Genomic DNA, 72089 nt, shown 5'->3' on the forward strand with positions numbered 1-72089 from the left:
TATTTTCTTAGTCTATTTCAAAAAATTATTATTTTATTATAATTAAAAATAATTTAATTTTTAATACTTCTTAAATATCATAACAAATTAAATAAAATTGTCCAGAATATTACAGGTGGCATCACCTTTCGTGTTAAGCACTAAATATTGTTAAAATCACTACCAATTGCATATTTAATTAAAATTTGTCATTTTATTATTACATAATGAAAAATATGTTATAAACGGTTTGTATTACAGTGAGTGAATGTCTAATTATGTGGAGTGCTAGTAGGATATGGTTAGGAATCCTACTTAGGAACAAGTAAGATTTTCCCAGATCTTCCTTCATTGTAAATAAGATTGAAAAAAGATGTATGAATCCTGAATATACTACAAGAAGTCTATTCTCTTCTCCCTATTTCTTCTTTTTCTAAATTTATATAGTTTCATAACAAAATCATTTTTATTAAATGTTTTTTCATTTTTCTACATCTTCTTCATTTTCTAGCATCTCCATTTTATTGCCAAAACCCCATATTTTTCTTCCTTTTAAATCTTATACTACGTCGTTTTCAGCACAAATCATGCCTTGTAAACTTATTTTTCGTCAATTATTCGAGAAGGAATCATCTACCTATACTTACCTTCTTGCTGATTCATTGCATCCTGATAAACCAGCACTGGTAATTTTTAAATTATTTTTTTTATATATTTAGTTCAATTTTTAATTTGGATAATCTTGGGAAATGTGTATTTTGATGTACTGGTGGGAGGTAGCAGATATGGTAGAATTAATTTATGTGCACGTGTTTGCGGTAAATTTTAAAGTGATAGGAAATTGACTACAAAGGTTTAGGTTTTATTAATGAATTATTAGTGCTTAATATTTGATGTTTTGATCTCTTTCTAAATATATATCTAAAATTTTATGGAATATTCGAGATGTTGTTCAATAGAATGTGTTAAACTCCCATTTTTAAGGTGTGAGATAGACCTAGGAGTTTGAAGATGGATTGGAATCATGATGGGATCCGGTAAAATTTCGATGTCTACAGCATGTTAGGTGGTTCGAACACCATAATTATTTTTTAAAAAATAGAAGGTAAGATAGAGTTATATATGGTACTTGTGTTGATGAGAGGTAGCATGTATCCCCGTGGAATTAGTCACACAATAGCTACACTCATGTCAGGATGTCCAATTAGACCCCTTTGTCGGAAAATTATACTGTATATACAAGTACAATAATGAACAAAGTAGTTAAATTACATATTCTGGACATCCTTGACACAACAATGTGATGTATCAGGGTGATTTCAGGCGTCTTGGAAGTGCCAAGACACACAAACTTGTGTTTGAATCTCACTAGTAGAAGCTCTTTTTTCACTTTTTAAGAAGAACAGACTCACTTTAGCTAGCTAATCGGTGGATTTAGAAAGCAAAAAGAAATAAGAATTGTATAACTTTAACGATCAACATTACCTTAGCCTTCTTAATTGAAGGTGTAGAGATTCATTGGTTTGCTTAGTTTAATTTATGGTAACATATAATCCAACTGCAGTTGATTGACCCCGTGGACAGAACAGTGGATCGTGATCTTGCACTTGTTAAAGAATTGGGATTGAAGCTTATATACGCTATAAACACGCATGTTCATGCTGATCATGTCACTGGCTCTGGCTTGATTAAGGTCGGACTTTATTTTCTTTGAACATAATACTTCATTTGCCTACATTTTTCTAAAACTGTCCCTCTTCTGTTTTCCGGTGCTTCATTATTGTTTTCGGTGCTGTAGACTAAGGTGCCTGGCGTGAAATCAATCATTTCTAAAGCAAGTAATGCAAAAGCTGATCTTTTTGTTGAACCTGGTGATAATATCTACATCGGAGATATTCATTTGGAGGTACACATACATATATAGTTATAAGAAATAATCATGTCATACGTGTTGTAGTAGTTATTATACATGTCTGATAGACTTGCAAACACAGACAATTACTAACAGTTTGTTGTGCAACTGAGTCATCAAATCTTGTTAGGGTAGATTCGCTTAGACCATCATAATCATCCCTCGGTTGTACAGACGTGGGATCACTGGAGTACAAGAAGAATAGCTATCGACTCTCTTACTTGGTCGTTACTCGTTATAATTCTCCATCAGTTATATGAAGACACCTACCAAAGTATTCATGAATATTTGGTTGTAGTGCTGAAATCTACCTTCCTTCTTCATTGCAGGTTCGTGCAACTCCCGGTCATACGTTAGGCTGTATTACCTATGTTACTGGAGATGGAGTCGATCAGCCTCAGCCAAGGATGGCATTTACTGGTGATGCTCTATTGATAAGGGGATGTGGAAGGACGGACTTTCAGGTACATCCTCCTGATGTAGTGCGTGATTTTAGTCGAATGAAATGGAAACCTTTACTCATTAGTAGTTCGAGATGGACTTCAGGAAATGAAATAAAGTTTTGTTTTCTATTAGAATCAAATTTTAATCATTTTTCTTATTTTCCTGCAGGGTGGAAGTTCAGACAAATTATATGATTCTGTCCATTCGCAGGCAAGGATATAGTATCTGTTTCCTTCAAAAAATATAGTAACACGAATGTTCGATTCTTTTCTTATTCTTACTGTTGCTGATTCATTACCATTTTGTCTGAACAGATTTTCACATTGCCGAAAGACACATTAGTATATCCTGCTCATGACTACAAGGGATTCACCGTAAGGATATATGTATTATCTTTTTTCCAGGTTATGAAGTTGCGATTCTCAAATTGTTTACAATAGTGCATTTTATTCTTCAGGTCAGCACAGTGGGGGAGGAGATGCTTTACAATCCACGACTGTCAAAAGATAAGGTACTTCTACACCAGTAGTTCTTATTATCGTTTTAGTTTCACGAGGAACACATCCCTCTGTGGCTAAAGTGTGAGGGAACATGAGCAATCCACTTTCTTCTGTAGTCGAAAAACTTGGACAAGATCTGGCTTTAGCTACCAAAGTGGACGAAGATGGGAGTTTAGATAGTCTTGTTCTGTTTTCACTTGTTGTTCCATTAGTAACATCTCACGTCTTTTCATTTGCATCGTAGAGCTGACTCTACTTACATAAAGTTTTTAACTATACGCGTCTGTTGTTAATTTCTCTTCTTTTTTCTAAGAAAACCTCGTTTCATTCTTGTTATCGATATTGCAGGAAACATTCAAGAATATCATGCAAAGTGAGTTAGCCATTTGATTTTTTTCCTTGTCTCCTCTCAATAGCTTTTTTTTTTTTTCATTATCAGTTGCTTATGAAAATCACTTTCTTCCATACAGATTTGAACTTGTCATATCCAAAAATGATCGATATCGCGGTTCCATCTAACATGGTTTGTGGATTGCAAGAGACGAAATCTGATCTTTGATCTCTGGTTTGATCATTTCATTGTGCCAGAAATTGTAAATTGAGAGCAATCTATACACATTTAGAAGTGCAAATTGACTATGTATGTTTGGATGGAAATGTTAAATAATGGTTTATTCAATTCAGTTAGTAAGAACTTTGTTAAATTGTTGTGATAATATGAATATTGAGTGTTCATATTTATTTTTTTTCTATCCAGTGTCTGGAGCCTGCATTGGAGCTCTGACTAAATTCAGATCGCGCTTTGCAGGGCTCATTCGAGGCTGACACTCCTAAACATGATTTTCTTCATATCTAGAGCTCAAAACCCGAGACATCTGGTTAAGGGTGAAAGACTCCCACTAACCACCAGTTTACCGCAAACTCATGTTGATAATATTGTGTTCATATGATACATCATAATACCACATATTCTTTCATAATGACTCACTCTATTCTACCAAAATATCACCAAATCATTTTTTTTTATTAAATTACCCTTCCTTCAGAGCTTTTACCTTTTTGTTTTCTTAATAAATTGAACCATAAACTTAAAATTGAAAGTGATAGATATTTATCATCCGATCAATAACTTTTGTTATTATATGCCGGTCAATTTTTATATAAATAATAATCTAAAGGAAATAGCACGTCAACAGAATAAATTTATGTTTTAATACTTATTCATAGGTCATAGCTAATAAGTGACTTGTTAATAGTTTAGGATGTTGTCATCTCCAACATGTGGCCGCATAGGCGGAACCAAGATCAGGAGTTTGAGATTCTAAATTAATTTCATTTGGCGGGGTCACGTTTCAGTATACATATATTTAATACAAATATAAAATCTACGAAAAAAACTGCTGAATTTATTCAAATATATAAGTCCTCACCTAATTCCGCCTCCGCAAGTCACTTTTCAACATTGTCAATACTTATCCAAAAACCACAAGATTAGTTTTTTTCTTAAAATAATTTGAAATGTAGTTGGACATATCCACGTGGAAGCTCATAATTAGTCAATCATAACTACATAGCCAACGAATAACAATCAAACATAAATGTTGATCCAAAATTCCCAACTCAAAACTTAGAAAAATTCAACAATTAAATTTTTTCAAATTCAATGAGTGAAGAAGGTAAAGAGAGTCATCATCACCACCACTTCCTACACCATCACCACCACGGAGAACACCATCACCACCACGGAGAACACCAACCGGAGGCGGTGGCGGTACCGGTGCCGCCACCGGAGTATGGAACTTTTCAAGCATCTTCTCAACCGGTGATGGGATTTCCTCAGCCAGTTCCGCCTCCTGGCGCTATGGGAGCACCTACGCCTGAATACTATGCTCATGGTTATCAGGCTGTTCCAGGTTCTTGCTCCTGTACTTTATCCATTTTGAAGTTTGAAACTTGAAAATTTGAGTTTTTGAAGTTGTGAATGTTGTAATTTGAGTTTGTGTTTTTCGATATGCTTGGAAAAAAATTGAACTTTTTGTAAGTGAAAAATGAAATTTCTCCCTAAAACTAGTCGAGACCGGGTTTTAAAAATTGTTTTTGATTTGGGTGGAGCCACCCTTAGATCGGAGAACTGGCTCAAACTTATGATCTATTTAGAACTAATTAAGCAAAAAGGATTGTGATTCAGAACTCGTAAATTAAAAATCCTGGCTTTGTCTTTGATGTTATTTCCATGGTTTAGGGTGGATTTGACTTTGATATGGAAAATACTGTTGAACTAACTTGAAATGTGAAATGAAGCCATAAGAAACTCGTGGTAGGTTGTACAAGTAGCAAATGATAATTTTTCGTAGAAGCATAATTCATAACTCAGAGGCGGATTCAGGATTTAAATTTCATGGTTTAGTCTTACCCATGAACTCATTACCCTTTTGAAATTATAGGTACATAATTTGATTTTAGTGATTTTTTTAACATATATATTTTATGTTCCATGTCGAAAATGTTGGGTTCAATCGATTTTGTACTGAATATGCCTACGCCTATCCTGACCTCAGATAGTCTGGATTAAAGCTTAGTTGATTTATCGATTAGCTACAGTTCAACCTAGTGTTACAAATGATTAACTTTACATATTCTATGAAGAGAGATTATCTTGTAGGATTATATTTTTAAGGCGGTATGAGGAGACTATCGATGAGTTCTATCATTTGTAACATCAGTATTGTTTATCTATCAGAAGTTCAAAACTAGTGTTATTTACAATTTTCTGCCATCTTTTGCTGATTTTTTAGGTTATACTGCTCCTGATCCTGAAGGAAGACCCGAGAGACATCATCGCCTTCCTTGCTGTGGCATTGGTCTCGGATGGTTCTTGTAAGATCCATTTTTCTTCTCCTTAAATAATCAGAATTCGAGTTGAATTATTGGTGGTTCATGTTGATTTGTGCTTTTAGTAACATATGCTTCTTGCATACTAGTTATCTCCTATACAAGTTTCAATCTGGCTATATCACTAATATTACTTTACAAACTTACTCAAATGGATATCAGAGGCTAAGTGATGGACTGTCTTTTTTATCACTCTACTTTATCTTATATTCTCTGGATTTATGCATCTTTTCTCCACAAGGAAGACACAACATTTGTTGTTTCTTGTCTTGATTAGTATAGGGTAATGTGCCTGGCGATTCTAGAGCTAATGATTGTATCTCCAAGTGCATACCATCAAAGTACAAGAAAATCGATGAGAAGTAAACAAACTAACAATCTTGAATGTTCCTTGAAAGGGTGCTGGAAATCGTGCCCTTGATCATTCATGTTCTCCTCCAAGAGAGCATATTTTGGGAGAGTTAGTAGCTTTAAAAGAATCATTGAAAGAAAAAGTGGATTATTCGAACATAGTATTTAGTGGCTTGAAGCTTCAAATATACTGGAGATATTCTTTTCCCTACAGGGTTTCTCATTTTTAGTTGGAATTGTGCTGACCCTGACTTGTTCAGTTGTTTCGCTCTTGTCACCTCCCACCAAACAGCAGGTACTAGGTAATTCTATCACCAAATTTAGGACATATGGGAAGAAATCACCTAGTATTTTTATCTATACCGGGATTTGAACCTGAGACTCATGGTATTCAGCCCATTTCATGGACCACTAGGCCACAACCTTGGGTGCTCTGAGGCGTAGTTGTTGTCGAGAAGGCCCAAAACCAAATGATGCAGCATTCTTGTGCTTCATCGTCTAAGAAAGTGCTTTGGCAGTAGAGATAAATAACAGGCCAAGGGACCTGTGATAGAATAATGGACGACACAAGAACTTTCTGTTGAACATGTTAGTTGAATTTGAATGTATCGATAGTTACTATATAGATTTGTTGATGTTTAGCGAACATTGGTAAGATTGACATTAGAAAGTTTGTCTTGCCTTGCCTGGTATCAGTTGATTTAGATACTAGAATCCTGCAATTTGACCTTATGTATTTCAAGGTATCTCACTTTCGATGATTCTTAGCTGTCTGTTTCAATTTGATTTCATCTTTTTGAAGGTTCATTATTGGTTTCCTTCTTGCTGGCATCCCTTGGTACCTAGCTGCATTTGTCCTTCTTTGTGCACAAATTGATCCTCGAGAGAAACCAGGATACATCGTGTCCACCATTGCTGTAAGTAATCTTTTTTCTTGGGCAACAAATGTATTAATTGATGATGTGTTTTTGCCTACAAAGTCTAGGTTTTTCGACTTAATCAGAATTTGAAAAACAAAACCATAGAATTCTGCCAATTTGCATATAGCAACTTAATGTCTCATGTAATGTAATAATACCATTCTGTGTTGCATTGCAGGCTGTTCTTGCTACTTTTGTCCTCGTATTTGGTTTGTCGAAGGATTGACTGGAGAGTGGTGATCAATCTGTGTGTATTCATATCGGAACCTTATCTGGCTTTGCTTAATTTGCATTCTTTTCAGTAAAAATTCCATATCTTTGATTCCTTCTTGTATTCTTAAGATCTGCTTGTGAATAGTAATATGTGCTTTTAAGAGTATATGCGTAAGTATTACATTGCTGTGTTCTGTGGTGAGCGGAGTTATATGCTCGTGGAAGTAGCATGTATCCGATATAATAGTCGATGTAACTGCAAGTTGATCACTATTTTGACTATATAAAATGTGTTTGTTTTGTACAAATAATCACTTTTATGGCCCTTCGAATTTCAAACTCGAGGGGTATATTCTAAAGATTTTCTTGTGAGTTATAAATTTAAAACATCTAAATAATTGCTATTTTTCAAGAGACAACAATTAAAACCACATTTGAATTATCGCTTTTTGCGAGTTTCATTCCTGAAATATCATGTGTTTGTTTGTACTAGTTGAATAATCACTAACTATATATTAAAACACACCATAAAACTGACTAGAACAAGTATTTGAATACAGTTCCCAAAAAGCGTGCAACAACATTATTCGCGCATAAAATTTCATCCATATGATAGCCATCTCATTAATTTCAAGACCTGGTTTGATAAATATTTGATAATAGTTTTGATAGAAAATGCAAACACTAATTGTTCATATAAAAACTCACAAAAAAAAAGTGATACTTCAAGTTTATTACAATTATCTCTTTTTAAATTATAGAAATTGAAAATTAGTTATTTTGAATTTTTATTGTAAGATAGTAATATAATTAGTATTCTCCACTTTAGGCCTCGATTATTTTGCAATATAAGAAAAAAGATTTTTAAAAAATCAAGATAGGATGATATAACTTGGAGATATAGTTCATATCTCTTCAAGCCTTGTGATTGGTTAATCAACACTACACAAAACATCTCCAACCACAATTTCTACTTGTGCAATATTAGCCACCCACGTAGGATTCTCATTTTCTCTATACAAATAACAACCAATTCCCTCTTTAGAACCATATCCACATTTGCCCAAGCACAAAATATATTTTGAGAAGTTGAAGAAAATGGCATCAATGGCAGCAACAGCTAGCTCCACCACAGTTGTTAAAGCAACACCATTTTTGGGCCAAACCAAAAATGCTAACCCTCTTAGAGATGTTGTTGCCATGGGCTCTGCCAGATTCACCATGGTATATATACATTATATTCTCTTTTCTTTTCTCCATGTTTTAGTTTTTATGCTAGTTTATCTTGGTATTCGCAAGCTATGGAAACAGTTTCTTGCAGTATCCTTCTCGGACCTCAGACGCGAGAGCTTGTGCATACCTTTTTTTTTCCTTTTCCTACTGGATTTGATGTGACTTGTATTTTTTTTCCTCTCATCTTATTAGAGTAATGATTTGTGGTACGGACCTGACCGTGTTAAGTACTTGGGACCCTTTTCTGCTCAAACTCCTTCTTACTTGAACGGAGAGTTCCCTGGTGACTACGGATGGGACACTGCTGGTTTATCCGCTGATCCCGAGGCCTTTGCCAAGAACAGAGCTCTTGAGGTACAGTTATTTGTTCACTCACACTTACCAAAAAGAGAACTAAGATTTGCATACGTCCTACCTTCCTCAGACGCCACTCATTTTGCTTAGTGACATTGAACTATATAGGTTATCCATGGAAGATGGGCAATGCTTGGTGCACTAGGTTGCATTTTCCCCGAAGTTCTTGAAAAATGGGTGAAGGTAGACTTCAAAGAACCAGTATGGTTCAAAGCAGGATCACAAATCTTCAGTGACGGTGGACTTGACTACTTGGGAAACCCTAACCTTGTCCATGCTCAGAGTATTCTAGCTGTGCTAGGTTTCCAAGTGGTGCTTATGGGACTTGTTGAAGGTTTCAGAATCAACGGACTTCCAGGCGTTGGAGAAGGCAACGACTTATACCCCGGTGGCCAATATTTTGACCCACTCGGCCTTGCGGATGACCCTACCACATTTGCTGAACTCAAGGTAAAGGAAATCAAAAACGGAAGACTAGCTATGTTCTCCATGTTTGGATTCTTCGTTCAAGCTATTGTTACCGGTAAAGGCCCTCTTGAAAACCTATTAGATCACCTTGACAACCCTGTGGCTAACAATGCTTGGGTTTACGCCACTAAGTTTGTTCCTGGAGCTTAGATTTATGTTTCAATTCATTGGAAGTACTACCATTTGTGTAACTGAAATCTTCAGAAATGCAAATATATTGTAGATGCAAATCGTTTCAACCTTTGTTTACTAACATTTGTAGAGATAAAAGAGGTCATGAGCACAAAAATGAACTATTAGAATAGAAAATTTGGATATAACAATTTCATTTACTGAACTCAATCAAATCTATTCTATATTCAATTCTTCTGTTCTTCACACCAAATCTAATCGAAAATCATAAATCCAACAGAAAAATCGACAGAAAACAAACAAATCTAAATCTAAGAGCTAGTGAATTTGGTAACAGCTTTAGTACCCTCAGAGACGGCGTGCTTAGCCAATTCACCGGGAAGGACCAATCGAACAGCAGTTTGAATCTCCCGAGAAGTGATGGTAGGCTTTTTGTTGTACCTAGCAAGCCTGGATGATTCCTGAGCAAGCTTCTCGAAGATATCATTGATGAAGCTGTTCATGATTCCCATAGCCTTACTTGAAATACCTATATCTGGATGAACCTGCTTCAACACCTTGAAGATGTAGATCTTGTATGTCTCAATCGACTTCTTCGATTTCTTCTTCTTCTTGTCTCCAGCAGCAGCAGCTCCGCCGTCCTTCGGCAGCTTCTTGCCGGCCTTAGGAGCTTTCTCAGCTGATGGCTTCTTCTCTGCCTTTGGAGCCATTGAAGGGAAAATTTGGGGGATTTTGGGGTTTGAATAGTGTGAAGTGAAAGGGATGAAGAGATTTATTTATATAGGAGTTTGAGCTAGATGTTCATTGGTTGATATTGGATGACGCAGATCGTGAATTTGGACCGTTGGATCGTGTAATAAATCAACGGTGTAGAATGAATGATGAATTAAATTAAATTAAAGTAGATTCTCCTTCCTAATTTAGTATTTGGGAACTTTGGTTTATAATTTATCCTGATATAAGTTAATATCATAAATTAAATACTGAATAAATATAATTTTAAATTTTATAGTGAAATTAATAAATATTTCTTAAGGGTACTTTTGTGTTTAAAAATTTTCCTAACTCTTTTTTTTTAATATATGTATTTTGATTCTTATTTTATCATGCATAAAACATAATAAACAGATTCTACTATGACTTAATTTGAGTGTTATTTAATATCGTCAACAAAGGGTGTTATAATTTTCTTAAAATTAATTAAAATGGATCGAATCGAACATTGTCATATTGAAAAAATATATATATTATATTGATATTATTACATTTTAAAATGATTTTATATAAATTTATATTATTATTGAATAATCAGGGTATTTTTAAATTTTATAGAAAAAATATTTAGTCAAATAATAAATTTATATGTAATTATAATAAATTATATATGTTTAAATGATGTGATAATAGTCTAATCACAATAATATTCGTTAGAAATACACGATCCAGAATGTGATAATAGAGTTTAAAAGGCTCAAATATCTCATCGAACTTTCAGAAAAGGCTCATTTATGTCTTCAGTTAAAACTTTGGATCATTTATGTCATTACTGTTAAAGAAAATGTTCATTCATGTCATTGTTTTTTAACTGTGGTTTTGTGAAACCATTTTTAACATGTGGCCAATTATAATTCGGCCACATCATCAATTTTTTTAAATAAAAAAATCATGATTCTGAAAAAAAAAATTGAATTAATTTTTTTTTGACTTTTTTTATTAAATAAAGTGATGACGTGATTGAATTATAATTTGGCCACATATCAAAAATGGTTTTGCATAACCACCGTTATAAAATAATAGCATGAATGAATCTTTTCTTTAACGAGAATGACATAAATAAGCCAAAATTTTAACTGATGACATAAATATGTCTTTTCTAAAAGTTCGATGGCATATTTGACCTTTTCCCTTACTAAAATATAGATTGTCTATTTCTACAAATATAAATAGAGAGATTACATAACTTTTTGAGAACATACGTTAGCATTGAAAAATATATTATCATTGACTAATTAGTTCGAAGTGTTGTTTAGCATTTCGATTATCATATAATTTGAGATATATATTATTGAAGGTCGTCAAATTACCAATTATCATATAATTTGAGAAATATATTATTGAAGGTCATCAAATTACCAAAAGAAATTAGCGGAGAAAAATCCAAAGTACAATGTAATTGTACTCAACAAAGTTTATCAATAAAGTAACAATTTTTTCTTTATTTATAGTTAAATTCAACATTTGAAATTTTATTACGAATAATCAAAACTTACAACTAGGATATGAGTTTTGTTATATATAATATGATGAAAATATACGATTTGCATATGATTTGTATACAATTATGTTGTTGTATTTTGTACACCATCTATATGCATTTTAGAGTGTATATTATTTTACATCCAAGCTCCAATAATACATTAGTTATAAAAACAATATACAACTTATTTATATACTGGCGTTTCCTCAAAAATTGGTACTAATATTTACTATTTAGTTAATATAGACATGTAAAATTTTTTAGTTTAGTCCATATATATTTGAACTTAATTCAAAATTATTTGATACAATGGTTTATTTGAACTTCACAAATTAAGTAATCTATTTTACTTTCCAAATTAAAATTTATTTCATTTCAAAGCCTAAAGTCGTGATATATGTCAAGTAACTTGATATTTCCGTCAAATTCAAGATCAACACGATCATATCGTTCAAATTCAAGAATCAATAGTATTCAAAATGACATGTTAAGGCCGATAAAATATAGTCTTATCACGTTGCATTTGTGATAAACATGAACCAATCAAAATGTGTTAAAGAGAGTTGATTAACACTTGTTGTCTGCCTTAACATTTATAAATAGAGGGATGATGCATGACTTCTTTAAAGCATTCATTAAGCTTTTGAAATAGCATTATCAAAAGGTTATTTTCGAAGATCAACTCAAAATAGTAAAGTATTGTCCAATATTTTTAATGATCAAAATACATTTCTAAGAGATCCAAATTATCGTGTGATTTGAGAAATATGGTACTAAAGATCCTTGTATCACAAAAAAAATAATAGCAAAGAAGCATCAAACAAACAAAATAACTGGTCTCCACAAAATACATTAATAAAATTATTATTTTTTTCTTTGGCTGTAGTTAATTTTCAACACAAAAAATTTGTACGAACAACCAAGACATGCAACTCATACACAAATTTATTGATGTATACAATCTTGTCAAAATATACACTTGCATATAATTTGGACACAGTTGTTTTGTTGTATTCTGTATATCATGTGTATGCATTTTATGTGTAGGGTATATCAACAATACATTAGTGGTGGTTAATGAAACATCCAAGTCCCTTGTAAGTTATAACTAATATTTATTTATGGCTTAGATATACTTTTGATGAAAGAATGAGAGAGATAAAGAAAGAAAATGAAAAAGAGTGGAGCTTAATCCTATATTTTATTTTATTGTTTTGTTAAATATTTGAAAAATATTTTAAGTTTGATCGAAATTATTATTACTATATCAAACTTTATGGAGGACTTTTTACTCTTCTAACTAATTAATAGTCTATTTTTTACACCACCCCCTCTCGAACTATTTAATAGTGTATTATAAAGTTATAAATGTGTCCACGTAGACACATTACTATTTATAGTTATGCAATATTTTTTATATCCACGTGGATACATATACCTTTAAAATACACTATTAAATACTGTAGGAGTAAAAGATCTTTTGCAAAATTTAGTATCATAATAACAATTTCGATCAAAGTTTGTATATATTACGGACCCTTTTTTTCAATATCTTATGAACATTATTGGATCATAAGAGTCGTAGATAATTTTCATTGCTTCAGTCAGTCAACTACGTTATCTTTAAGAACATTTTATCCCAAATAGGTGTATCTCCAAACTTTAATAAACTCTTCTAATATAATTATAATAATTTTAAATTAACAAATAAAAAGAAAACCCAAAGAGTCAGAGAGCAGGAAAGAAAGTCTATCCTTAAATTCTTCGAAAGACAGGGTATTTTAAAAGAAAAATGGTATATAATAACGAACTAGTAATCCAAATTAAATATTATAATCACAGTTTAATTTAATTGTAACCTAACAAATAGTTGTCATTCGCCTCTCTCTAGGTTTTTCGCTTGCTACTCTCGTCAGTCTCTCCCTCGCCTCTCTTGCTTTTATATAAATACAAATGTATAAATGTGTTTGTATAAAACGAGAGAAAATTGTATATAGAAATATGAATAAATATATTTTCGTCATACACTTATAATTATGCAAATATAGATTTTCCCATTCCTAGTTCTCTTTTGTTTTTCTTGCTTTATACAAATACATATTATACAAATTAATTGGCTCATACACTAATGAGATTTCTATAAACTACTCTTAAATGAATAGTTTTGGTCCATGCGTCGACTATGGCCCAGCCTATAGGATTAATATGAGTCAGACTTATAAACCATAATTTTAAGAGCAAATTACATAATCCCACTAGCTTAGAACCTAATTACTAGAATTCAAGATAGTTTCAATAATTACATCATATACCATATCTTGTTCGTCGAATACATATATCCGACAATTTGAATTAAAGAGATACATGTTTTAGTAATTTTAAATTAAACGTACTTAACGGATTTACTTAAATAAAGAAGTAATTATGCTTAATTAATAACTCATACTGATTTGCAGATTCATGCATATCAGTTCTAACAAAATCCTTCTAAAATAACGAAATCCTAAAACCACAATAATTCTCTGATCGAAAACAATTTTTACTTTGTTTCTTGCATTTGATAATTTTTTCAAAATGATCAATATCTTCATGAGGATCAATGAAATACTTCTCAGGGATAATGTGACTTATCATGATCTTGTTGAATGTATTTCCATGAAACTACAAATCGATTGCAATCATAATGTTTGGGACTCAATTTTGAAAAATTTACTTTAGCTTTTGACCTATTCCAGTTATCCAACCTTTTTTGCAAATCATGTTTCTATGGAAGGAGAATGTAACTCTAGACAAACTACGGATCTTATGGGAAAGATTGCTAGTTTTACATCTTATAGTTATGTACTAAAGCAATTATGACCAGATATAGTGTGTGATATGAAATTAGTCGTAATGTTCTAGAGATCATATACATGGTGAAAAACAATTCGCCTCCAATTAAAATTTGGAACGAAATGAAAATGAATTTGTTTATGGAATAAAAAGACACAAATCTGATTTTGGCTTGTATTCATCATGCGTAACAACTACAGAGAAAATTATTGGATGGTGAAATAATTTTTGCGTCGGATATATCAATTGTTTGATTTCATTTTTTTCCTCTGTAATAAAAGATTTGAATAGTCTTAGATACTTTTAGTTTAGGTATGGAAAGTTGCTTTTTATATCTTATTTTTTCTTTAGATACATGATGCAAACTATTACATTGTAATTTACTAATTTTTTGTTAAGAAAATATTTTTTTTACAGTTTCAGATACACTATTTATCATATTAGATACATGTATATGAAATATCTATAGAATTCATATAAAAAATACTTAGATACATGAAATAATCAAATCAAATACGTGTCACAATCGTATATAGATACATTAAAATATGAGCGAAAAATGAAATAAAATCTTAATTTACCTCCTTGAATAATGTTAAATGAATATTATCAAGAAGATGTTCTGAATTTAGTACATGCAAACAATGGATGTGATGTGAGAGAAAGTAAAATTTGATTTGTTAGTATTCCATTAGTTAAGAAATAATTATTCAAATATCATACTGATAAGAGATTTGTGTATTTGATTTAATTTTTTAAAATATATGATATAATTATTAAAAAGTGGTATTATATGTAATTTTTAAAACTAAAGGTAGAAATATGCATATATGATACTAAAATATGTCTTGTTAATTGATTTTTTAGTTTTAACTTAAAAAATTCTATCTCAACAAAAGATTAGGTTGGGCCAACCCCATGGGCTAAGCCTATTTTGACATCTCTAATCCTAATTTTTCATGCCATAATTTGAACCCTATTTTACTTAAAATATGTATTTATATGAATAAAACCTCTTCTTCTCACTTTTTTTTTAAATGATAAGAAATAACCAGCCGCCATTATTTAGGTGTGCATAGATGAAACCTTACTTCCTAGCCGCACTGACATAGGTAACACCCTAGCTACTATGCAGTAGTTTGCAAATGACATAGCGCTAATTTACACTAGATAAGCTCGATTCAGAAGGCAAATCTTTTGATTTCGATCTCTTCAATCAATCTAGTGCTCCTTCTTAATAGCAGGCACCCATGCTTTGATTCGAAATCCCTAACCATCTCAGATTTTCAATGTCTGGTTCGATAGGACCAGAAAGAAATGACTCTTTTTTTTCCTCTTCAAAAGCAAGGAATTTTCAAACTTGATATCTATGATCTGAAAATCCCAAACCCAAACTACCAAGCCAGTCGGAAGGGTCAATTCTTTTCACCTTCTTCCATTTATTGTAACTGATTTTGTATTCACATATTTGATCCCTAAATAGATAAAAAGTCTTTTCTTATTGTTAATTTGCTACCAAATAACCTGATATCTTAAAGATTTTGATTTCAAGAACACTTTTTTTCCCAACTTTATGACAATTCCAATATGACCCATTACTGTTTCTTTATGCCAGCATCTGTGAGTTTTCAATGAATTTGATAAGTGGGGGAGATGGAATGGGTGTAAATTTAGTTTATATATGGAATTGTCCTATTTTAGTTAAACAATAAATGATCCCCTGATGTATAGTGAAGTAGTAGATAAAAGGAAACGAATTTATTAAATGTTGTGTTAATGTCCAAATAAAAAATACGTTATCTTGTTTATAAGTCTCCCTTTAATAAAAAATAAGGAACTTTTCTGTTAAAAGCTTATGTAATTTACATGCCGGAAATATTATAAGTAAAATAACTTAGATGCCTGTAAAATGTGTTTGGAGGTTAGAGGTGTTCCCTAACTTACTCTAGAGTGATTAAGGATATGTATGATGATGCTAAGACTTGGTTCTAGACTATGGGAGGTGACTCGGAAAGTTTCCAGTACTCTTAGTCCGTCTTTATTTGCATTGGCTATGGATATACTTAAGCATCACATTCAAGGATTGGTGCCTTGTTGCATGTTATTTGCACGTGGCATAGTTCTGATTGACAAGACATGAGGGGGACTTAACACAATATTGGAGGTTTAGAGACATATCTTTGAGTCAAAAGTTGAGCATGACCAAAATTGATTACTTGGAGTGCAAGTTGAATGACGTGTATTATGAAGGGGATGTGGACGTGAGACGCTTGACACACATGTTGTCCCTAGGAGAGGAAGTTTCATGTATACGGGTTAGTGTTCCAAGGTAATGGGTAGATTGACGAGGATGTCACTCATCGTATTGGGGCATGATGATGAAATGGAGGCTAACATCGGGTGTTCTGTGTGATAAGAATGTACCACCTAAACATAAAAGTTAGCTCTACCGAGTGGCGAGTATTCTATATGAGGCTAAATGTTGGCGACCAAGAATTCGCGAGATGAGAGATGAGGATATTTCGTGAATGTATGGTGTATGAGAAGAGATAAAATTAGGAATAAAGATATTCGGGACAAGTTAGAAGTGGATCCGGTTCAGGATAAGATGTGAAAAGTGAGCTTGAGATGGTTTGGGCATGTGAGGAGGAGAGGTGCAAATGTCACGATTAGGCGGTTTGATTGGTTGGTCATAGTAGCTTGAGGAGTAGTAGAGGTAGGCCTTAAAAGTAATTAGTGAGGTGATTAGACAATATATGAAGCATCTCCAGTTCATCAAGAACATGACTCTTGATAGAATGGTGTGAAGGTCGAAAATTAGTTTGTTGGCAAGAGTTCTCGTTCACTTTCCGGGAGTATTAGTATCATTCATTTCTTTCCCTTATTTTTTGGATTTCTATCACTAGCTGTTGCTTCAATATCTTATTATCTTGTTTCTATTTATTGCTATTGCCTCTTTTTAATTGTTTGCTCAACTATTTTTTTTTTAAAAGTAACATCTCTACCTTCTCAAAAGTAGGGGCATTGTATGCGTTCACTCTATCCTCCCCAAACTCCACTTGTGGAAACACATTGGATTTGTTGCCTATATATGGTGAAAAGTAGATGATCTAGAATCTAGATAATTTTTTTTATTACAAAGGAAACCTGCAACAGCTAATCTTTGGGCTTGGGTCTAGGTCATGTTAAGTTGCTAACAAGTTTCCTAAATTTATATTTGTTCAATTATGTGAATGTTTGAAGATTTCCTTTGATAAAGTAGGGTGCAACTTAATGCGCGTTTAAATAGATTCCCAGTAATTACCAAAATTTGATTGTCTCAAGTAAAATGCAATGATTAATTTTGAAGCATTTCATTTGACCAGAAAGGCTAGATCAAGTGGACATGACTCTTCACCTCCAACCTTGAGGTTGGGGGATTGAGTAACCAAGGTAACAAGGTGGAGAGGACCAGTATTGATGCATAAAATGATGCTTCAGGAGTTCAAGTATTTGAGTATCATCTCCACCCTTCTCTCCCCATTCCTCTTGTATGCAGTCTAGTGGACTTTCCCACAAACTTTAACTTGCTTCCAAAAGTTTTCTACGACACCAATACATGGATTAAAAGCAATAAAATATCTTCTAGATTCCTGAACTAAGTGCATATATCTTGAACCTAGGTGGCAGCATGTATTGACCATCACCATGAGCACAGGCCATCCTCACAACCTTGTAGTCTCTTGTTTTAACACCAAACCCAAACCCAAAGACAAACATGCAAGTCCTTGAGTTGTCTCAACTAAGAGGAGTCATTGGGAGGGTGAGGCATCTGTATATCTGTGTATATCCTAGGATTCCAAAGTACGAGACAACTTCTATATTCTAATAAGACATCTAACACACACAGAATACCGTTGCATACACCAATTATCCTACAATAGAAATAATCTGGTACTTGCCCTTAACAAATGATTTTAATGTATTACAGTGTCAAGATCTAATACATCCGCGAGTAAGATTTTTTCCTTCTTGAGACCTGTTTTGAAATACCTTTTGAAAAAATGTGTAGGATTTTTAGAACGACTGGCGGTTCTGTATGTAGTCAAATGGAGTTGGGGCTTGAAATCAGTACATCCAAAATTTTGATAAACATCTTAATTGGAGGAGAGATTTGGGTGGGAGCCTTAAGAAGATTTAAACCATCATATCTGACAGTTTTCTTTGGTTACGAAGTTTTGTGGGAAAGGGAGAGCTCTAGTAAAAGAGATTGCTTGATGGGTTTGACATGTTTTAAAGTATCAATAGTGAATAGAGCTTAAATGCGATACTAAGTAGGTAAAGGAAGCACCATTTATATCGGGTAAATAGAGAAAAGACTAAATTTTGTACCAAAAGCAATAATTGGATTCTAATCTAAAAAGGTAATTGTTCAATAACTTGCTTAAGATCTCTCCTCACATTTAGGAAACAAAATCATGATAACTTTTTTTGAGCTTAACAATAATTTTTTTAGGAAAAAGGGGCAAATGTACCCCTCAACTATGCAAGTTTGAGCGGATATACCCTTCGTTGAAAAAGTGATACATATATACTCTCATAATCAAAATGCATATTTGACATTTTCCTTAACAAATTATTTAAAATAATAATCGTAAAACTGTTTGCTTAATTCCAAAAATATACTTGGCTTCATAATAGACAATTCAAAAAATGACTTATCATTTTGAGATCTATAGGTTTAGTTTGAGTATATACTGTTTATAGCTATTGTTTGGATTGCTAAGTCGCCTCTTTGCCCAATCTCTCTCGTCTCTCTCTTCTCTCTCTCTCTCTCTCTCTCTATAGGTTGTATCCTCTCTCTCTCATTCTTTGTGTTCTTTATGTCCATCTTTCTGTATTTCTATATTTTTGAGGTGTCATGCAACTGTATTTGTTGTACTGGTAGTGTTCTTCTCTCACCAAGTCTTTGAACATGTGACCTCATGGTTCTAAACACACTTTATTGACCAGTTAGATGTCATTTGTTTTAATTAAGATTTACACGTATGAATTTGAATGCATCTGATTAAGATGTTGTTTCTAGATCTGAATACCGGATTATTCCATCCATACCGTCTCTCCAACTTTCCTATTCTAGTTTATCTAATAGCCAAGCAACTGAGTTTCCGAATAACATAAGTTGGTAAGCACCAAGTTTTTAATACAACATAATGTCGGGACTTAGCCTTCTACTAAGCACACCTGTGACACTTGACAATTTACTCATGTTCTTTCACTACTTGTTCATGATCTTGTTATACCAAGTCAACCTAAAACTCCAAGAGAATGGAAGAGAGAACACAATAGGATTTCAAACAAAAATTGTGTTATGGAGAACTTCGATTTTTATTTTGAAAACATGTTTTCTATAGTTAGTTGTACAAGAGTATCTGTTGCAACACGAACATATATATATATATATATATATATATATATATATATTCTAAAAAAATGACTCCCCATTACTAAAAAACTTCAAATGATACTAATAAAAGCAAAAAATAAAACAACCATTTCAACTAGAGATAAATACAAAAAATATAACACCATAAAAGATAAAAACATAGGAGTGATTAAAGCCACGATCAACGACCACCACTAGTGCATTCATGTGCAAAGTGACCATCCTTACCATATTTGTAGCAACCGCCGCCGCCGCCACCATCTTGACCAACACAGCCATAATCTCTACAACCTCCGCCACCACCATCTTCATCTTGGCTACATTCCCTTGCAAAGTGGTCAGACACGCCACACTTACGGCGACAGTGATAGTTGTGGAGGAGGAAGCGACTAGTTGAAGTGTGGCGAGTCTTGCCACTTTACAAGGGTTGTAGCCAAAGTGATGGTGGCAGTAACGAAGGTGGTAGATACTCTGGTGGTGGCGGCGGCGATTGCTACAAATTTGGCGAGGATGGTCACTTTGCTCGTGAATACCAGTGGTGGTCATTGATCGTGACTTAAATTGTTCTTATGCTTTTATATTTTAAGTTGTTGTGTTTTTCGATATTTATCTCTTGTTGAGATGGTTGCATTATTGTCTACTCTTTATTAGTATTATTTTGAAGCTTTTTAAAAAATGGGTAGGCGTAGTTTTGTTCGTGCTGCAATGGATTCTCTCTATACAACTATACGATACATGTTTTCAAAGAAAAAATCAAAGTTTTCTACCATACAATCTTTCCTAGAAATTCTCTTGCGTTCTCTCTCTTCCCTTCTCTTAGTAATTCTTATAGTTTTAGGCTGACTTAACGTAGCAAGATCATGAGAAAGTGGTACAAGAACGTGAACAAATTATCAAGTGCCTTAAGTCACTTAGTAGAAGACTTAAGTCAATGATATTATGTTGTATTAAAAACCTTGTGCTTACTAACTTATGTTATTTTGCTTGACTATTAGACAACCTAGAAGTCTTAATTAGAAGTTAAATAACTAAGATGCACGTATAATGTGTTTGGAGGCTAGATGTGTTCCCCAAACATACACTAGATTGATTAAAGATATGTATGATGATGCTAAGTCTTGGGTTTGTACTATTGGAGGTGACTTGGAACGTTTCATAGTCGTGATAGAGTTGTACTAAAGATCTACTCTTAGTACGTCTTTATTTGCATACACTCAAATATAGGTGCCATGGTGCATGTTATTTGAACATGATATAGCTTTATTGATGAGACACGAAGGAGACTTAAAACAAGATTGGAGGTTTAGAGACACACTTTCGAGTATAAAGGTTTTAGGTTGAGCATAACCAAAATTGATTACTTGGAGTGCAAGTTGAATAATATATCTTATGAAAGGGATGTGAGCACGAGGCTTGACACAAATGTCATCCTTAAGAGAGAGTTTAAACCATATGGGTAGTGATCCAAGGTAATTTAGAGGTTGATAAGAATGTCACTCATCATATTGGGGCAAGGTGATGAAATGAAGGCTAACATCCTTGTGTGATAAGAGTGTACTACCTAAATATAACAGTTACCTCTACAGAGTGGTGGTTAGATTGAGTCTGCTATATGAGGCGAAGTGTTGGCCGATCAATAATTCTCAAGTTCAGAAGATGTGACTAACGGAGATAAGGATGTTGATTAGGAATGAAGATAATGAAGATATCCAGGACAAGCTAGGGGTGACTCCCGTGCAAGTTAAGATGTGAAAAGTGAGGTTAAGATCATTTGGGCATGTGTGGAGGAGAGGTGCAAATGTCACAGTTAGGAGATGTGATAGTTTGGTCGTAATAGCTTGAAGAGGGGTAGAGCTAGGCCTCAAAAGTGTTGTGGTGAGGTGATTAGACAACATATGAAGCATCTCAATTTTATCGAGTACATTACTCTTGATAGTAGGGTGTGAAGGTCGAGGATTAGGCTAGAAGGTTAGTTGGTAAGATTTTTGTTCACTTTCCTAGTATTAGCATCATATTCGTTTCTTTCCCCCTTTTTAAATTTCTATCACTACCTCTTGTTTTCTAGATCTTATTATCTTGATTCTATTTGTTGCTTTTGCCTTCTTTTCATTGTTTGCTCATGAAAAGCGCGCTTTATGAGCACTTAATCCCTGAAGCGAGGCCCAAAACATGTTGAGCACAATGCACTCGCTTTACCCTTTGCGCCTTTTTCATTAAAGTCGATGCTTTATTTGCGCTTTAAGTTTTAAGCCCCCACGGACCTTAAAACTTTTTTGCGCTTTCCACCTTTGATAACACTGAGCCAAGTTCACTCTATCCTCCCCAAACCTCACTTGTGGAAACCAGTGTTATCAAAGGCAAAATACACAAAAAAGCTCTAAGGTTCGTGAAAGCCTTAAGCGCAAAGCGTAAATAAAGCGTGACCTTTAATGAAAAAAGGTGAAAAGGAAGAAAAGAATACAAATATTATGTTTAGTCCAAGACTAATAATTATAAACATGAATATCAAATATATGACCAAAGAAATTGAATTATTTTTATGATAAAGTGAAATATCAATTATTAAGTGCCACTTCTTCATACGAAGCTCATTGGCAAGGAAACATTTACCTTGATGACAACACTGAAGCACACAACACGTTTTGAGCCTTGCTTCTGGGGTTAAGCGCGCTCAAAGATAATACTGGTGGGAACACATTGGGTTTCTTGCCTATACATTGTAAAAATAGACAGTTAAAATCTTGATCATGTTTAGTAGCTAATATGTTTCCTAAATTCATATTTGTCCAATTATGTGAACGTTTGAAGACCTCCTTTAATAAAGTAAGGTTCAGTTTAATGCACTTTTTTGTTAAGAAAAAGCTTGCACATGTTATGAACTATGAAAATCGATCATGCTGTCTACTTTTGGTTACAGTGCAATTAAATATGCGTCTAAGAAGGAAAAAGCTTGCACATGTAATGAACTGAGAAAATCCATCAAGCTGTAATTTTTTCAATTTCAATGGTTAACAAAACAAAACGAAGGATTTTAAACTTTTGAACTTTTAAAATGTTTGCTTGTGTCCTTTTAAGGGCAGGGGGGCTAGCCTCCTCTCCATTTCTCTATATCAACAGTATAAATAATGTTGTTTAGTATTCACATAAGTTATTATCTTTAGTAAAATGCAATGACTAGCACATTCAATTTTGAAGAATTTCATCTGACAAGAAAGCTAGCTCAAGTGGAAAGAGCTCTCAGCTTCCAACCTTGAGGTTGGGCCATTGAGTGATTGAGTCATAGGGAGAAAGGGATCTTAGGTTAACATGTAAAAAGTAATTAAAAATTCTTAACATTGATTAGTTGATCTAGTCAAATACGAAACCACAACTGGAGGAAAACTCAAATTTATTAAAATCACAATAATAATCATAACAATTGAATTACACCAAACAACAAATAACTGCGATAAAATAAATTGCGAAGGACTAACAAGGAAAATATTCCATCTCCCCTATAAGTATGCCTAAACTTCATAAAAAATTGTTCATTTCTATTTCAGTCTCCAAGCAAAGTTGTGACACACTTATGTAAACATGATGCTTCAGGAGTTCAAGTATTTTATGATCATCATATGTGGACTCCTTAGATGCTAAATAAACCGGAGGCAGTAACTCCCCCTTTATCTAGCAAAAAAAAGGCTTTCCTCGTAATTCTTATAGTAAAAAGAGTACATAGTACCAACAATAGTGATTCTTATCGTAGTTTGCTTCTCGTATTATACACGGCTAGGATCCCTTTCATGTTGTCAACTGTAATTTACGACAATCAGAAACAACTATTACCACGCCCAAATTCCATTGGCCCAATAACATTATATTCATTGCAACATGAATCTGTGTCTCCATACCTTTTCATTACCCAAATGGATCAACCATTGCTCCAAACACGTGTATCATACTGATATACAACAAGTAATTACCCAAGCTGTGCAACATTTAAATTCGTAAGCGGTTCATTAACCCAAATTTTTGGTAATGATAATCCCTGAAAAATCACTTAATTGATATCAAACATCACAGTCAAGTTCTCCACCCTTCTCTCCCCATTCCTCTTGGATGCAGTCGAGTGGACTTCCCACAAATTTCAACCCATGTCCGGAAATACTCTACTACATAAATATCTGGAATAGAACCATCAAAATTCTTCTAGATTCCTGAACTAAGTTCATAAATTTCAACCCTAGGTGGCAACAATTATTGACCATCACCATAGCATAGACCATCCTCACAACCTTGTAGTCTCTTGTTTTAATAGCAAATCCAAACCCAAGGACAAGCGTGAAAGTCCCTGAGTTGTCATAACAAAGAGGGAGGTTGAGGCATCTGGATATGCTAGAATTGTAAAGTACCACACGACTTCTATATTCTAATAAATCATCTAACATACTGAGAACTCCGTTGCATATATCAATGATCCTACAATATAAATAATCTGGCAATCCAAAATTAAGAGGTGATCTTAATGGTATTACATTGTCAAATCTGAGCGTTTTTTCCCTCTTTAGAACTGTGCTGAAATACCTTTTAAAATGTTATCAAAATGTCAAGGCTTCCACCCAAATCTCTCCTTTAATTAAGGTGTTTATTAAAATCATGGAATACACTAATATCAAGCCATGACTTCATACGTTTGGATTATTTTATTGGACTTTCAATGACATCAAATTGACTTGGAGCAATAATCAAACCGGTCAACATTGTATCTGGGCCAAACTAGATAGAATCCTTTTGAATGGGGACTGCCCGCTTCTATATAAAAGCCATTTTGCTTCCACCAGAGTTGACCATTTGCCTAGAGTATCCTTTGATCACTCTCCTCTAGTAATCTTCTTAGAATATTATAATACTCACAGGCCTGGGGTCTTTTGTTTCCAAAGAATGTGGATTCGGCATTACATTGTTATCAACCATGCTCGGGAAATCCTTTTCAGGTCTTCTCCAGGAAGATTGACTTGACAAATAAAGCACTGAATAAACTATTTTAGAATATAGAATTGCCGAAAACGAAGAAGGCCAATTTTCTCTTGAACAGAGTTGGTATGCTGATAAGAAAATGGAGTTAGATTCGGCCAAGAGTAACCTTGAAAAACCTCTGCTTTACGAAGAAAGATAGAGAATAAGCACCTTGAACCAAATTCAAAACTTGTCTCTGTATGGCAGGAAGCTCTCAATTTAATTCATACATTACTTTCATCTCAAGGTTCGGTGCTTGAAGATGAGATCATTGAGACCATCCCCTCTTCAATCACATAGGAAGATAATAAGATGCTTACGAGCCCTCCTAATATGGAAGAAGTTCAAAAGGTAATTTTTAGCATGTAGGCGCGCACTTACCCAATAAGAGGTCTCCCCTATCCTTTAAAGCCATCAGGCTTTCTGGATTCTTTTTATATAGAAAATATTGTTGGGGTTTCAAAAACTTCCAGTCGGTCACCTTATTTCTTCGCTGAAGGTGTGATCCCATGTTCCATCAATGCTACTTTTCTTGCTTTGATTCTAAGAAAAAAAGTTCTCAATTTTTGGATAGAGTATAAAATAAAGTGGTAGGAGATGAAAGCATTGTTATCTAGTGGATTTTGCAAACATGTTCTTTTCACAATGCCTATACACCTTCTTGCAGGGATTCCATTTTTAAAGGGAGTTCTTGACCAGTTGAAAAAAAAGTTAGCTAACTTTTGGGGAGGCGGTCATAAATACAAAAGAAAGCTTCACTGGATATTTTCTGATACTATGTGCCTACCTATTCAGGAAGGGGCTTTGGGTCCTCCTACTACAAGACATTTTCAAGAGCTTTCAAAAGCTTTTCGTATGAAGTTTACCTTGTCAATAAGAAGGAGGTAATTTCAATGAGAAGAATATCAGAGAGCCAGGGTTGGAACCAGAAATCAGTGCTAGCTCCATTTCCAATCTGCCATTTTTAGCCCTTAAGTATTGGTGGGGTTTCCTGAAAATAGAACGGATTTCACTCCAAATCCTGACAACCAGGTTTGGAAGCAGCAAACCATAGGGGCTTTCAGATAATTTCTTTTGAAAATAGTAGTACAAAGTATGACTCTCTCTTATTGACCGGGCCAACTCCTTTACTAGTTATTTCTCCAAAATCATAGATGTGCTAGACGCACATGGAAACTGCTTTTTCAATGATATCGAAGCATTTTTGCCTCACAGAGTGGTTTATGATATCAGGAATAGTGGTATATTCACATCTCATTAGGAGGATAGGGGGATATGGAAAAAGAATAGTAGTGAGTCATTTATTCTCAAAGCTGGTTGGGAATCGATAAGAAATCGAACGGGCATTCAAGCTTGGACTCAATTTGTCTGGGATAAAGCCATTCCTACAATAATTAGCATTTTTTCGTGGAAGCTCTTATTTGACTTTGTATTCGGGGATTTCAGAATAAGTTAAGGGAAAAAATTCAGACGAAAGGTTTAAGATTAGCAAGCAAATGCTTGTGCTGTTCAGAGTATAATAAATAAAGTATTGATCGCCTCTCATCAAGAGTGAGCTTGCTATGGAGGTTTGGAACCATTTTGATCTCCTTTTCAATATAAGATCCTTCCAAATGGATTCCATTCAGTCCCGACGGTTTAACAAATCTCGCAGTAAATCCCAAGTTGGATACGTCACGTCTATGCTTACTATTTTTTCAGTTGGGAACTCAGGAAGGAAGGCAACAATAACAGTAAATTAGAAAACCCAATATCTCAATCGGCTGCTCTTATTCAAAAATTTAATGACCGGCTGAAAGACTGTTCTCAGCTTCTTGACATCAGATCATCTTGGACATTTACATATTTTATTCTTCTGGATGCGCTCTACATTCATCAAGCTCGTAAACTCGCAATTGACTCCAAAATCACTGTCGATTGTGCTTTAATGAAAATAAAAAAGCCCCTAAAATTACCCATACCTAGACTCATGGTGGAGCTTCATTTCATCCAAATTATCAGCTGTCCATTTTAAAATCGTCTATTCATTTAGAGAAAACAACAAAGTGGCAGACTATTTTGCAAACTTCGGCTGCAATTCTTAGTTTGACTATAGGTTTTCCTCTATTGATGATCTTCTTCAACAAATTCAGGTTTTTTCTCTAAAAAAAGTGGGCTTATTGAATATTATATTGGTTTGGCTTTGTTCACTTTCATTTTATTAGCACTAATGTTTTTTGCTGTCTTGTAGCTCTTTGTTAGCAGATCTATGTACATTTTTTTATGGGTAAGGTTCTAACATCCTCCCCCTTAACCCCCCGATGGGAGGGGGGGGGGGCAGATGGAGTATTGATGAAGATGCTTGGGAGTAAACACATCCCCTCTTACTTAGCAGGGCTTAGGAACGATGTTGGCAAATGATTGTTGAATATAGTTACTCACCTCACAGCCCAAATTCCTCGTTGGGTGTATACAGCCAGGTTGCTGTCTGGAGGACCAAACCTAGCTGCTGGGAAAAGCTTGGTATACTGTCTTCCCTTTATCAGCAGGCGATATTGTCACATTGAAATTATTCCACCAGTACGGGTCACGTTATCCGAATGTAACAGTGTAGTAGCAACTGCAGACAGGGTCGACATGAGATGTCGCTTCTTGATTAACATCCTTTTTCCACTACCTTTCTTTCCTAAAAATGCAACCCCTACCATTAGTCGTCTATGGAGATCTGGGATTCGGTATTGAATCAATCCAACATTTCGTTCGGTCACTTCAGCAATCATAAAAAAACCTAATTCTATTGAGTTGATTCTATCTCCTTGACTTTGTTCACATTCAGTAGCAACTTGCTGGTGTACTTTCGTGTCAGGAACTCCTGCAATGGGCAGCCAACCTATTGGAAAAAGACTACTCTCATGCCTCTCCTTTCAGTCGAGTGAGCTAATTTTTTCATTCTTCTTAAGTCGATGTTGACCTGTATATAAGTCAGATGTTGGAAAGGGAAGCCCCCATGATATAAACTCTCTTTCAGTCAAGTAATGCCTTTAGAGCCTATAGTATAGCTGAGTAGCTAAGAACTTTTGGGAATTGAAAAACGCAGGAATCGACTTGTTTTGCGTTAATAGGGCTTTGCAGGACGTCTTCTCTTTCCCTTATCAAACAAGTCACACCTAATCGCCCTTGATAACATCTTTATAACTGGAGTGAATGTCTCATCATAGTATATACCCTATTGCTGGTTGTAGACTTTGGCTACCATGCGAGCCTTGTAGCGATCAATAGTCCCATCAGACTTTGACTTTCTCTTGTATAACCACTTGCGAGCGAATAGAAAAATTTCGAAATAAAAAATTCACAGGAAAATGGGATGAACAGAAAGCTTTTGACAAAATAAAGGAATATTTCCATTCTAGTACCTACAACGCTAGAAAGCCTTTATTACTATACCTATCGGTCATTGAAACCACTATGGGGTCTATGTTGGCTTAATACAATGAAGACAAATTGAAGTAAAGGTCCATATACTACCAACGTAATAAAATGACTAACTAAAAGACCATGTATACCAATTTTGAGAAAACCTGCTTGGCGGGTAAGGCAGAAATTGAGGCATTACATGCTGTCTTACCAGTACATTTAATAGCTTCCATGGACCTACACAAAAAGTATTTTTTCAAGAAACCAGAAACCCGCCTTAACGTAACGGGATGGACTGGAAGATTGTTATTGCTTATGTCTGAATTCGACATCACGTATGTAACCAAAAAGGAAGGGCGATAAAAGAACACCTTGCACCCTATCAAGGAGGAACATGAGTTTAAGGATTGCTTCCCATACGAGGAAATAGCTGTCACAAAAGAGGAGCTGAAAGCCACTTGACTGTAAGGAGAGGAGGTCTTGGAAATTTGACTTTGATGGCACGACTAATTAAAATGGGTACGGAGTAAGGACATTGCTGATTGCACCTGATGAATCGCACACCCCCATTGCCATTAAGCGGAACTTTTAAGGAACTAAGAATACCACTAAAGATGAAGCATGTATCCATGGATTAAATACTGCCTTGACCCTGGGAATATAAGAAATCAAAGTATTTAGGGTTTCGACGTTTATCATCTACCAAATGCAAAAGAAATAAAAAACCAAATGTGAAAAACTTTTGACATACCATGCTTATCTTGAAAAGCTAACTGATCAATTTTAAAAAAATAAGTTTCTCTCCACTACCCAGAGAAAAAAGAAGTTCGCGAATGCATTGGCAACACTAGCCTCCATGATAAACATTCCTGAGGGAAAGTTCACCCAATAATGATAGAACAAAGAAGCAGCCCGATGTATTTCAACCTAATAGAAATTTTTGAGTGGCTCCCGGCATGTTGAATAGGGATATTTTTGGACATTGAAAGGGAACCAAATGGTAAACCATGGTTTACTGACATCAGGGAATATATTGAACTCTAAACGTATCCAAACATGCAATGGAAAATGATAAGAAGACAATCAGGAGGTTGGCAATGCAATTCGTTGCGCGGGGATGCAATTCGGCAAACTAGGGCAAATCTTTCCCCTATCTCTAATGGAGGCCCCTGAGCCACTTGATTGTAAGGAAAGGGGTTCGACTCAATACTCTTGTGTGTATCCTTTGGCCACTAATCTAGCCTTCAACCCCTCAACTGCTCCATCAGATTTTTGTTGACTTTATAGACCCACTTGTAGCCATGGCTTCTTTCCATAGAGGAAGAGAGACTCATTCCCAAGTAGCAAAACCATTCTAGTGCTACGATCTCTTTCTACATAAAGCTGCCAGCAGGGTTGAGATATGGCCTCTGTATGGTATATTAAATCATTTAACATACAGCGGACACCGTTGCATATACCAATGATCCTACAATAGAAATAATCTGGAAAATTTACATCAAATGGCGACCTTAATCGCATTACAGAGCTGTTAATTTGATACATCAGCGAGTCAATTTTTTTTCTTCTAGAGACTGTGCTGAAATACCTTTAGAATAAATGTGTAGGGTTTTTTAGGATGAGCGATTGTTGTGTATGTAGCCATATGAAGTCGAGGATTGTAATTATCTCATTCCATGATTTTGTTAAACACCTTAATTGGAGGAGAGATTTGGGTTGGAGCTTTGAGAAGATTAGGACCATCATCCCTATTGGGAGATATTCCGACATTTTTCTTGGTTATAAAGTTGGGTAGGGTAGGGAGAGTCTCGAAAGAGAGACTGCTTGTTGGGTGTGGGCAGGTGTTTGAAGTATCAACGGTGAATAGAGATTCAGTGCATTGATAAGAAGTCAGCGGAATCACTATTTATACTGGGCAAATAGTGAAACAACAATTGGATTCTCGTCAAAAAGGGAAAATCCTTTAATAATTTTCTTAAGATCTCTGCTTGCATTTAGGTAACAAAATATAAAGACTAACTTATGTACCAAAAACAACAATTGGATTCTCATCTAGAAAGGAAAATTCTTAAATAACTTGCTTAAGATCTATCCTCACATTTGGGTAACAAAATCTAAAGACTAACTTATGTACCAAAAACAACAATTGGAGGGAATTTTTTTTAATAACTTGTTTAAAATCTCTCCTCATATTTAGGTAACAAATTAAAGACTAAGAGCCCATTTGTGTTAGCTTAAAAGAAGTAGCTTTTAAGTTATAAATAAACATTCAAACTGAAATGACCTTTAAGTTAAAAAACAAAAAGTAGAAGGAGACCTACTTTTGGTTATGGAATTATTTTAAGTCATTTTTTACTTTACCAAACACTTCTTAACTTATTTGAAGTAATCTTTTAAAATTATTTTAAATTGTTCTTTTTTTGAGAACGTTAACTGGTATTATTTTTTTAAAAAGTTATTTTTAATATTTATATTTGCGAAATAATTCTAGAAGTCAAAAACTGACTTAAAAGTAGGTTTGACCAACTTTTAAGTCAATCCAAACACCCTCCAACTTATGTACCAAAAACAACAATTGGATTCTCATCTAGAAAGGAAAATTATTTAATAACTTACATAAGATCTCTCCTCACATTTAGGTAACACAATCTCGAAAATTTATTTGAGATTAACAATAAAAAAAATTAGGGGAAAAGGGAAAATATACCCCTCAACTATGCAATTTTGAGCGGATATACCCCTTCTTTAAAAAAGTGATGCATATATACCCTCGTTGTCTAACAAATGATGAATATTTAGCCTTTATCTACATAGATTGTTAAAAAAATAATCCTAAAAAACTGTTTGCTTAATTCCAAAAATGTCACGTGGTTTTTAGAAAGAGAATTTGAAAAAGGAATAAAAGACAAATATAGCTCCGAACTACAGTTGATTGTTTGCAACTACCCCCATCATACTTTTGGGACATTGGTGTCCCTGTTGTCAAAAAACTAGAGCATATATGTCCTTTACTCTAACGGAAAACTAAATAGGAACACATGAGACAATTTTATCCATTGATACGATATTTAATAAATGCCGGATTGATGGATAAGATTATGACACGTGTATGTCCGTTAGTATAAATGATATATAGCTCTAGTTGTTGGACGGTGGAGGCACCAATGTCCCAAAAATGGAGGATATATGTGTACTATTTACAATAGCTTGGGGGTATATTTGTCCTTTTTCCCTTTATCGCTACTAATTGGATTGCTACATGGAATCTCCTATTTCCTCAATTTCGCTCGCCTTTCTTTCTCTCTCCCTCTCTCTATAACCTCCCCCCCGCTCTTCATCTTTGTATTTTGATTACCTCTCCATCTATCTCATTTTATTTTCTCGACTCTTCCTCTTAGTATTTTTCGTCTCTTTGTATTTTGTATGCTTATCATTCTCTCTCTCTCTTTACCCCCCCCCCCCCCACACACACACACACTCACACACATATATATTGATGTATCATGCAAATGTATTTGTTGTATTCATATGTGCATTTATGTTGTTTAATCTCTCTCTCACACCCCTATCTATGTTTTCTATGTCCACCTCTTTTGTATTCCTATATTTTTTAGGTGTCTTGCAACTGTATTTGTTATATTCATAGTGATTTTAAGTTAAACGCCTAGTGTTTTTGTCTCCGATAGCATTTGAACCAGTGACCTCATGGTACTTAACCCATTTCATTGACTACTAACATTTTATTTATTTTTGACGTCTGAATCTAAATGCACATCTGAATGATTAATATGATGTCTCTTGATTTGAATACTGAATGATTAAGACTATTTGTTGTAAGCATTTCTCACTTTGGTTTGGGTATTCGCAACATTGATTTCTCCATCATTTCATTACCTTAGCCGTAACCTTACTCTGACACCAAATTGTCACAGATTTATACTAAGCACATGTGAGGCACTTGACAATTTGCTCACAATCTTGTTATGCCAAAGTAAGTCTAAAACTCTAGGAATTGCTAAGAGAATGGAAGTGAGGACACAAGACTTTCTAGGAAAAAATTTATTGTAGAGAACTTTGATTTTTTGTTTTGAAAATATTGTATAGTTGTACATAGAGTATCCATTGTCACCAAAGGCGTATCTAGATGGGGTTCTATATGTTCACGTGAACCCATGCTCCCCTTTTTGGATCATATATAGTAGTGTTATATTTTTCAAAAGATAATTAAATATAGAGGTGTGAATTCACGTTTAAAGTAGCATATAATGATACAATGATGATTGGGTGCACCTCTCTAAGCAAATATATAAACTTATATCTATATTATTTTTTGGTAACACTCCTCCAAGTGGTTATCGGTAACACTTTTGGCATTTCAATCATTTTATGTTTGTGTTTTTGCTTTAATCTTTCAAAATTTTCTACTGTGCTACATCAGGAATTTCTAATTAAAAAATAGCACTGCTAAATTTTAATATAATTAATCATGTGTATATTAAAATTTAAACTAGGTGTATTATGTATGTTGGACCTATAATTTAAAAACTTAATGGTTCTTTACTAAGAACTTAAAGGTCAAATCGATCTAATTTATATCTTAGATACATTTTTTCGTAATAGTGCACACATCCTTCTTAAATGCTGGATACGCTTCTGATTTCCATACATATAAAAATACGGCTCCCCATTACTAAAAAACTTCAAAATGATACTAATAAAGAGTAGAAAATAAAGCAACCATCTCAACTAGAGATAAATGCCGAAAAACATAACAATTTAAAAGATAAAAGCATAAGAGGGATTCAAGCCACGATCAACAACCACCACTAGTACATTTATGGACAAAGTGACCATTCTCACCAACAAGTCTTGTCTCTTTGATAGGGAATGTAGCTAGAGTGAAGGCGGCGAAGGTGGTAAATACTCTAGTGATTCCCATACTTTTAGACTAACTTAGTATAGCATGACCGTGAGCAAGTGTCGCGAGAATGTGAGCAAATTGTCAAGTGTCATACATGTGTTCTGTCGAAGACTAAGTCTGTGACACTAAGCTGTATTAAAAGCTACCAGCTTAATAATTTATGTTATTCAGGAATTCAGCTGCTTGACTATTAGACACACTAGAACAGGAAATTTTTCAGAGGTAGAATGGATGGAATCATGTGACGAGCAATTTCAACACTCAATTTCAATCAAGACATATAACTCGCGTACAAGTTTTGTTGTATGCAATATGGTCAAAATATACAACTTGCACATGATTTGTATACAATTATATTATCGGTATTTTGTATGCATCATATATGTAGGGTGTGTATCATTTTATATCCAGGCTCCAATGATATATTAGTCAGAAAAATAACATATATATGCCACGTTAGACCTGATCTTAAGCCTACATAAAAAAAGAAACAGTTTGCGAAGATGATGCTAAAGACCAAAGACGAAGTGAGCAACATAAATGATCCACTGCGTATACTGCTGAAAATATGACCTTTGCTTCTTATCATACCAGAGAGAGCCCAGTTAGAATATGCCACTTAATAAATAATAATAAAAATAATTTAAAAAAATTAAAGTTTTAAGGGTAAAAATAGACCAAAAAGGTGGACTGAGGGGTAGGGGTGTGCAAAATATCGAACTGAAAAAATATTATTGAGTTATTGAGTTTTTAATGGGTTTATTAAAAAATTATGGGGTTATTGGTTCGATATCAGTTTTTACTATACCCAATAACCCAATAAGACGATAATAATTTATTATTTTACCCTTATTTAATTATTAATAATTTAATATATAATTAGACACTATAATTATATCAAATTATTATTACTCTACCAATTTCACACTGGACCATTTTACTAGTTTTTACTGTTACTCAAAAACTAAAGATTAAAGTAAAGGGTTTGGCAATTATAATTATTTGATTTTAGTTTAGTCTTGTTGGACTATATTATTTTAGTTTTAGTTTGTAATTGTAGGTTATAACATTTGCAAGTTTATAAAGGTCCGCAATTTAACTAACATAAAATATTTCATACTATGTTTTGGTGGTAACATGTAATTATACCCTTGGTACTATATTTTCTCTTATTGATGGAATTTCTCATTATCTTTCTTGTTTCACTATACCAAAGCATTTAGAGAAGTGAGAAGACATAAAATATTTTATGAATATTTTCTTATTGGGTAAATCGAAAATCGAATCCAAAATGATCAAAAACTGATAAAGGATATCTTATTGGTTTGTTATTGGTTATCATATTTAAAAATCGAAAACTGATAAATCGAACGATAATACATAACACCAAATCAAAACAACCAATACACACCCTGCTGATGGATATTTTTAACCCAATAGGTGGATGATGAGTATATTTGGACATTTTCGAATAGTTTAAGTATATTTTTGACCATTTTTCGTATATCATATTTTATCCGTCGAATACATATATCAAGATACATGTATTCGAAAATTTGAATTAAAGAGATACATATTTTAGTAATTTTGAATTAAATATACTTAACCGATTTACTGAAATAAAGGAGTAATTACGCTTAATTAATAACTAATATTGATTTGCAAATTCATGGATATAAATTCTAACAAATCTTTCCAATATAACCAAATCCTAAAACCACACTAATTCTCTTATTGAAAAATTATCTTCTTGGCAACAATTTTTATTTTGTTTCTTGCATTTGATAATTTTAAAAAAATGATCAATATCCCCATAAAGATCGATGAAATACTTCTCAAAGGATAATGTGACTTACCATGATCTTGTTGAAGGTCCATGGAACTACAAATCGATTGTAGTCATAATATTTGGGACTCAATTTTGAAAAATTACTTTACCTTTTGACTTAATGCAGTTATCCAACCTTCTTTGCAAATCATGTTTCTATGGAAGGAGAATGTAACTCTAGACATGATATGGATCTTATAGGGAAGATTACTAGCTTTACATCTTATAGTTATGTACTAATGTAATTATGACAAAATATATAAATCTGATTTTGGATTGTATCCATCATGCGTAACAACTGCAGAGAACATTATTTGATGGTGAAATAGTTTTTGTGTTGGATACACAATTGTTTGATTTCATTTTTTTCCTCTGTAATAAAAGATTTGAATAGTCTTAGATACATTTAGTTTAGGTATGAAAAGTTGTTTTTTTATATTTTATTTTTTCTTTAGATACATGATGCAAACATACATAGATACACTATTTATCATATTAGATACATGTATATGAAACATCTATAGAATACATATAAAAACATACTTAGATTCATGAAATAATCATATCAAATACGTGTCACAATCGTATATAGATACATGAGAATATGAGCGAAAAAGGAAATAAAATCTTAATTTCCCTCCTTGAATAATGTTGAATGAATATTATCAAGAAGTAGTTCTGAATTTAGTACATGCAAACATTGGATGTGATGTGAGAGAAAGTAAAATTTGAATTGTTAGTATTCCATTAGTTAAGAAATAATTATTCAAATATCATACTAATAAGAGATTTGTGTATTTGATTTAATTTTTCAAAATATATGATATAATTATTAAGAAGTGGTATTATATGTAATTTTTTAAACTAAAGGTAGAAATATGTATATATGATACTAAAATATGTCTTGTTAATTGATTTTTTAATTTTAAATAAACTTGAAAAATCCTATCCCAACAACATATTAAGTTGGGCCAATCCCACGGGCTAAGCCCATTTTGACATCTCTACTCCTAATTTTACATGCCATAATTTGAACCCTATTTTACTTAAAATATGTATTTATATGAATAAAACCTACTTCTTCTCACTTTTTTTTGAAATGATTAGAAATAACCAGCCGTCATTTTTTAGGTGTGCATAGATGAAACCCTAGTTCCTAGCCGCACTTACATAGATAAAACCCAGCTACTATGCAGTAGTTTGCAAATGACATAGTGCTAATTTACACTAGATAAGCTCGATTCAGAAGGCAAATCTTTTGATTTCGATCTCTACAATCAATCTAGTGCTCCTTCTTAATAGCAGACACCCATGCTTTGATTCTAAATCCCTAACCATCACAGATATTCAATGTCTTTTCACCTTCTTCCACTTACTGTTACTGATTTTGTATTTATGGAAGAGATTGTGATTTGTGGCGGAAGAGGAAGATTGAACAAAAAATAAAATTTGTGGCTCTCCCAACTTATATATATATATATATCCGGTACGCCCTTAGCTTCTTCTGCTTTGATTCATTCTTCACATGTTTGATTCCTAAATAGATAAAAAGTCTTTTATTATTGTTAATTTTGCTAGCAATAAACCTGATATCTTAAAGATTTTGATTTCAAGAACACTTTTTTTTTCAACTTTATGGCAATTCCAATATGACCCATTACTGTTTCTTTCTGCCAGCATATGCGAGTTTCAGTGAATTTGATAAGTAGGGGAGATGTAAAATTAGTTCATCTATGGAATTTTCATATTTTAGTTAAACAATAAATGAAGATCCCCTGATGTATAGTGAAGTAGTAGATAAAAGGAAAAGAATTTATTAAATGTTGTGGTAATGTCCAAATAAAAAAGATGTTATCTTTTTTATAAGTTTCCCTTTAATAGAAAATAAGGAACTTTTCTGTTAAAAGCTTATCTAATTAAAACATTATGTTGATCTAGTCAAATACAGAACCACAACTGAAGGAACACTCAAATTGATTAAAGTCGCAATAATAATCATAACACTTGAAATATAAGTATGCCTAAACCTCACAACATTTGTTCGTTTTTATTTCTGGCTCCAAGAAAAGCTTTGACACGCCGATGCATAAAATGATGCTTCAGGAGTTCACGTATTTGAGTATCATCGTCATCATCATCTGTCGACTTCTCAGTTGACACTAACTCACCTTTATCTAGCAAAACAAGGCTTTATTCGTAAATTTTCATAATAAAAAGAGTACATAGTACCAGCAACATTGAAGCTTTCCTTTGTTTCCATCTCAGGATTATACTTAGCTAGCATCCCTGTTATATCAATAAGAATATTTTACGACAATCAGTAACATCTAGTACCATGCCGAACTAGATCAAATTCCCTTGGCGCAGTGCAATATTATATTCTTTGCATAATGAATATGTGTCTCTATACCTTTTCATTACCCAAATGGAGTAACTACTTCACTAAACACGTGAACCAAAATTTGTGCAACATTCAAATTTGTAGGTGGTTCATGAACCAAAATTTTTGGTAATGATAATTCGTGAAATATCTCCTCATTGAGATCAAACATCATAAACATCTCCACCCTTCTCTCCCCATTCCTCTTGTATGCAATCCAGTGGACTTCCCCAAAAACTTCAACTTGTTTCCAAAAGTTTTCTACGACACCAATACTTGAAATAAAACCATCAAAATCCTTTTAGATTCCTGAACTAAGTGCATATATCTTGACTTTAGGTGGCATCAAGTATTTATCATCACCATGAGCATATGCCATCCCCAAAACTTTGTAGTCTCTTGTTTTAACAACAAAGCCAAACCTAAAGACAAACATGTAAGTCCTTGAGTTATCACAAAAAAGAGGTGTCATTGGGAGGGTGAGGCATCTGTATATCCTAGGGTTCCAAAGTACGAGACAACTTCTATATTCTAATAAGTCATCTAACACACAGAGATAACGTTGCATACACTAATTATCCTACAATAGAAATAATCTGGTACTTAGCCATTAAAAAACGATTTTAATAGTATTACAATGTCAAGATCTAATATATACACAAGTTATATTTTTTCCTTCTTGAGACCTATTTTGAAATACCTTTTGAAAAAATGTGTAGGTTTTTTTAGAATGACCGGTGGTTCTGTATGTAGTCAAATGGAGTCGGCGATTGAAAGTAGTACATCCAAAATTTTGATAAACATTTTAATTGGTGGAGAAAATTTTGATAAATATCTCTGACATTTTTCTTTGGTTACGAAGTTTGGTGGGAAAGTGAGAACTCTAGAAAGAGAGATTGATTGATGGGTTTGGGCATGTTTTGAAGTATCAATAGTGAATAGAGCTTCAATGTGATGCTAAGTAGTTAGAGGAAGCACCATTTATATATGGTAAATATAGTAAAGACTAAATTTTGTACCAAAAACAATAATTGGATTCTAATATAGAAAGGTAATTGTTCAATAACTTGCTTAAGATATATCCACACATTTAGGAAACAAAATCATGATAATTTATTTGAGCTTAACAATAATTTTTTTAGGAAAAAGGGGAAAATATACCCCTCAACTATGCAAGCTTGAGAGGATATACCCTTTGTTGAAAAAGTGATGCATATATACCCTCTTAATTTAAATGCATATTTGGACTTTTCATTAACAAATAATTTAAAAGAAAAATCCTAAAACTTTTTGCTTAATTCAAAAAATATACTTGGCTTCAAAATAGAGAATACAAAAAATGACTAGTCATTTTTGAGATCCATTGCTTTAGTTTGAATCCCTTGTTTGAAGAAGTGATGCATATATACCCTCATAATTTAAACGCATATTTGGTCTTTTCCTTAACAAATTTTTTAAAAGAACAATCCTAAAACTGTTTGCTTAATTCCAAAAATATACTTGGTTCAAAATAGAGAATTCAAAAAATGACTTGTCATTTTTGAGATCCATAGCTTTAGTTTGAGTATTTACTGTTTATAGTTACTGTTTGGATTGCTAAGTAGGAAAAAACTTCTCTCGCCTCTTTGCCCAATCTCGCTCGTATCTATTCTCTTTCTCTCTCTATATATATGGTTGTATCCTCTCTCTCTCCTTCTTTGTGTTCTTCATGTCCACCTTTCTGTATTTCTATATTTTTGAGGTGTCATGTAACTGTAGTTGTTGTACTGGTAGTGTTCTTGTCTCACCATGTCTTTGAACATGTGATTCACAGTGCTAACCCACTTTATTGACCATTTAGATGTCATTTGTTTTCATTAAGATTTAGATGTATGAATTTGAATGCATCTGAATGATTAAGATGTTGTTTCTAGATCTGAATACCGGATAATTCCATCCATTCCGTCTCTCCAACTTTCCTATTCTAGTTTATCTAATAGCCAAGCAACTAAGTTTCCGAATAACATAAGTTAGTAAGCACCAAGTTTTTAATACAACATAATGTCGGGGACTTAGCCTTCTACTAAGCACACATATGACACTTGACAATTTGCTCATGTTCTTACACTACTTTTTCATGATCTTGTTATACCAAGTCAAACTAAAACTCTAGGAATCACCAGGAGAATGGAAGAGAGAACAGAATAGGATTGCCAGCAAAAATGGTATTGTGGAAAACTTTGATTTTTATTTTGAAAACATGTTTTCTTATAGTCAGCTGTACAAAGAGTATCTGTTGCAACACGAACACACACACACACACACATATATATATACATATATATATATATATACATATATAAAATGACTCCCCATAACTAAAAAACTTCAAAAGATACTAATAAAAGCAGAAAATAAAACAACCATTTCAACTAGAGATAGATACCAAATAATATAACACCATTAAAGATAAAAACATAAGAGTGCTTAAAGCCACGATCAACGACCACCACTAGTGCATTCACGTGCAAAGTGACCCTCCTCACCATATTTGTAGCAACCGCCGCCGCCGCCACCATCTTGACCAACACAGCCAGAATCTCTACCACCTCCGCCACCACCATCTTCATCTTGGCTACATTACCTATCAAAGAGCTCAGACACACCACACTTACTGCGACACTGATAGTTGTAGAGGAGAATGCGACAAGTTGAAGTGTGGCGAGTCTTGCCACTTTACGAGGGAGTGTAGCCAAAGTGATCATGGCAGTTACGAAGGTGGTAGATACTCTGGTGGTGATGGTTGAGGTGGTGGCGGTGGCGGCGATTGCTACAAATGTGGCGAGGATGGTCACTTTGCTCGTGAATACCAGTGGTGGTCATTGATTGTGACTTAAATTGTTCTTATGCTTTTATCTTTTAAGTTGTTGTGTTTTTCGATATTTATCTCTTGTTGAGATGGTTGCATTATTGTCTTCTCTTTATTAGTATTATTTTGAAGCTTTTAAAAAAAGGGTAGGCTTAGTTTTGTTCGTGCTGCAATGGATTCTCTCTATACAACTATATGATACATGTTTTCAAAGAAAAAATCAAAGTTTTCTACCAGACAATCTTTCCTAGAAATTCTCTTGCGTTCTCTCTTCCCTTCTCTTAGTAATTCTTAGAGTTTTAGGCTGACTTAATGTAGCAAGATCATGAGCAAGTGGTACAAGAACGTGAACAAATTATCAAGTGCCTTACGTGGCTTAGTAGAAGACTTCAGTCAATGATATTATGTTGTATTAAAAACTTGGTGCTTACTAACTTATATTATTTTGCTTGACTATTAGACAACCTAGAAGTCTTAATCAGAAGTCAAATAACTATGATGCACGTATAATGTGTTTGGAGACTAGAGGTGTTCCCCAAACATACACTTGAGTGATTAAAGATAGGTATGATGATGCTAAGTCTTGGGTTTGTACTATTGAAGGTGACTCAGAATGTTTCCTAGTCGTGATAGAGTTGTACTAAAAATCTACTCTTAGTCCATCTTTATTTGCATTGGTTATTGATATACTTACGCGTCTCACTCAATGATATGTGTGTTGGTGCATGTTATTTGAACATGACATAGATTTAATCGACGAGACACGAAGGAGACTTAAACCAAGATTGGGGGTTTAGAGACATGCTTTCGAGTAGAAAGGTTTTAAGTTGATCATGACCAAAATTGATTACTTGGAGTGCATGTTGAATGACATATCTTATGAAGGGGATGTGGGCACGAGGCTTGACACAAATGTCATCCTTAAGAGAGAGTTTCAACCACATAGGTCAGTGATCCAAGGTATTTTGGAGGTTGATAAGGATGTCACTCATCGTATTGGGGAAAGTGATGAAATGAAGGCTAACATATTTGTGTTATAAGATTGTACTACCTAAATATAACGATTACCTCTACCGAGTGGTGGTTAGATTGAGTCTGTTATATGAGGCGAAGTGTTGGACGATCAATAATTCTCAAGTTCAGAAGATGTGATTAATGGAGATGAGGATGTTAGGGAGGACCCCTGGTGTACAAAGAGAAATAAGATTAGGAATAAAGATAATGAAGATATTCAGGACAAGCTAAGGGTGTCTCCCGTGCAATATAAAATGCGAAAAGTGAAGTTGAGATGGTTTGGGCATGTGTGGAGGAGAGGTGAAAATGTCACGGTTAGGAGGTGTGATAGTTTGGTCGTAGTATCTTGAGGAGTGGTAGAGGTAGGCCTCAAAAGTGTTGTGGTGAGGTGATTAGACAACATATGAAGCATCTTTAGTTTATCGAGTACATTACTCTTGATAGTAGGGTGTGAAGGTCGAGGATTAGGCTAAAAGGTTAGTAGGTAAGATTTTTGTTCACTTTCCTTGAGTATTAGCATTATATTCGTTTCTTTCCCCTTTTTTAAATTTCTATCACTACCTCTTATTTCTATATCTTGGTATCTTGATTCTATTTGTTGCTATTGCCTTCATTTCATTGTTTGCTCATCAAAGGCGCGCTTTATGAGCGCTTAAGCCATGAAGCAAGGCCAAAAACATGTTGAGCACGTTGCGTCGCTTTATGTGCGCATCAGTGTCGTCTTGATGGTTCTAAGACAAACATTTCCTTGAAAATGAACTTCTTTATGAAGAAGTGAAACTAAATCATTGATACTTCACTTGATCATTACAAATAATCAATTTCTTGTCATATATTTGTCATCCATGTCTATTATTATTAGTCTTGAAATATATATATATATATATATATATATATATATATATATATATATATATATATATATATATATATATATATATATATATATATATATATTTGTATTCTTTTTACCCTTTGCGTCTTTTTTCATTAAAGTCCACACTTTATTTGCGCTTTGCGCTTAAAGCCCCCACGGACCTTAAAACTATTTTGCTCTTTTCACCTTTGATTACACTGAGCCAAGTTCACTCTATCCTCCCCACACCTCACTTGTGGAAACCAGTGTTATCAAAGGCAAAAAATGCAAAAAGCTTTAAGGTCCTGAAGGCTTTAAGCGCAAAGTGCAAATAAAGCGTGACCTTTAATGAAAAAAGGTGCAAAGGAAGAAAATAATATAAATATTACATTTAGTCTAAGACTAATAATTATAAACATGAATATCAAATATATGACCAAAGAAATTGAATTTTTTTTATGAGAAAGTGAAATATCAATTATTTAGTGTCACTTCTTCATACGAAGCTCATTGGCAAGGAGACATTTACCTTGATGACGACACTGAAGCACCCAACACGTTTTGAGCCTCGCTTATGGGGTTAAGTGCGCATTAAGATAACACTGGTGGGAACACATTGGGTTTGTTGCTAATACATTGTAAAAGTAGATGGTTAGAATCTTGATCACGCTTAATAGCTAATAAGTTTCCTAAATTCATATTTGTCCAATTATGTGAACGTTTGAAGACTTCCCCTAATTAAGTAGGGTTTAACTTAATGCGGTTTTTCATTAAGAAAAAGCTTGCACATGTTATGAACTGTGAAAATCGATCAGGATATCTACTTTTGGTTACGACGCAATTAAATGTGCATCTCGGAAGGAAAAAGCTGGCAGATGTAATGAACTGAGAAAATCCATCAAGCTGTAATTATTTCAATTTCAATGGTTAACAAAAAAAAGAAGGATTTTAAACTTTTGAAATTTTAAAATGTTTGCTTGTGTCCTTTTTAAGGGAAGGGAGGCTAGCCTCCTCTCCACTTCTCTGTATCAACAATATAAATAATGTTGTTTAGTATTCACATAACTTATCGTTAGTTCTTTGTTTTTTGTTTTTTTTTTTTAATTTTAGAATAGAATCCTGAATAATCAATAAATTGTTGGCATCTCTGCATTTTCTATGTGAACAATTGAAGAAAGCTCAGGACTTTTGTAGCGGTTTGTCTCATGTTTGATTCAGAAGTTCATAACTAATCAAGAAATAGATTCTCTGCAATTACCATAATTAGATTATGTAGAGTAAAATGCAATGACTAGCACATTTTATTTTGAAGAATTTCATCTTACAAGAAAGCTAGCTCAAGTGGAAAGTACTCTCCACCTCCAACCTTGAGGTTGGGTCGTTGGGACTACTATGGTATAATAAATCATTTAACATACAGAGGACACCGTTGCATATACCAATGATCCTACAATAGAAATAATCTTTCAAATAACCATTAAATGGCGACCTTAATCGCAGTAAAGAGGTGTCGTAATTTGATACATCAGTGAGTCGAATTTTTTTCTTCTTCTTGAGACCTGTGCTGAAATAACTTTAGAATAAATGTGTAGGGTTTTTTAGAATGACCGATTGTTGTGTATGTAGCCATATGAAGTCGAGGATTGAAATTAGCTCATTCCATGATTTTGAATGGAGGAGAGATTTGGGTTGGAGCTTTGAGAAGATTAGGACCATCATCTTTATTGGGAGATATTCCGACATTTTTCTTGGTTATGAAGTTGGGCGGGGTAGGGAGAGTCTGGAAAGAGAGACTGCTTGTTGGGTGTGGGCAGGTGTTTGTAGTATCAATAGTGAATAGAGATTCAATGCATTGATAAGAAGTCAGCGAAAGCACTATTTATACAGGGTAAATAGTGAAACAACAATTGGATTCTCGTTAAAAAAGGAAAATCCTTTAATAATTTTCTTAAGATTTCTCCTTGCATTTAGGTAACAAATCTAAAGACTAACTTATGTACCAAAAACAACAATTGGATTCTCATCTAGAAAGGAAAATTCTTAAATAACTTGCTTAAGATCTATCCTCACATTTAGGTAACAAAATCTAAAGACTAACTTATGTACCAAAAACAACAATTGGAGGGAAATTTTTTAAATAACTTGTTTAAAGTCTCTCCTCACATTTAGGCAACAAAATCTAAAGACTAAGAGCCCATTAAAGTTAGCTTAAAAGAAGTAGCTTTTAAATTATAAATAAAAAATCAAACTGAAATGACATTTAAGTTAAAAATAAAAAGTAGAGGGAGGTACTTTTAGTTTTGGACTTAAATGAAGTCATTTTTGACCTTACCAAACACTTCTTAACTTATTTGAAATCATTATTTATTTAAAGTTATTTTTTAATTTTTGTATTATCCAAACGATTCGAGAAGTCAAAAACTGACTTAAAATAGGTTTGATCAACTTTTAAGTCAATCCAAACACCCTCTAACTTATGTACCAAAAACAACAATTGAATTCTCATCTAGAAAGGAAAATTCTTTAATAATTTGCTTAAGATATCTCCTCACATTTAGGTAACACAATCTTGAGAATTTATTGGAGATTAACAATAAAACAAATTAGGGGAAAAGGGAAAATATACCCCTCAACTATGCAAATTTGAGTGGATATACCCCTTTGTTAAAAAAGTGAAGCATATATACCCTCGTTGTCTAACTAACGATGCATATTTGGCCTTTTTCTCCACAGATTGTTAAAAAAATAATCCTAAAAAACTGTTTGCTTAGTTCCAAAAATGTCACGTGGTTTTCAAAAAGAAAATTTCAAAAAGGAAAAAGGACAAATATAGCTCTGAACTATAGTAAATCGTATGCAACTATCATCTGTCATACTTTTGGGACATTGGTGTCCCTATTGTCAAAAAACTAGAGCATATATACCCTTCACTCTAATTGAACACTAAATAGGGACACATGACACAATTTTATCCATTGATCCGATATTTAATAAATGTCGGGTCAGTGGATAAGATTATGACACGTGTATGTCCGTTAATATAAATGGTATATGCACTCTAGTTTTTGGACGGTGGAGGCACCAATGTCCCAAAAAATGAAGGATAGATGTGTAATATTTATGATAGTTTGGGGGTATATTTGTCCTTTTTCCCTTTAATAATGACTTATCATCTTAGAGATCTATAACTTTACTTTGAGTATTTACAATTCCTAGCTACTAATTGGTTTGCTACACGGAATCTCCTATATCCTCAATCTCGCTCGTCTTCTTTCTCTCTCCCTCTCTCTATAACCCCCCCTCTTGTTCTTTGTATTTTGATTACCTCTCCATCAATCTATTTGTATTTTCTCGAATCTTCCTCTTATTATTTTTGTCTCTCTTTATATTTTGTATTCTCATCATTCTCTCTCTCTCTCTATATCTCTCTCTCTCTCTCTCTCTATATATATATATACATATATATATATATATATATATATATACACATATATTGAGGTATCATGCAAATGTATTTGTTGTATTCATATGTGCATTTAGGTTGTTTAATCTCTCTCTCACATCCCCCTATCTATATTTTCTGTGTCCACCTCTTTTGTATTCCTATGTTTTTTTAGGTGTCTTTCGACTGTATTTGTTATATTCATTGTGCTTTTAAGTTAAACACCTAGTGTTTTTGTCTCCGATAGCATTTGAACCAGTGACCTCATGGTACTTAACCCGTTTCACCGACTACTAACATTTTATTTATTTTTGACGTCTGAATCTAAATGCACATTTGAATGATTAATATGATGTCTCTTAATTTGAATACTGAATGATTAAGACTATTTGTTGTAAGCATTTGCTCACAATCTTGTTATGCCAAGTAAGTCTAAAACTCTAGGAATTGCTAAGAGAATGGAAGTGAGAACACAAGACTTTCTAGGAAAAAATTTATTGTAGAGAACTTTGATTTTTTGTTTTGAAAATATTGTATAGTTGTACATAGAGTATCCATTGTCACCAAAGGCGTATCTAGATGGGGTTCTATATGTTCACGTGAACCCATGCTCCCCTTTTTGGATCATATATAGTAGTGTTATATTTTTCAAAAGATAATTAAATATAGAGGTGTGAATTCACGTTTAAAGTAGCATATAATGATACAATGATGATTGGGTGCACCTTTCTAAGCAAATATATAAACTTATATCTATCTTATTTTTTGGTAACACTCCTACAAGTGGTTATCGGTAACACTTTTGGCATTTCAATCATTTTATGTTTTGTGCTTTTGCTTTAATCTTTCAAAATTTTCTACTGTGCTACATCAGGAATTTCTAATTAAAAAATAGCACTGCTAAATTTTAATATAATTAATCATGTGTATATTAAAATTTAAAACTAGGTGTATTATGTATGTTGGACCTATAATTTAAAAACTTAACGGTCCTTTATTAAGAACTTAAAGGTCAAATTGATCTAATTTATATCTTAGATACATTTTTTCATAATAGTGCACACATCCTTCTGAAATTCTGGATACGCTTCTGATTTCCATACATATAAAAATATGGCTCCCCATTACTAAAAAGCTTCAAAATGATACTAATAAAGAGTAGAAAATAAAGCAACCATCTCAACTAGAGATAAATGCCGAAAAACATAACAATTTAAAAAAGATAAAAGCATAAGAGGGATTCAAGCCACGATCAACAACCACCACTAGTACATTCATGGACAAAGTGACCATTCTCACCAGCAAGTCTTGTCGCTTTGCTAGGAAATGTAGCAAGAGTGAAGGCGGCGAAGGTGGTAAATACTCTTAGTGATTCCCAAACTTTTAGACTAACTTGGTATAGCATGACCGTGAGCAATTGTCGCGAGAATGTGAGCAAATTGTCAAGTGTCACATGTGTGTTATGTAGAAGACTAAGTCTGTGACGTTAAGCTGTATTAAAAGCTACCAGCTTACTAATTTATGTTATTCAGGAATTCAGCTGCTTGACTATTTGAACAGGAAATTTTTCAGAGGTAGAATGGATGGAGTCATGTGACGAGCAATTTCAACACTCAATTTCAATCAAGACATATAACTCGCGTACGAGTTTTGTTGTATGCCATGGTCAAAATATACAACTTGCATATGATTTGTATAAAATTATATTATTGGTATTTTGTATGCATCATATATGTAGGGTGTGTATCATTTTATATCCAGGCTCCAATGATATATTTGTCAGAAAAATAACATATATATGCCATATTAGACTTGATCTTAGACCTATTATATAACAAATATAACTTATTTAATAATCAGAACATCATCTCTACATAAAAAAAGATGACATGTAATTACAGCCTTCGTACTATATTTTCTCTTATTGATGCAATTTCTCATTATCTTTCTTGTTTCACTATACCAAAGCATTTAGAGAAGTGAGAAGACATAAAATATTTTTTGGACATTTTCTTATTGTGTAAATCGAAAATCGAATCGAAAATGATCAAAAACTGATAAAGGATATCTTATTGGTTTGTTATTGGTTATCATATTTAAAAATTGAAAACTGATAAATCGAACGATAATACATAACACTAAATTGAAACAACCAATACACACCCCACTGATGGATTTTTTAACCCAATAGGTGGATGAGGAGTATATTTGGACCTTTTTGAATAGTTTAAGTATATTTATGACCTTTTTTCGTATATCATATTTTATCCGTCGAATGTATATATCCAAATACTTGTATCCAAAAATTTGAATCAAAGAGATACATATTTTAGTAATTTTGAATTAAATATACGTAACCGATTTACTGAAATAAAGGAGTAAGTACGCTTAATTAATAACTAATACTGATTTGCAGATTCATGGATATCAATTCTAACAAATCTTTCTAAAATAACCAAATCCTAAAACCACACTAATTCTCTTATTGAAAAATTATCTTCTTGGCAACAATTTTTATTTTGTTTCTTGCGTTTGATAATTTTGGAAAAATGATCAATATCCCCACAAAGATCTGAAATACTTCTCAAAGGATAATGTGACTTACCATGATCTTGTTGAAGGTATTTCCATGGAACTACAAATCGATTGTAGTCATAATGTTTGGGAGTCAATTTTGAAAAATTACTTTACCTTTTGACTTAATGCAGTTATCCAACCTTCTTTGCAAATCATATTTCTATGGAAGGAGAATGTAACTCTAGACATGATATGGATCTTATAGGGAAGATTACTAGCTTTACATATTATAGTTATGTACTAATGTAATTATGACAAAATATATAAATCTGATTTTGGATTGTATCCATCATGCGTAACAACTGCAGAGAAAATTATTTGATGGTGAAATAGTTTTTGTGTCAGATACATCAATCGTTTGATTTCATTTTTTTCCTCTGTAATAAAAGATTTGAATAGTCTTAGATACATTTAGTTTAGGTATGAAAAGTTGTTTTTTTATATTTTATTTTTTCTTTAGATACATGATGCAATATACTTAGATACACTATTTATCATATTAGATGCATGTATATGAAACATCTATAGAATACATATAAAAACATACTCAGATTCATGAAATAATCATATCAAATACGTGTCACAATCGTATATAGATACATGAGAATATGAGCGAAAAAGCAAAAATAAAATCTTAATTTCCCTCCTTGAATAATGTTGAATGAATATTATCAAGAAGTAGTTCTGAATTTAGCACATGCAAACAGTGGATGTGATGTGAGAGAAAGTAAAATTTGAATTGTTAGTATTCCATTAGTTAAGGAATAATTATTCAAATATCATACTAATAAGAGATTTGTGTATTTGATTTAATTTTTCAAAATATATGATATAATTATTAAGAAGTGTTATTATATGTAATTTTTTAAACTAAAGATAGAAATATGTATATATGATACTAAAATATGTCTTGCTAATTGATTTTTTAATTTTAAATAAACTTGAAAAATCCTATCCCAACAACATATTAAGTTGGGCCAACCCCATGGGCTAAGCCCATTTTGACATCTCTACTCCTAATTTTACATGCCATAATTTGAACCCTATCTTACTTAAAATATGTATTTATATAAATAAAACCTACCTCTGCTCACTTTTTTTTTAAATGATAAGAAATAACCAGCCGTCATTTTTAGGTGTGCATAGATGAAACCCTAGTTCCTAGCCGCACTGACATAGATAAAACACAGCTACTATGCAGTAGTTTGCAAATGACATAGTGCTAATTTACACTAGATAAGCTCGATTTAGAAGGCGAATCTTTTGTTTTTGATCTCTACAATCAATATAGTGCTCCTTCTTAATAGCAGACACCCATGCTTTGATTCTAAATCCCTAACCATCTCAGATATTCAATGTCTTTTCACCTTCTTCCACTTACTGTTACTGATTTTGTATTTATGGAAGAGATTGTGATTTGTGGCGGAAGAGGAAGATTGAACAAAAAATGAAAATTGTGGCTCTCCCAACTTATATATATATATATATATATATATATATATATATATATATATATATATATATATATATATATATATATATATATATATATATATCCGGTACGCCCTTAGTTTCTTACTGCTTTGATTCATTCTTCACATGTTTGATTCCTAAATAGATAAAAATTCTTTTATTATTGTTAATTTTGCTAGCAATAAACCTGATATCTTAAAGATTTTGATTTCAAGAACACTTTTTTTTTCAAATTTATGGCAATTCCAATATGGCCCATTACTGTTTCTTTCTGCCAGTATATGCGAGTTTCAGTGAATTTGATAAGTGGGGGAGATGTAAAATTAGTTCATCTATGGAATTGTCATATTTTAGTTAAACAATAAATGAAGATCCCCTGATGTATAGTGAAGTAGTAGATAAAAGGAAAAGAATTTATTAAATGTTGTGGTAATGTCCAAATAAAAAAGATGTTATCTTTTTTATAAGTTTCCCTTTAATAGAAAATAAGGAACTTTTCTGTTAAAAGCTTATGTAATTTACATACTGGAAATATCAAAAGTAAAATAACTTAGATGCCTGTAAAATGTGTTTGGAGGTTAGAGGTGTTCCCTAACTTACTCTAGAGTGATTGTATGATGATGCTAAGACTTGGTTCTAGACTATGGGAGGTGACTCGGAACGTTTCCAGTACTCTTAGTCCGTCTTTATTTGCATTGGCTATGGATATACTTAAGCATCACATTCAAGGATTGGTGCCTTGGTTCATGTTATTTGCACGTGGCATAGTTCTGATTGACGAAACATGAGGGGCACTTGACACAATATTGGAGGTTTAGAGACATACTTTTGATTCAAAAGTTGAGCATGACCAAACTTGATTGCTTGTTGTGCAATTGAATGACATGTTTTATGAAGGGGATGTAGACGTGAGATGCTTGACACACATGTTGTCCCTTAGAGGAAGTTTCAAGTACATGGGTTAGTGTTCCAAGGTAATGGGTAGATTGACGAGGATGTCACTCATCGAATTGGGGCATGGTGATGAAATGGAGGCTAACATCCGGTGTTCCGTGTGATAAGAATATACCACCTAAGCATAAAAGTTAGCTCTACCGAGTGGCGAGTCTTCTATATGAGGCTATATGTTGGCGATCGAGAATTCGTGAGTTGAGAGATGAGGATATTTGGTGAATCTATGGAGTACGAGAAGAGATAAAATTAGGAATAAAGATATTGGGGTCAAATTAGAAGTGGATCCGGTTCAGGATAAGATGTGAAAAGTGAGCGTGAGATGATTTGGGCATGTGAGGAGGAGAGATGCAAATATCACGATTAGGAGATTTGATTGGTTGGTCATAGTAGCTTGAGGAGTAGTAGAGGTAGGCCTTAAAAGTATTTAGTGAGGTGATTAGACAATATATGAATCATCTCCAGTTTATCACGAACATGAATCTTGATAGAATGGTGTGAAGGTCGAAGATTAGTTAGTTGGAAAGAGTTCTCGTTCGCTTTAAGGGAGTATTAGTATCATTCGTTTCGTTCCCTTATTTTTTAGATTTCTATCACTAGCTGTTGCTTAAATATCTTATTATCTTGTTATATTTATTTCTATTGCCTATTTTTCATTGTTTACTCAACCAATTTTTTTCTCCTTAAAACAACCTTTCTACCTTCTCAGGGCAAGGTATGCATTCACTCTATCCTCCCCAAACCCCACTTGTGGAAACACATTGGGGTTGTTGCCTATACATAGTGAAAAGTAAATGATCTTGAATCTAGATAATTTTTATATGACAAGGGAAACCTGCAGCCGCTACTCTTTAGGTCTAGGTCATGTTAAGTTGCTAATAAGTTTCCAAAATTTATATTTGTTCAATTACGTGAATGTTTGAAGATTTCCTTTAATAAAGTAGGGTGCAACTTAATGCGCGTTGCATAAAATGATGCTTCAGGAGTTCACGTATTTGAGTATCATCGTCATTGTCATCTGTCGACTTCTCAGTTGACACTAACTCACCTTTATCTAGCAAAACAAGGCTTTATTCGTAAATTGTCATAATAAAAAGAGTACATAGTACCAACAACATTGAAGCTTTCCTTTGTTTCCATCTCAGGATTATACTTAGCCTAGCATCCCTGTTATATCAATAAGAATATTTTACGACAATTTGTAACATCTAGTACCATGCCGAACTAGCTCAAATTCCCCTGGCGCAGTGCAATATTATATTCTTTGCATAATGAATATGTGTCTCTATACCTTTTCATTACCCAAATGGAGTAACTACTTCACTAAACACGTGAACCAAAATTTGTGCAACATTCAAATTTGTAGGTGGTTCATGAACCAAAATTTTTGGTAATGATAATTCGTGAAATATCTCCTCATTGAGATCAAACATCATAATCATCTCCACCCTTCTCTCCCCATTCCTCTTGTATTCAATCCAGTGGACTTCCCCAAAAACTTCAACTTGTTTCCAAAAGTTTTCTACGACACCAATACCTGGAATAAAACTATCAAAATCCTTTTAGATTCCTGAACTAAGTGCATATATCTTGACTTTAGGTGGCATCAAGTATTTATCATCACCTTGAGCATATACCATCCTCACAACCTTGTAGTCTCTTGTTTTAACAACAAAACCAAACCCAAAGACAAACATGTAAGTCCTTGAGTTATCACATAATAGATGTGTCATTGGGAGGGTGAGGCATCTGTATATCCTAGGGTTCCAAAGTACGAGACAACTTCTATATTCTAATAAGTCATCTAACACACAGAGAATACCGTTGCATACACTAATTATCCTACAATATAAATAATCTGGTACTTCGCCATTAAAAAACGATTTTAATGGTATTACAGTGTCAAGATCTAATACATACACAAGTTATATTTTTTCCTTCTTGAGACCTGTTTTGAAATACCTTTTGAAAAAATGTGTAGGTTTTTTAGAACGACTGGCGGTTCTGTATGTAGTCAAATGGAGTCGGCGATTGAAAGTAGTACATCCAAAATTTTGACAAACATCTTAATTGGAGGAGAAAATTTTGATAAATATCTCTGACATTTTTCTTTGGTTAAGAAGTTGGGTGGGAAAGGGAGAACTCTAGAAAGAGAGATTGATTGATGGGTTTGGGCATGTTTTGAAGTATCAATAGTGAATAGAGCTTCAATGTGATGCTAAGTAGTTATAGGAAGCACCATTTATATATGGTAAATACAGTAAAGACTAAATTTTGTACCAAAAACAATAATTGGATTCTAATCTAGAAAGGTAATTGTTCAATAACTTGCTTAAGATATATCCTCACATTTAGGAAACAAAATCATGATAATTTATTTGAGCTTAACAATAATTTTTTAAGAAAAAGGGGAAAATATACCCCTCAACTATGCAAGCTTGAGTGGATATACCCTTTGTTGAAAAAGTGATACATATATACCCTCTTAATTTAAATGCATATTTGGCCTTTTCATTAACAAATAATTTAAAAGAAAAATCCTAAAACTTTTTGCTTAATTCAAAAACTCTACTTGGCTTCAAAATAGAGAATTCGAAAAATGACTTGTCATTTTTGAGATCCATAGCTTTAGTTTGAGTCCCTTTGTTGAAAAAGTGATGCATATATACCCTCATAATTTAAACACATATTTGGCCTTTTCCTTAAAAAATTATTTAAAAGAACAATCCTAAAACTGTTTGCTTAATTCCAAAAATATACTTGGCTTCAAAAAAGAGAATTCAAAAAATGACTTGTCATTTTTGAGATCTATAGCTTTAGTTTGAGTATTTACTATTTATAGCTACTGTCTGGATTGCTAAGTGGGAAAATTTTTCTCTCGCCTCTTTGCCCAATCTCGCTCGTCTCTCTTCTCTTTCTCTCTCTCTCTATGTATGGTTGTATCCTCTCTCTCTCCTTCTTTGTGTTCTTTATGTCCACCTTTCTGTATTTCTATATTTTTGAGGTGTCATGTAACTGCAGTTGTTGTACTGGTAGTGTTCTTGTCTCACCAAGTCTTTGAACATGTGATTCACAGTGCTAAACCCACTTTATTGTCCATTTAGATGTCATTTGTTTTACATTAAGATTTAGATGTATGAATTTGAATGCATCTGAATGATTAAGATGTTGTTTCTAGATCTGAATACCGGATAATTCCATCCATTCCGTCTCTCCAACTTTCCTATTCTAGTTTATCTAATATCCAAGCAACTAAGTTTCCGAATAACATAAGTTAGTAAGCACCAAGTTTTTAATACAACATAATGTCGGGGACTTAGCCTTCTTCTAAGCACACATGTGACACTTGACAATTTGCTTACGTTCTTACACTACTTTTTCATGATCTTGTTATACCAAGTCAAACTAAAACTCTAGGAATCACCAAGAGAATGGAAGAGAGAACACAATAGGATTGCTAGCAAAAATTGTATTGTGGAGAACTTTGATTTTTATTTTGAAAACATGTTTTCTTATAGTCAGCAGTACAAAGAGTATCTGTTGCAACACGAACACACACACACACACACACATATATATACATATATAACATGACTCCCCATAACTAAAAAACTTCAAAAGATACTAATAAAAGCAGAAAATAAAACAACCATTTCAACTAGAGATTAATACCAAAAAATATAACACCATTAAAGATAAAAACATAGGAGTGATTAAAGCCACGATCAACGACCTCCACTAGTGCATTCACGTGCAAAGTGACCCTCCTTACCATATTTGTAGCAACCGCCGCTGCCGCCACCATATTAACCAATACAGCCAGAATCTCTACCACCTACGCCACCACCATCTTCGTCTTGGCTACATTCCCTAGCAAAGTTGTCAGACACGCCACACTTATGGCGACACTGATAGTTGTGGAGGAGGAAGCGACTAGTTGAAGTGTGGAGAGTCTTGCCGCTTTACGAGGGAGTGTAGCCAAAGTGATGGTGGCAGTAACGAAGGTGGTAGATACTCTGGTGGTGATGGTTGAGGCGGTGGCGGTGGCGGCGATTGCTACAAATGTGGCGAGGATGGTCACTTTGCTCGTGAATACCAGTGGTGGTCATTGATTGTGACTTAAATTATTCTTATTCTTTTATCATTTAAGTTGTTGTGTTTTTTGATATTTATCTCTTGTTGAGATGGTTGCATTATTGTCTACTCTTTATTAGTATTATTTTGAAGCTTTTTAAAAAATGGGTAGACGTAGTTTTGTTCGTGCTGCAATGGATTCTCTCTATACAACTATACGATACATGTTTTCAAAGAAAAAATCAAAGTTTTCTACCATACAATCTTTCCTAGCAATTCTCTTGCGTTCGCTTAGTAATGCTTAGAGTTTTAGGCTGACTTAAAGTATCAAGATCATGAGCAAGTGGTACAAGAACGTGAACAACTTATCAAGTGCCTTACGTGGCTTAGTAGAAGACTTAAGTCAATGATATTATGTTGTATTAAAAACTTGGTGCTTACTAAATTATGTTATTTTGCTTGACTATTAGACAACCTAGAAGTCTTAATCAGAAGTCAAATAACTATGATACACATATAATTTGTTTGGAGACTAGAGGCGTTCCCCAAACATACACTAGAGTGATTAAAGATAGGTATGATGATGCAAAGTCTTGGGTTTGTACTATTGGAGGTGACTCAGAACGTTTCCTAGTCGTGATAGAGTTGTACTAAAGATCTACTCTTAGTCCATCTTTATTTGCATTGGCAATTGATATACTTACACGTCTCACTCAAAGATAGGTGCGATGGTGCATGTTATTTGAACAAGACATAGATTTAATCGACGAGATACGAAGGAGACTTAAAACAAGATAGAAGGTTTAGAGACATGCTTTCGAGTAGAAAGGTTTTAAGTTGAGCATGACCAAAATTGATTACTTGGACTGCACGTTGAATGACATATCTAATGAAGGGGATGTGGGAACAAGGCTTGACACAAATGTCATCCTTAAGAGAGAGTTTCAACCACATAGGTCAGTGATCCAAGGTAATTTGGAGGTTGATAAGGATGCCACTCATCGTATTGGGGCAAGTGATAAATTGAAGGATAACATCTTTGTGTGATAAGAGTGTACTACCTAAACATAATGGTTACCTATACCTAGTGGTGGTTAGATTGAGTCTGCTATATGAGGCAAAGTGTTGGCCGATCAATAATTCTCAAGTTCAAAAGATGTGACTAACGGAGATGAGGTTGTTGGGGTGGACCCGTGGCGTACAAAGAGAAATAATATTAGGAATGAAGATAATGAAGATATTCAGGACAAGCTAATGGTTTCTCCTGTGCAATATAAGATGTGAAAAGTGAAGTTGAGATGGTTTGGGCATGTGTAGAGGAGAGGTGCAAATGTCACGGTTAGGAGGTGTGATAGTTTGGTCGTAGTATCTTGAAGAGGGGTAGAGGTAGGTCTCAAAAGTGTTGTGGTGAGGTGATTAGACAACGTATGAAGCATCTCGAGTTTATCGAGTACATTACTCTTGATAGTAGGGTGTAAAGGTCGAGGATTAGGCTAGAAGGTTAGTAGGTAATATTTTTGTTCACTTTCCTTGAGTATTAGAATTATATTCGTTTCTTTCTCCTTTTTTAAATTTCTATCACTACCTCTTATTTCTATATCTTGGTATCTTGATTCTATTTGTTGCTATTGCTTTCATTTCATTGTTTGCTCATCAAAGGTGCGCTTTATGAGCGCTTAATCCCTGAAGCAAGGCACAAACATGTTGAGCACGTTGCGTCACTTTATGTGCGCTTCAGTGTCGTCTTGAAGGTTCTAAGACAAAAATTTCCTTGAAAATGAACTTCTTTATGAAGAAGTGAAACTAAATCATTGATATTTCACTTTATATATATATATATATATATATATATATATATATATATATATATATATATATATATATATTTGTATTCTTTTTACTCTTTGCGCCTTTTTTCATTAAAGTCCACACTTTATTTGTGCTTTGCGCTTAAAGCCCCCACGGACCTTAAAACTATTTTGCGCTTTTCACCTTTGATTACACTGAGCCATGTTCACTCTATCCTCCCCAAACCTCACTTGTGGAAATCAGTGTTATCAAAGGCAAAAAAACGCAAAAAGCCTTTAAGGTCCTGAAGGCTTTAAGCGCAAAGTGCAAATAAAGCGTGACCTTTAATGAAAAAAGGTGCAAAGGAAATATTATATTTAGTCTAAGATTAATAATTATAAACATGAATATCAAATTTATGACCAAAGAAATTGAATTTTTTTATGAGAAAGTGAAATATCAATTATTTAGTGTAACTTCTTCATACGAAGCTCATTGGCAAGGAAACACTTACCTTGATGATGACACTGAAGCACACAACACGTTTTGAGCCTCGCTTATGGGGTTAAGCGCGCTTAAAGATAACACTGGTGGGAACACATTGGGTTTGTTGCCGATACATTGTAAAAGTAGACGGTTTAGAATCTTGATCATGTTTAGTAGCTAATAAGTTTCCTAAATTCATATTTGTCCGATTATGTGAACATTTGAAGACTTCCTTTAATAAAGTAGGGTTCAATTTAATGCTCTTTTTCGTTAAGAAAAAGCTTGCACATGTTTTGAACTGTGAAAATCGATCAGGCTATCTACTTTTGGTTACGGTGCAATCAAATGTGCATCTCGTAAGGAAAAAAGCTTGCACATGTAATGAACTGAGAAAATCCATCAAGCTGTAATTTTTTCAATTTCAGTGGTTAAAAACGAAGGATTTTAAACTTTTGAAATTTTAAAATGTTTGCTTGTGTCCTTTTTAAGGGAAGGGAGGCTAGCCTCCTCTCCGCTTCTCTGTATTAACAGTATAAATAATGTTGTTTAGTATTCACATAACTTATTGTTAGTTCTTTGTTTCTTTGTTTCTTTTTAATTTTAGAATAGAATCTTGAATAATCAATAAATTGCTGGCATCTCTGCATTTTCTATGTGAACAATTGAAGAAAGCTTAGGACTTTGGTAGCGGTTTATCTCATGTTTGAATCAGAAGTTCATAACTAATTAAGAAATAGATTCTCAGTAATTACCAAAATTAGATTATGTAGAGTAAAATGCAATGACTAGCACATTTTATTTTGAAGAATTTCATCTGACAAGAAAGTTAGCTCAAGTGGAAAGAGCTCTCAGCCTCCAACCTTGAGGTTGGGCCGTAGAGTCATAGGGAGAGAGGACTCTTGAGTTAATATGTAAAAAGTAATTAAAAGATTCTGAACATTGATTAGTTGATCTAGTCAAATACGAAACCACAACTAGAGCAAAAACTCAAATTTATTAAAATCACAATAATGATCATAACAATTGAATTACACCAAACAACAAATAACTGTGATAAAATAAATTGCGAAGGACTGAGAAGGAAAATATTCCATCTCCCCTATAAGTATGCCTAAAATTAATAAAAAATTGTTCGTTTCTACCACATGATATCTATATTATAATAAATCATCTAACATACAGAGAACCATTGCATATACCAATGATCCTATAATAGAAATAATCTGGCAATCCAACATTAAGAGGTGATCTTAATGGTATTACGTTGTCAAAATCTGAGAGTTTTTTTCCTCTTTAGACCTATGCTGAAATACCTTTTAAAAATGTTATCAAAATGTCAAGGCTCCCACCCAAATCTCTCCTCTAATTAAGGTGTTCATTAAAATCTTGGAATGCATTAATTCCAAGCCATGACTTCATATGACTACATACACAACAGTCGGTCCTCCTAAAAATCTCTTCACATTGGGGTTTCTAGGAGGACCTACTGTTGTTTATGTAGCCATATGAAGTCGGGGCTTGAAATTAGTGCATTCCAAGATTTTGCTAAACACCTTAATTGGAGCAGAAATTTGGGTGGCAGCCTTGAGATTTTTGATAATACATTTTATTAAAAGTAATGTCAACATAGGTCTCAAGAGGGAAAAAATTCAACTCGTTGATGTATCAGCTTTTGACAATGTAGTACCATTAAGATCACCTCTTAATGTTGGATTTTTAGATTATTTCTATTGTAGGATAATTGGTATATCCAACGGTGTTCTCGGTATGTTAGATTATTTATTAGAATATAGAAGTCGTGTGGTACTTTGACATCCTAGCTTATCCAGATGTCTTACCCTCGCAATGACTCCTCTTTCCTGTGATAACTCAAGGACTTACACGTTTGTCCTTGGGTTTGACTTTGCTATTAACACAAGAGACTACAAGGTTACGAGGATGGACTATGCTCGTGGTGATGGTCAATACTTGCTGCCACCTAGGGTTGATATTTATGGACTTAGTTGAGGAATCTCAAAGGATTTTGATGGTTCTATTCCAGATATCTGTGTCGTAGAGTATTTCTCTACGCAGGTTGAAATTTGTGGGGAAGTCCAATGGACTGCATACAAGAGGAATAGGGAGAAAAGGGTGGAGTACTTGATTGTGATGTTTGATCTCAATTAGGAGATTTTTCAGGAATTATCAATACCCGATATTTTGGTTAATGAACCGCCTACGAATTTAAATGTTGCACAACTTGGGGATTACTTGTCGTGTATCATTTAATTTACCATAAATTTAAAGTAGTAAATCCAAAATCAACAACAAAAAGTGAAGTTCATAACATCTACAACAAAAGTTACCAAGTTTTTTAAAAAGTTGATAACATCTACAACAATACTAGTGAATTTAAATTTTTTTAATGAATCAGAAGACATTGTTGTTGAGCTTTTTTTTTTTTGATAGGTAACACACTTTTTCAACTTCCATTAATCTACAAGTCATTGCTAACACAAATTAAACAAGGAAACTAAGCATTATTTTTTGTCGTGGAACACAGTAACTACAAATACTACCAAAAAAGATTTCTTTGCTGTACATTTGATCAAAATCTTCATGTTCAGTCAACTCCACAATAACCAGTCATCACATAATCAGCAAACAAGTGCGTTAACCGGTTCAACTAATTCCAGTCTCCATATGCTTATCTACATGCTCTTTCCATTCTCCTTGCCCTTCGTCTACTTTAAAGATTCTACTTATAAAATCTCGAAATCTTTTAGAGTAGAGCTTAGGATCAACAACAGATATAGAAGTGTGATCCACCTGAAATGACTTGTATGCATGTTCTAGTCTTTTGCTGATATCATAATCTTGAAGAATGTCAGTGATGCCCAGGCAAAGGATAGAATTATTAGCCTCACAGATACCCTGTTCAGAAGTTGACTCACTTCCACTCCTTGTCACACACATCTCCCTTGCAGGCACATTTGCAGCTGAACTTACAGGTGAATTCCTTTTGTCAATGATCAGTCCCTTATCAGGACTTTCTGCATCACATCAGCAATAATCTTGAGCATCAGCTTTGCCAGAAGGTGACAAATTCATCTCGCCATTGTTACTATAATTGCAGATATGAACACCAATCAAAAGACTGTAATCCATGATATTTTCAGCTTCCAGAAACTGAAAATCTATATCAATTTGCCTTATAAGCTCTTTATACCAAGATTGAAAGACAGTTGAGATCGAGGTTTTTAAGCGTAGTAGTCTCATCGGCCTTTCCTCCTGGCTTATCAGTTGTATGGCCATACGAGGATCCCTTTAAATCAAAACGCTTATGGATCACATGTTCGGAGTAGAACAGGTTCCCCATAACAACAAACGTGTCTTTTGAAATCCAACTATTTTAAAACAGTGTACACCAAAAAAACCTTGTCACCAAGGAGCTTGGGTACTGACTAAAATGCAGATAATAAATTTGAAGCATTCTAATGAACACCTTAACTTCGGACTTCTTCAAAGTTTTGATGATAAATCTATCACACTGCCACTTTTCCCAGGGGAAGACAGTTCCCTAAGTGCATCACTTCCACAGATAGCTAGCATGTATTCAGCTGGATCTATTCCAAACAACTCCCTAAGTAATTGGGGAATGCTTCTGAGTAGAATACCTGATACCTAGCAGAAGACTAACCACCAAATCATAATTCTTATGTCCCTTGGTTATTGGTTGCATTTCCACAACTTCAGAGTGGCAAGGACTCTTCCGAAAATACCCACTTTCATCTCCTTCGGAACTCTCAATCTCTTCATCATCATCATCCTCGTCCTCCTCCTCCTCATTCCTAGGAACAAACATAGAAGAAGCCTCCCTTCTGTCAACAATGTCACAAATAATATCTCCTGCTTCACCATCAGATTCCGATATACAAATCCTAGGTAAATTAACATTGCTTTTGCGCACATTCATCTCCTTAGAACCTGACCACCATTACCACCATCAGTACTAAATTCTTGTTTGGATGAATTACTATCACCCCATGAACGACTAGTGTAACAAGTCTCCCAATCCCCTTCATATCTTTTCCCATTTGCCCAAATCATAACCCCTTTTCTCCATTCTCCAATATACTCATTCCCATTTCCCCAAACATAGCTCCCTTCCCCTTGTTGCAAATTTCACTTCCAAGAACCAACCTACAAATCCCCATTAGCATATAACTTGTCCCCAAACCCACGTTTCCGATCTGCTGCCCACCGACCCCGATACATGTTCCCACCAGCTCCGATAAACGTCCCATACCCATCCATTCTCCCATCGTTCATGAGTCGCCCCTGAAGGCCACGAAAACTTTCCTTTACCACTCGCCTTCCCTCTTCTCCGCTCACCTTCATACATACACCCATCAGACCATAAATACTTCACAATTCACATTACCATGCGGAACTTTTCCCAAAATGTTCCAGTGTACAGATCTCCGTTCGGAAGCTGCTGGAACTCAGCCATATCATCATTCGTCGGCGTTATGCAATGTGACCCAGCTTGCAATCTTGACCGATTAGCTGATGTACACAACGGAGGGATGATTATCACGTCTCCATCTTCTTCCGGACTAGTTTTCTTCGTCATAGTAGTAGCAGCAACAACAACACAAGGTTTCTTCACAGTTTCACGCATTTCCTTCTTTCTTTTTCAGCTCGACTCAACAGTACTGTGCTCTACGGAGAGTCGGTACCGACGACATTGCCGGTGCCGGAGACTTTTTTAATGATTTTTTTCTCTCTTTTTTTGGTGGTATTGTTGAGCAATCGGCACACTTATTCATTACTAATCTTGTATTTCTTTATTATCGCTAAGTTGTTATTTCTGGTGTTATTCATTACAGATTAAGGGATCAATGGTATTGGATTCATTAGTTTGAACTAATATAACATATACACTTCAAAAACTCAAGATTACTTGTAAGCAAAAATTTAATCATCTACCGAAGCATGTGTAGATTATGATTTTCCATGTAATGCAATATGGATGCCAAAGGTGCTGATGAAATTGTGTGTTTTCACTACCTTAGATGCTTGAGGGTTGATTTGACAGTGGAAAATTTTAGTGAGCGAAAGGTTGTCTGGTGTTATATGTGTAAGGAGATGGGCAAGGACATGATCATCTTCTTATACATTGCCGGTTGAGTCTGTGGTTATGGTGGGATATGTTTAGGTAGTTTGATACTTCATAGGTAAGAGTGGACATGGTTCCACTAGTTATTGTTATAGTAACCTGTATTTATAAGGTTAATAAACAGAAACAGAAATAAGATGAAGTAGAAAATACATAAAATACAAGAAGTAATCCGAGTCCACAGAAACTACTGTATGTCCTTAAGAAATTTAATCCCCTCACTGTACACAAGGTTATGGATTAATTTCTCCCAAGATAAAACGGATTAAACCTGTTAAAGAAGTAGTGGTACCTCAAATTTCTTTAACTTCAGCGAACTTCAGAACAACAAAGGAGATTAAAAAAGTTGAAGGTAGTCGATGCCGGGAAGAGAATCATTCTGGTTCACACACTTTCTCACCGAAAAATATGCCAGCCTACACAATTGTTGTCCCAGGTAAATATTGTACGTGTATTTCAATAGAATAATCCTGAATGATCAATAAGCATCTGGCATCTCTGCAGTTTCTGCGTGAACAATTGAAGAATGGTTTATCTCATATTTGATCGAGAAGTTCATAACTAATCCAGAAATAGATTCCCAGCAATTACCAAGATTTGATTATCTTAAGTAAAATGCAATGACTAGCATAATTAATTTTGAATAATTTCATCTGACAAGAAAGCTAGCTCAAGTGGAAAGTGCTCTCCACCTCCAACCTTGAGGTTGGGCCGTGGGACTACTATGGTATAATAAATCATTTAACATATAGAGGACACTGTTACATATATCAATGAACCTACAATAGAAATAATCTGGAAAAAATCGACATTAAATGGCGACCTTAATCGCATTACAGAGGTGTCGTAATTTGATACATCAGCGAGTCAAATTTTTTTCTTGTTCTTGAGAACTGTGCTGAAATACCTTTAGATTAAATGTGCAGGGTTTTTTAGGATGACCGATTATTGTGTATGTAACCATATGAAGTTGAGGATTGAAATTAGCTCATTCCATGATTTTGATTGGAGGAGAGATTTGGGTTGGAGCTTTGAGAAGATTAGGACCATCATATCTATTGGGAGATATTCCGACATTTTTCCTTGTTATGAAGTTGGGCGGGGTAGGGAGAGTCTGGAAAGAGAGACTGCTTGTTGGGTGTGGGCAGGTGTTTGTAGTATCAATAGTGAATAGAGATTTGATGCATTGATAAGAAGTCAGCAGAATCACTATTTATACAGGGCAAATAGTGAAACAACAATTGGATTCTCGTCAAAAAAGGAAAATCCTTGAATAATTTGCTTAAGATCTCTCCTTGCAATTAGGTAACAAAATCTAAAGACTAACCTACGTACCAAAAACAACAATTGGATTCTCATCTAGAAAGGAAATTCTTAAATAACTTGCGTAAGATCTATCCTCACATTTAGGTAACAAAATCTAAAGACTAACTTATGTACCAAAAACAACAATTGGAGGGAAATTTTTTTAATAACTTGTTTAAAATCTCTCCTTACATTTAGGTAACAAAATCTAAATACTAAGAGCCCATTAAAGTTAGCTTAAATGAAGTAGCTTTTAAATTATAAATAAAAAATCAAACTGAAATGACCTTTATGTTATAAATAAAAAGTAGAGGGAGGTACTTTTGGTTTTGGACTTATTTGAAGTCATATTTTACCTTACCAAACACTTCTTAACTTATTTGAAATAATTTTTTATTTATTTATTTCAAGTTATTTTTTAGTTTTTGTATTAGCTAAACAATTCAAGAAGTCAAAAACTGACTTAAAAGTAGGTTTGATCAACTTTTAAGTCAATCCAAACACCCTCTAACTTATGTACCAAAAAAAAAACAATTGAATTCTCATCTAGAAAGGAAAATTCTTTATTAACTTGCTTATGATCACTCCTCACATTTAGGTAACACAATCTTGAGAATTTATTTGAGATTAACAATAAAACAAATTAGGGGAAAAGGGAAAATATACCCCTCAACTATGCAAATTTGAGCGGATATACCCCTTCGTTAAAAAAAAGAAGCATATATACCCTCGTTGTCTAACTAATGATGCATATTTGGCCTTTTCCTACACAGATTGTTAAAAAAATAATCCTAAAAAACTGTTTGCTTAATTCCAAAGATGTCACGTGGTTTTCAAAAAGAGAATTTGAAAAAGGAAAAAAGGACAAATATAGCTCTGAACTATAGTAAATCATATGCAACTACCCTCTGTCATACTTTTGGGACATTGGTGTCCCTATTGTCAAAAAACTAGAGCATATATACCCTTCACTCTAATGGAAGACTAAATAGGGACACATGACACAATTTTATCGATTGATCCAATATTTAATAAATGTCGGGTTAGTGGATAAGATTATGACAGGTGTATGTCCGTTAATATAAATGGTATATACACTTTAGTTTTTGGACGGTGGAGGCACCAATGTCCCAAAAAATGAAGGATAGATGTGTACTATTTATGATAGTTCGGTAGTATATTTGTCCTTTTTTCCCTTTAATAATGACTTATCGTCTTAGAGATCTATAACTTTAGTTTGAGTATTTACAATTCATAGCTACTAATTGGATTGCTACACGGAATCTCCTATTTCCTTAATCTCGCTCGCCTTCTTTCTCTCTCCCTCTCTCTATAACCCCCCCTCTTGTTCTTTGTATTTTGATTACCTCTCCATCTATCTATTTGTATTTTCTCGAATCTTCCTCTTAGTATTTTTGTCTCTCTTTGTATTTTGTATTCTCATCATTCTCTCTCTCTCTCTCTCTCTCTCTCTCTATCTATCTATCTCTCTCTCTCTCTATTTCTCTCTCTCTCTCTCTCTCTCTCTCTCTCTCTATATATATATATATATATATATATATATATATATTAAGGTATCATGCAAATGTATTTGTTGTATTCATATGTGCATTTAGGTTGTTTAATCTCTCTCTCACATCCCCCTATCTATATTTTCTATGTCCACCTTTTTTTATTACTATATATTTTAGGTGTCTTACGACTGTATTTGTTATATTCATAGTGCTTTTAAGTTAAACACCTAGTGTTTTTGTCTCCGATAGCATTTGAACCAGTGACCTCATGGTACTTAACCCGTTTTAATGACTACTAACATTTTATTTATTTTTGACGTCTGAATATAAATGCACATCTTAATGATTAATATGACGTCTCTTGATTTGAGTACTGAATAATTAAGACTATTTGTTGTAAGCATTGCTCACTTTGGCTTGGGTATTCGCAACATTGATTTCTCTATCATTTCAATACCTTAGCCATAACCTTACTCTGATACCAAAATGTCACAGATTTATACTAAGACATGTGAGGCACTTGAAAATTTGCTCACAATTTTGTTATGCCAGAGTTAGTCTAAAACTCTAGGAATTGCTAAGAGAATGGAAGTGAGAAAACAATGTTGGATTTTAAAAAGGTGTGAATGGAAAATGAAGAGTTGCGACTTTTATGAAGAGTTGTGACTTTTATGAAATGTTGCGACTTTTGATTTTTACGAAAAAGTTGCGACTTTTATGAAAAGTTATGACTTTTATGGAAAGTTGTGACTTTTATGATAGGTGACGACCTTTCTGAAAGATTGTGACTTTTTAAAGGTTTGTGACCTTTCCGGTAAGGCACAATAAGAACCTTTTCGCACTATCCTTTGTTTTCTATAAATTGAGGGATTTCCTCTCATTTAAATAGAATTAATGCACTTCTTCTTCAACTACTAAATCTAGTATTGTAAGTGTACTTTACTGCCGTTGAGTTGTTCACTGACACCGGAGTTTTTGGTATCTATACTCTGGTGATTGAGATCATTTTACCCTGGGAGGTCATATTCCAAATCAAACCTCGAATACTAGAGGGGAATAATTTCCTTAAGGGGACAATGTGAATTCAGTGGACTTGATCTTTTTCCTATTAAAAATTTTCCAGATTCTGGTACGTGTTTTACAAACTTTAGATTTGTGAATTTATTTCAGTTCTTCTATTCTTTTGTTCTTCACTAGTTTATTAAACTTGGTAACTTCGTTTTTCTGCAAATTTTGTTGGAATCAGTAAGATTCTTTAGATACATATTAACAACAATTCTTCTTTAAGAAAAATATTTCGTATATATATATTTTTAAAATCTATTCCTGATTCTAGTTTCCCTACTAGTTCTGTGAAAATGTTCTTAAACTTTGTTTTCTTACAAAGATGATCAAAGTTTTGTTCTAAGTATCTTTGGAATACAAGATGAACAACAATCATAAGGAAATTATTATACTGTTAGTATTTTTTTGTATTTTACTGATTGAGAGAATCTGATCATGAAAGTAGAAGATAAATGCATAACTTCTCCATAATTCGTTGCTCTGTTTTAGCAAAGTCGAAGTGAGAATGTAACAAATTTTTTTTATGGTATTCCGTTTAAAGATTACTAGGTAACCTTCTTATTAAATTATCTAAGGAGGAAAATAGTTTCTAAGAGTAATCATCTTTGATTTTTTATTTTTTTTTATTATGTGTATCTTTGGAAAAAGATTTGCAAACCATATGTTGTGGAATGAATTTTACTTCGCAGATAATGTTGCTTTTAAAATTCTTTAGTTTGCAAAAATGAGAGATGCATATTTTTGTTTGATAAAATAGTATGTCAAATTGTTATAGTTGGAAGACTATTTGATAAGAAAAACATTTCTATGTGATAAAGAATATGTGTTATTCTGTTTGGAGAAAAAAAAACTTTTGTAGTTTTGTACTCCATGAGAAATATTAGTGTGTCTGATTTTTGTAGACTAAAAACTTTTGTGGTTTTATACTCTGGATAAATTAGACTCTGCAATTGGTTTGAAGAATATGAAAACTTCACATAATAAGTCAGTGTTGTACTTTTGATTTTCTATAAACTTCAATGTAACATAGAAATAAATTGTACAATTTTGTTTTGTCCTTATTGTTAATATTTAAAATACTAAGTGGCATGTCTATTTATGATAGAGAAAAAATATCAGTGACTTATAATTTGTGATTTTGTGTCTATGTGGAATGAACATTGACATTGTGTAAACATTGTCAAAGAGAATTGCAGCACTATAATTCTTTCGTAGAATAATGCTTCCAACATTAAAATATGTGGAAAAACTATTTTCAAATACTTGAAAAATATTTTTGAGATCACATTTGAAATGTGGGGGTTATTTGCTTATGATTAGACTTGGTGTCTAATTTAACTTTGGAACAAAATATATGAAATTTAATGATACTTTTGTATTATGTTATACCCACAAAATTCTCGTAGTATATTTGGTATTGTGGTTGTTGAGTTTCTCTATTACTAGTATATAGTGTGACTAGTATGAAACATCCAAATTATATATATACTTGTTCAAAATAATTATGTTCTTTTATAAAAAAAATATCACTTAAAATGTTGTGATTTTTCATGAAAAGATAGGTCTATTATAATAAAAGTATTTGCATAGACATGAATATTGGTGAATAGTCATTTGTTATGTTTTTATAAAAATAACAGTTGGACTATATTGTCTTTATTGAACCCGATGAAACTTTGTTCATAGGTAGTTCTATAACAATCACATTGAAAGTTATGGAAATGTCCTTCTGAAAAGGATATTTGACAATCTAAACAATGTTTGTATCACACAAAATTGTAAGAAATAGGAACAAAATATTAGTGAGGAAAAAGCTACCTCGCGAAGAGCTTTTCAAACTCAGTGTTTTTATTTGTTCTTACTTGCTTGAGTCAATGTTTGTGACATGACACTTGGGGCATGTCAATTACAAAACCTTGTAAGAATAATTGATCAACTTAGAAGTTTTGCCTAACTTTCAGTGCAATAAATAAAAATGTCAAGTTTTTGTGGAATCTAAGTATATTGAGCATTCATATAAATCTGTTGAAAGGAATTCTAATCCCTTAGAATTGATTTACACTCACATTTATGATATGAAGTTAACACCATTTCATGGTGGGAAAAAGTATTTATTACTTTTATTGAGAATTGCATTAGAAATGACTATGTCTATTTGCTAAATGGTAAGGATGAAGCAATAGAAATGTCTAGACAATGTAATATCGAAGTTGAAAATCAGTGAGAAAAAATATATAAGAAGTGATTAGAATGGAGAGTATAAATCTCATTGTGCAGATATATGTTTGGAAAGTGAAATATCAAACTACTGCCATATTCACCTCAATCTAATGAAAAACCGAACGTTGAAAAAAACGATGGATGCATTATTTATAAGTTCGGGTTTACACAAAACTTGTGTGGAGGAACTATCCTTACTGCAAAAGGGATCAACAAAAAGTTTTGTCCTTTTAGAAAGAAAGCGATTTTGTTTGATCAGAATACAATCTTTTCCATATGAGAAACGGAAAGAAAGGAAATCCAACTTGAAATATTTCAAAGTGTGGGGGTATCTAGTCAAAGTCCAAGATCCTATTCCTAAATGAATTAAAATAGGACCTATGACTGTGGACTGTAATATTAGACTTGAGTAGTCTAGAGAAGGGTCTAAAAGGCTTAGGAAATGAAAAGGATAATGTACTTAATAAAGAGATTCAGAGGCTTAGTAAAATGTAAATGGAAAGTTAATTGATCTTCTTCAAGAAAATAAACCTATGGGTTCAAAATGAATCTTTAGAAGGAAAAATAACAGTTGATGGAACTGTTGAAAAATATAGAGCAAGACTTTGTGTCAAAGGCTTTAGAAAAAAAATAAGATTTTGATCTTATCGATATATATACTCGTTAGTAATTAGATTTACATCCATTCGGATGCAAAAATTATTACTGTGGTATATGACATCCAAATTCATCAAATGAATGTGAAAAGAACTTTCTTAAATGTATAATTGGAGGAACAAATTTACATGGAACAACCCGAGGATTTTGTGGTACCTGGTAAATAAAAGAAAGTATGTGAACTTGTTAAGTCACATTATGGAAGCACCAAAAAAATGACCTAATTCAATCAAACCATGTCGGCAAATGGATTGAAGAATGATGGAAGTGATAAATGTGTTCACATTAAAATTATGAGGTCATTGTTTGTTTGTATATTGGTGATATGTTGATCATCAATAGAGACACTACTGACAAAAATGCTACTAAATGTATTCTATAAAGCAAGTAGAATGAAAATTATTGGAGTTGCTAATGCGATCTTAAATATAGGAATTTGTAGAACTCCACAATGTTTAACATTTTCACGGTCTCATTGCATTGAAAAAGTACTTAACTAGTTCAAATATTTGAATGTCAATATTGTCAAGTGTCCAATAAATGTGAGCTTTGCATTTCAAAAGAGTGAAAACAAAAGTGACTCACAATTGGATTATGCTAGATTTTTGGGAAGCATGATGTATATCATATAGTGTGTGCGATCAGATATAACATTTGCTATTTTAAACTGAGTTCGTTCACAAGTGATCCCAAATAAATTCATTAGATGACGATAAATAGAGTTTTGGAGTATTTAAAATAATACTTAAAATTATGTCTTGCATTATAACAATATCCAACAATATTGAAAGATATAGTGATGCAAATTGAATCATCGAAAGAATGAAGTAAAATTCACGAGTGCATATGTATTTATTACTGGTAGAGGAGCAGTCTCTTAGAAATATTTCAAAAGAGACATGTATCGCTAGCTCTACAATGATCTTTGATCTAGGTGCTCTAGATAAGGTCGGTTAATAAGTTAAAAGACTCCGGAATTCCTTGATAGATATTCTATTTTGGCCCGAATCATTGGCATTAGTATGCATACACTTTCACAGTCAAGATGCAATAGGTAGGGCATGGAACATGACATATAATGGAAAGTCTTGTCATGTACGGCATAGACATGATACTGTTAGAAAACTACTCTCTAGTGGAATTATCAGAATTGACTATGTAAAGTCAAAGGATAATGTGTCGGATCCACTTACAAAAAGGCCTAACTAGAGAGAATGTTAAAAGATCATCTAAGGGAATGAATTTACGACTTAGGACAAGTCATCATGGCTGTAACTCTATCTAGCAGACTGGAGCTCCCAAGAGCTAGATTCAAGGAGAAAAACAAAGTTGTCAATGATGGTTCGGCATTGTCAATAAACTCAATCCATTCTTATGATGAAGACAATGCTCAGGGACAAGGATACAACATTAAGGCTTGTTAATGAGTTAATAAAGCTTAATGGTTTTAATGATTTGCTAAGTTTGGCAGAGTTGACCAAATAGTGTATCTACGCGATAACACAGTTAGAAATCACCTATGTGAGTGTGAAGTGTAAGCCTGTTCAAAGAAGATGATTGTCAAAAGCCCATCTCTCTATACACTCATGAAACCAGGAGGTGTTTTGTGTGATATATGGTTGTCTAGGTATACACCAGAGTTCGACGGTTCAAAGATATCGCATCTACCGATTGACCGAGTATATCCGACATATGTTCACTATGAAAAGTCCAAGGGGAAACCTACTTATCAAGATGCAATTAATTCTTGCTTGTAAAGTAAACATACTTGTCCGTTTCTTTGTCTTTGAGTCATTCCCCATTCATGTGGGGGATTGTTGGATTTTAAAAAGGTGAATGGAAAATGAAGAGTTGCGACTTTTATGAAGAGTTGTGACTTTTATGAAATGTTTCGACTTTTATGAAAAGTTGTGAATTTTACATAAAAGTTGCGACTTTTATGAAAAGTTGTGACTTTTATGATAGGTGACGACCTTTCTGAAAGATTGTGACTTTTTAAAGGTTTGTGACCTTTCCGGTAAGGCACAATAAGAATCTTTTCGCATTATCCTTTGTTTTCTATAAATTGAGGGATTTACTCTCATTTAAATAGAATTAATGGACTTCTTCTTCAACTACTAAATCTAGTATTCTAAGTGTACTTTACTGTCGTTGAGTGTTTCGCTGACACCGAAGTTTTTGGTATCTATACTCTGGTGATTGAGATCATTTTTCCTTGGGAGGTCATATTCCAAATCAAACCTCGAATACTAGAGGGGAATAATTTCCTTAAGGGGACACTGTGAATTAAGTGGACTTGTTCTTTTTCCTATTAAATTTTTTTCAGATTCTGGTACGTGTTTTACAAACTTTAGATTTGTGAATTTATTTCAGTTTTTCTATTCTTTTGCTCTTCACTGGTTCATTAAACTTGGTAACTTCGTGTTTCTACAAAGTTTGTTGGAATCATTAAGATTCTTTAGACACATATTAACAACAATTCTTCTTTAAGAAAAACATTTCGTATATATATATTTTTTAAATCTATTTCTGATTCTAGTTTCCCTACTAGTTTTGTGAAAATGTTCTTAAACTTTTTTATCTTACAAAGATGTTCAAAGTTTTGTTCTAAGTATGTTTGAAATACAAGATGAACAACACACAAGACTTTCTAGGAAAAAATTTATTGTAGAGAACTTTGATTTTTTTGTTTTGAAAATATTGTATAGTTGTACATAGAGTATCCATTGTCACCAGAGGAGTATCTAGATGGAGTTCTGTGGGTTCACGTGAACCCATGCTCTCCTTTTTGGATCATATATAGTAGTGTTATATTTTTCAAAAGATAATTAAATATAGAGGTGTGAATCCACGTTTAAAGTAGCATATAATGATACAATGATGATTGGGTGCACCTCTCTAAGCAAATATATAAACTTATATCTATCTTATTTTTTGGTAACACTCCTCCAAGTGGTTATCGGTAACCCTTTTGGCATTTCAATCAATTTATGTTTTGTGTTTTTGCTTTAATCTTTCAAAATTTTCTAGTGTGCTACATCAGGAATTTCTAATTAAAAAATAGCACTGCTAAATTTTAATATAATTAATCATGTGTATATCAAAATTTAAACTAGGTGTATTATGTATGTTGGACCTATAATTTAAAAACTTAATGGTTCTTTACTAAGAACTTAAAGGTCAAATCGATCTAATTTATATCTTAGATACATTTTTTCGTAATAGTGCA

At 33.5% G+C, this 72089-nt stretch overlaps 4 protein-coding genes and 1 pseudogene across 4 annotated transcripts; 3 read left to right on the top strand and 2 right to left on the bottom strand.

Moving 5' to 3' along the window:
* Positions 1-205: 205 nt before the first annotated feature.
* LOC101268552 (persulfide dioxygenase ETHE1 homolog, mitochondrial-like) lies at positions 206-3557 on the top strand. Its single transcript, XM_019211293.3, has 9 exons — positions 206-665; positions 1544-1672; positions 1778-1885; positions 2221-2355; positions 2504-2545; positions 2650-2709; positions 2793-2846; positions 3184-3208; positions 3306-3557. Exons 1-9 carry the CDS (start codon positions 453-455, stop codon positions 3392-3394), a joined length of 855 nt encoding a protein of 284 aa, XP_019066838.2. The 5' UTR covers positions 206-452; the 3' UTR covers positions 3395-3557.
* A 724-nt stretch (positions 3558-4281) lies between these two features.
* On the top strand, positions 4282-7522 carry LOC101244058 (large ribosomal subunit protein eL20z). Its single transcript, XM_004251790.5, has 4 exons — positions 4282-4748; positions 5631-5712; positions 6881-6995; positions 7177-7522. The coding sequence occupies exons 1-4, from the start codon at positions 4499-4501 to the stop codon at positions 7222-7224; spliced, it is 495 nt and encodes a 164-aa protein (XP_004251838.1). The 5' UTR covers positions 4282-4498; the 3' UTR covers positions 7225-7522.
* A 740-nt stretch (positions 7523-8262) lies between these two features.
* CAB13 (chlorophyll a-b binding protein 13, chloroplastic) lies at positions 8263-9496 on the top strand. The gene is made up of 3 exons (NM_001309315.1): positions 8263-8435; positions 8637-8798; positions 8907-9496. The coding sequence occupies exons 1-3, from the start codon at positions 8310-8312 to the stop codon at positions 9414-9416; spliced, it is 798 nt and encodes a 265-aa protein (NP_001296244.1). The 5' UTR covers positions 8263-8309; the 3' UTR covers positions 9417-9496.
* A 47-nt stretch (positions 9497-9543) lies between these two features.
* On the bottom strand, positions 9544-10108 carry LOC101244346 (histone H2B). The gene has a single exon (XM_004251791.4). The coding sequence runs from the start codon at positions 10106-10108 to the stop codon at positions 9710-9712; it is 399 nt and encodes a 132-aa protein (XP_004251839.1). The 3' UTR covers positions 9544-9709.
* Positions 10109-59594: 49486 nt separating this feature from the next.
* LOC138340693 (phosphatidylinositol 4-phosphate 5-kinase 1-like) lies at positions 59595-61352 on the bottom strand (annotated as a pseudogene).
* Positions 61353-72089: the final 10737 nt, after the last annotated feature.

Source organism: Solanum lycopersicum, chromosome 12 (genome assembly GCF_036512215.1).
Source record: "Solanum lycopersicum chromosome 12, SLM_r2.1".
NCBI classification, from domain to species: domain Eukaryota; kingdom Viridiplantae; phylum Streptophyta; class Magnoliopsida; order Solanales; family Solanaceae; genus Solanum; species Solanum lycopersicum.

What these genes read in the sequence shown, in the direction of transcription:
- LOC101244346 (XM_004251791.4), bottom strand. Translation starts at nt 10,108, where the DNA reads ATGGCTCCAAAGGCAGAGAAGAAGCCATCAGCTGAGAAAGCTCCTAAG.
- CAB13 (NM_001309315.1), top strand. Translation starts at nt 8,310, where the DNA reads ATGGCATCAATGGCAGCAACAGCTAGCTCCACCACAGTTGTTAAAGCA. An exon ending in GCTCTGCCAGATTCACCATG is followed by an intron (nt 8,436 to 8,636) that starts GTATATATACAT and finishes TCATCTTATTAG; the next exon opens with AGTAATGATTTGTGGTACGG. An exon ending in CCAAGAACAGAGCTCTTGAG is followed by an intron (nt 8,799 to 8,906) that starts GTACAGTTATTT and finishes TGAACTATATAG; the next exon opens with GTTATCCATGGAAGATGGGC.
- LOC101268552 (XM_019211293.3), top strand. Translation starts at nt 453, where the DNA reads ATGTTTTTTCATTTTTCTACATCTTCTTCATTTTCTAGCATCTCCATT. An exon ending in ATCCTGATAAACCAGCACTG is followed by an intron (nt 666 to 1,543) that starts GTAATTTTTAAA and finishes ATCCAACTGCAG; the next exon opens with TTGATTGACCCCGTGGACAG. An exon ending in GTGGAAGGACGGACTTTCAG is followed by an intron (nt 2,356 to 2,503) that starts GTACATCCTCCT and finishes ATTTTCCTGCAG; the next exon opens with GGTGGAAGTTCAGACAAATT.
- LOC101244058 (XM_004251790.5), top strand. Translation starts at nt 4,499, where the DNA reads ATGAGTGAAGAAGGTAAAGAGAGTCATCATCACCACCACTTCCTACAC. An exon ending in ATTGGTCTCGGATGGTTCTT is followed by an intron (nt 5,713 to 6,880) that starts GTAAGATCCATT and finishes ATCTTTTTGAAG; the next exon opens with GTTCATTATTGGTTTCCTTC. An exon ending in ACATCGTGTCCACCATTGCT is followed by an intron (nt 6,996 to 7,176) that starts GTAAGTAATCTT and finishes GTTGCATTGCAG; the next exon opens with GCTGTTCTTGCTACTTTTGT.